This window comes from Chenopodium album, chromosome 2 (genome assembly GCF_948465745.1).
Source record: "Chenopodium album chromosome 2, dcCheAlbu1.1, whole genome shotgun sequence".
NCBI classification, from domain to species: Eukaryota; Viridiplantae; Streptophyta; class Magnoliopsida; order Caryophyllales; family Amaranthaceae; genus Chenopodium; species Chenopodium album.
This window is the reverse complement of record NC_137835.1, coordinates 302839-358573: the sequence shown is the minus strand read 5'-3', so window position 1 is coordinate 358573 and position 55735 is coordinate 302839. Positions and strand designations below refer to the sequence as shown.

The 55735-nt window shown below is 35.4% G+C and overlaps 7 protein-coding genes across 7 annotated transcripts; 5 read left to right on the top strand and 2 right to left on the bottom strand.

Annotated features, from left to right (window-relative positions):
- The first annotated feature begins 4137 nt into the window (after positions 1–4137).
- LOC145605680 (putative disease resistance protein RGA4) lies at positions 4138–7098 on the top strand. The gene has a single exon (XM_081661756.1). The coding sequence runs from the start codon at positions 4138–4140 to the stop codon at positions 7096–7098; it is 2961 nt and encodes a 986-aa protein (XP_081517882.1).
- Positions 7099–14955: 7857 nt separating this feature from the next.
- LOC145605670 (putative disease resistance protein RGA1) lies at positions 14956–16281 on the top strand. The gene has a single exon (XM_081661746.1). The coding sequence runs from the start codon at positions 14956–14958 to the stop codon at positions 16279–16281; it is 1326 nt and encodes a 441-aa protein (XP_081517872.1).
- An 88-nt stretch (positions 16282–16369) lies between these two features.
- LOC145605660 (putative disease resistance RPP13-like protein 1) lies at positions 16370–17746 on the top strand. The gene has a single exon (XM_081661735.1). It carries the CDS (start codon positions 16370–16372, stop codon positions 17744–17746), a length of 1377 nt encoding a protein of 458 aa, XP_081517861.1.
- Positions 17747–22238: 4492 nt separating this feature from the next.
- On the top strand, positions 22239–44266 carry LOC145591999 (putative disease resistance protein RGA1). Its single transcript, XM_081648471.1, has 2 exons — positions 22239–23024; positions 41241–44266. Exons 1-2 carry the CDS (start codon positions 22373–22375, stop codon positions 42686–42688), a joined length of 2100 nt encoding a protein of 699 aa, XP_081504597.1. The 5' UTR covers positions 22239–22372; the 3' UTR covers positions 42689–44266.
- On the top strand, positions 42777–44153 carry LOC145605650 (putative disease resistance RPP13-like protein 1). The gene has a single exon (XM_081661724.1). It carries the CDS (start codon positions 42777–42779, stop codon positions 44151–44153), a length of 1377 nt encoding a protein of 458 aa, XP_081517850.1.
- Positions 44267–47391: 3125 nt separating the features above from the next.
- Positions 47392–48084, bottom strand: LOC145605640 (uncharacterized). The gene has a single exon (XM_081661715.1). It carries the CDS (start codon positions 48082–48084, stop codon positions 47392–47394), a length of 693 nt encoding a protein of 230 aa, XP_081517841.1.
- A 2745-nt stretch (positions 48085–50829) lies between these two features.
- Positions 50830–53239, bottom strand: LOC145605622 (uncharacterized). Its single transcript, XM_081661694.1, has 3 exons — positions 52223–53239; positions 51849–52112; positions 50830–51636 (listed from the first exon to the last, which is right to left on the bottom strand). Exons 1-3 carry the CDS (start codon positions 53237–53239, stop codon positions 50830–50832), a joined length of 2088 nt encoding a protein of 695 aa, XP_081517820.1.
- Positions 53240–55735: the final 2496 nt, after the last annotated feature.

Below are 55735 nucleotides of genomic sequence, written 5' to 3'. Positions count from 1 at the left end.
CACGATCAAGGGTATTAGATAACCCGTCATATGTACCCAGAGAACATTGTAGAGAAATGACAAAGCAGGATAATCCCTAGAATCAATAACAAGGCATACATTCACCACCTAAGTGAGAATAAACGTCTAAGGACAGTCCCAACCGGGGACTATTCAAGACATACTCCTAATGAGTATGACTTGAACGGGTATCTAGGCAAATGATTATGCAAATGATTCATTCAAAAGTATATAAAGCCCAAAACACATCCATTGTTATAACACATTCGTTCATTATAACACATCCATCATTATAACACACTCATTTTAAAATATTTCAAGCAAATAACACAACCATTATAAAGTAAAGAACACAATTAATTAAATTAAATTAATAATTATAAGTAAACCAAATATATCATAATCATCATTTAATTAATATAAATAATCATATGTAAACAATTTATATTCATAATTAAATTGATACAAAAAATTATTAATCATTACATTAACTAAACAAAACTAGTGAACATTACATTACATAAAACAAAACTAATATACATTATAAAATTATCACAAATTAAACTAAGCTAACATACATCATTATACTAAACAAAACCAATATAGACTAACATATAATCCCGTACATTATTATAATAAAATATCAACCTAAACTAACATATCATGTCATACATTATTATGATAAGCCCCTACATTATTATAATTTCACATGTCATGTCTTACATTATTATGATAAGCCAAATTAAACTAACATATCAACCATTATTATAATAAAATAAATCAAACTAAAGTAACTTAAAATTATCACAAAATAAACTAAACTAAGAATTTTTAAAAATGTCATGTCACTAACCTCAAGATCTGCACTATTTATTGAGATTCAAAGCAAGTAAATGTTCAAATCCTACAAATAGTAAAAATTAATATGTCAATTTTTATAATAAAGGTACAATTATTTTTTTAAAAATAAAATAAATATATATAATAAATGTACAATTACCGGTTGTAGAACGGCGGGTGGTGAAGATGGTGGTGGTCGGAGCGAGGACAATAATGGAGGAGGAACCGGCGGTGGTGGCTGCTTGTAAAGGCGCCGGCGGTGGTGGTTGTTCGAAGGATTTGTCAGACTAAAATTTAAAAATAAAAGTAAAAAAAAAAAAAAACAAAACACAACCTACACTGACCGGCGGTGGTGGCTGCTTGTAAAGGCGCCGGCGGTGGTTGGGCGACGCGGGACCTCTGACCGGCGCAGGGTGGTGGCTGTTGCAGACGGTGGTTAATTGTAGTGGAGTGGAGGCGTGTTTATATTTAAAAAAAAAAACAAAACCTACACTTACCGGCGGCCGACCAACGGAAGACGGATCTCCGGCTGCGGCGAACGACTGCGGCGAACGGAAGGACGGCGGCGGATCTTTCTTTCTTCTTTCTTTCGTTCCTCTCTATTTCTTCCTCTCTCTTTCTTTCGAATTCGTAGCAAATGGACCCAACATCAAAACCCTTGACTTTTGTCTAATTAATTTTCCGACGGAATTAATTCGGTCGGAAAATATAGTTTCCGACGGAATTAAATTCGGTCGGAAACTTTGCGAGGAAATTTCCGTCGGAAACTATGTTTTCCGACCGAAATTAGCGTCAAACTTAAATCCGTCGTTGATTATAGGATTTGCGACGGAAAATCATGTCCGTCGGCATAATTCGGTCGGAAATTGGCCCATTTCTAGTAGTGAGTAATTCTAATGTACTACGTATAAGATTAGGGAGTTGTTTTTGTATAAGATTTACTTCTTTAATAGAAATTTGTTTAGCAAAAAAAAAACAAAAAAAAACTAAGGACACACCAGTGACGCGTGTCATTGCTGATGTGTCTTTTAGTATATAGTTATTGATGATTGATGATTTTTACGGGCAAAATATAAAAGCAACATTAGTCCATTACAACTTGTGCTCACGCCTGAGTTGATTATTTTAGAACATACCAAGTACATACTTTTTTGCCTGATCATCAAAATTTTAACACATTCATAACATTGATGAGTCATATATTATAAGAGCCATATTAATAATCTTCTACCCACTTAGCCATTGGCGGTTTCAAAAAAAATTTCTTATGGGTTCGGAGTCATTCAACATATGAAAAAAAAAAACAAACATAATCTATAATTAGATAAATCAATGATCAAAGTTGTGTATCAATATGCGTGTTTGGTCAAATTGTAACATTTAATAAAACACGGATGGAGTGTTCATTTTGTTTCATTTCACCATATAGAAAAAATATTCAGTAAAAATAACTTTAGTTTAGTAAAATTAATTACAATCAATAAAAATAGGTTTCGTTCAACAAACATAAGTTTAGTTCAATAAAAATAATTTCAGTTCAGTAAAAATCAATAAACTTAAATTAGAAATATAATAAAATTCAGTAAAAATAATATCAGTTCAGTAAAATTAATTTCAGTTCAGTAAAAATAATTTAAGTTCAGCAAAAATAAGTTCAGTTCAATAAAAAGAATTTCAGCTCAATAAAAATCAATAAACTTAAGTCAGAAATATAATAAAATTCAGTAAAAATAATTTTATTTTAGCAAAAATAATTTCAGTTTAGTAAAATTAATTTCACTTCAGTAAAAATAATTTAAGTTCAGCAAAAATAATTCATTTCAACAAAAATAAGATGAAATGAACGAGGCCTAAGTTAAGTAAAAAAAAATGGAGGAAATTATTTTTTAATAATCTACTTCCTCCATTTTTTTTATAGTTGCAAATCTTGTAATACAAACTTTATCATGATATTTAAGAAAAGTGGACCTCATATGATATAATACACTTAAATATAGGTGTTAAAAAGTTTTTATAATCAAGTGGGTCATGTGCTTTAAATAAAGGTAATAGTAAATTATCACTATAAAAATGTTTCTTTTATACGAAATAATGTATTGCAACTGTTGTGACATTTTTATTTTTGAAAAGTGTTGCAAATATTAAAAAAAAAAACGGAGGAAATACTATTTTTTTTAAAATAAATATCTATAGCTAGATTGTATAATGCTTAAAATAATAATGTGGCAAAGTAAGCTTTAATATATACTTCCTCCGTTTCTCTATAGTCACAAATTCCTAAATGAACCTGGTTCACACTAATTTATTGTGGACCACTAATATTAGAGAAGATATGGTTGTTTTATTAATAAAAAAAAAAAGGTCACTATAATAAAAATAAGGTCACTATGTTAAAATAAAAGTCATTTTGGTAATATATAAGCTATAAGAGGTTAATTTTTTTAGTGAAATATTTTATATACAGGTCATTATGAATAATAAAGGTCACTATGTTAAAATTAGGATCATAACATTGTATTCAAGTTCACAGTAATATTAAACATTATACAAGTTTTATAAAAGGTTACTATGTAAAAATAAGGTTACTATGTTACAAAAAAGGGTCACTATGTTCAATATAATGTCAATTGCGTTTGTATAAATCTCGGGTCCACAATAATATTATTGTGGGCCAGGTCGACGCAAGTCTTTCTGCTCTATAGTTGCAACACTTCCCTAAAATGGAAATATCATAATAATTGCAACAAACCATAAAAGGAAGGTTTTTACGGTGAAATTTGTACTATTACCTACTTCCTCTGTTTTTATATACTTGCAACACTTCTCTTTTCACGATTGTCGATGCATTATTTCAATCGTTTATATCTTTAATTATCAAATATGTAAAAATTGTAAATGTTAGATATTAAAATAATATAAACCGAGACGAATCTAACAAGATCTCACATGACTATATTTTTTCTTAGTTATAAATCGTCAAAGCTAGTCAAAGTGGAGTGCATAAATAGTGTAAAAGTCAAACTGTTGCAAGTATAAGAAAACGGATCGAAGGAAGTATAATTAAAGCACATGGCCTACTTGATTATACTCCTAACAACATTTTAACCCCATTTTAAGTGTATTATAACATGTGAGATCCACTTTTCTTAAATGTCATGATAAAGTGTGTGTTGTAACTATAAAGAAACAGAGGAAATAGTAATTTGATTGGGTAATTAGCAACGTAACACAATACTTTCTTTTGGATAATAATCAATTCAACTTTTTTATAGTAAGCATTTAAATTATCTAGCACCTATGTATGATACAGGTATTGGAAAATCAACGCTAGCAAAAAACGTTTTTGAAGACAAGCGAGTGACGGATAAATTTTCCCATAGAATTTGGATTGTTGTATCAGAAGATTTTAACATTGTGAAGGTGTTGTTAAAAATACTGGAGTACGTTGACATGAACGGTAAAGAGATGGCCAGCTGCAGCGAAGTAGCAGTAAGAAGACTAAAGGAAAAGCTAGGAGGACAGAGATACTTACTAGTGCTTGATGATGTTTGGAATACCAATCAAGTTCTTTGGAATGCAATGAAATGTTCACTGGAAAGTATTGGTGGTTCTAAGGATAGCATGATTTTGGTAACAACTAGAGATAAAGCTGTTGCACAGACAATGAAGACGTCTTCAGTCCATGAATTGCTAGAGCTCTCAGAAGATAATAGTTGGTCTTTGTTTAAACAAGTTGCTTTTGCAAATAAGTCTCTGGAGAACATATCTATGTTGGAGACGATTGGTGAAAAGATTGTTCGGAAATGTAAGGGAAATCCCCTTGCAATAAAGACCATTGGAGGAATATTGCAAACTAAACAACATTTATACGAGTGGGAGAACATTGAACGAAGTGAATTATGGGATTTAGCACAGGATGACGAGACTGGAATATTACCATCGTTGAAGCTCAGTTACGATCATTTGCCATCTTCAAATTTGAAAAAGTGCTTTTCCTTTTGTGCTGTGCTTCCAAAAAATTATAAAATGGGTAAACAATGGTTGACATTTCTTTGGATAGCTCTGGGGCTAATCCAAAGAGTTGATGATCATACAGAATTGGAGGATATTGCTGAAGGTTATGTTAATGTGTTGCTAAACATTTCCTTCTTACAGGAAGCAGAGAGGGATGATGATGAAGATATAGAATGGTTCAATATGCATGACCTAGTGCATGACTTAGCAACATCAGTTTCTAGACACGAGCTGTTATTATTGGAACGTGGTAAACACGTGACAACCATATCTGATGTTCGACATGTGGCTATGTATGAACATGTGGAAGTATCATCAGATTTTTGGGACAAATTGGTTGCTGTAAATTTACGCACACTTGTCATCTATGAGAGTTTACCTAGAGGGTTATTGGAGTATTTCAAGTATCTGCGTGTATTAATGTTGTACAAGGCAGGTCTAGAAGATGTTCCAAAATCAATTGCTGGATTGAAGTGTTTGAAGTACCTTAATTTGAGCAATAACCCAATTAAGGTGTTGCCTGAATTTATTACCAAATTATACAGCCTGCAATTTTTGAGTCTATACAATTGTGAGCTGTTAGAGTTACCTCGAGGATTTGCTAATTTGGATAATCTGAGACATCTTGGCACCAGAAAAACAATCAACTTTCCAGCAGGGATGATTGAGCAGCTGACGCGTTTGCAAACCCTTCCACCTCTGCAAGTAAGAGATGGAGGATTCCAGATCTTTGAATTGGGATATCTGCCACAAGTGAGTGGCAATTTAAAAATCTGTGGCCTTGAAGTAATCAAGAGCAAACAAGATGCTGAAGCTGCAAAACTATCAGAGAAATCAAGAGTTAAGAAGTTGACCATGGCATGGAATAGTGACGATGACTGGGTAAAGCATGAGGAGGTGTTGGATGGCTTGAATCCAAACCGTAATTTGATAATTCTGTTAATTACTGGGTATGGGGGTGAGAATTTTCCATCTTGGATTATGAGAATGGGTACAGTCTACAGCCTGATAAAGATAATAGAGCTTAGTGATTGTAGGAGGTGCCAAAAATTGCCAACATTGGGGAACCTGCCTTATCTTGAAAGGCTTGAGATCAGAAATATGGATAGCTTGGAGGTAATAGGTGCAGAGTTGTATTGCAATGCTGAGATGTCCACTGAGGATGCAAGTAGCAGTTCCAACTTTGGGATCGTATGTTTTCCAAACTTGAAAAACCTTCAACTTTGTGGGCTTGAGAATTTAAGAGAATGGGGTGAACCGTGCTCTGGGGCGAGGCCATCAAGGACTATCTTTCCCTCCCTAGAAGAACTAGTTATGGAAGACTGCCCTGAATTGACGACAACTCCAACTAATTTCCCCTCTCTTACAAAGCTAACTGTTACAAACAACACTTCCGGTCTCCCGGTGTTATGCATACTTGACAATGAAAGCAGTCTCGCTTGTCTGAAGAATCTTCATATCGAAAAGGTGGTGGAGCTCACAAGTTTATCTCATAAGTTGACAGAATATTGCACATCTCTTCAAGAATTGGAAATAACTAATTGTTCCAGCTTGGAGTCTCTACCCAACCTCAGGGGTTTAGCTTCGTTGCGTTGTCTTGAAATCTGCTGGAGTCTAGGGTTTCCTCTGGAGGGTCTAACGTGTTGTACGTCGTTGGAAGAATTGGGGGTAGCAATTGATCCAATATTTGAGTTTACACTCCCTGACCTGACAGCATTAACTCGTCTGCGAGTTCTCGATATACGAGGTATGACCAAGATGATATGTGAGTTGCCTGATTGGATATACAACCTTCCTTGTCTTCGCACGTTATGTATTGGGAATTATGATGACCTAGATCAATTTCCAGATATAAGTCCCCTTTTGAAAATCACATCTCTCGAAACTTTGTTGTTGTATGGTTGGATAAAACAAGATGCGGACATTAGTCTTCCAGAACAACTTCAACACTTTAAGACGCTGCAAGAACTGCAAATTGTTGGATTTGAGAATCTGGAAAGTCTTCCGGATTACATCGGAAACCTTTCATCTCTCAAGACTTTAGTCCTGGCTCAATGCAACAAGTTGAAGAAACTAGCGGCAGCGGATGCCATGCAGCGACTCACCAAATTAAGCTACTTGGAAATTAAAAGATGCCCCCTCCTGGAGGAAGTCATTAAGATCAACGGCGCAGAGCATCACAAGATTTCCCACATTGAAGTTGACACCGAATTGAATGAATTTGGAAAACCTAGCAATTTTTGAAGTTAAATTTCATACATTTTTCCTCTGTAACATTTATTTACTTTCTTTCAAATGTCGAAATTTACCATTCGATAAATGATACAAGTACTTTTTTTTTTACGAGGTTAAAGGTGTTCAATTGATTATTACATGTTCTTTACTTCTTTCCGCTAACAATCATGTACATATAATCTTTCAATAAAAAATCGGACAAATTTGTCAATTACTACCGCAAGTTAATACTACTTTGTAAATTACTACCGCAAATTAAAAAAGTTGTAAATTACTACCGCAAAAAATTTTAAGATGTTGCGATTACTACCAAACCTCCATTAAACCCAACTATGACGTCAACCCATGGTTAAAACCCTTAACCATGACGTCATTATATCTCTAACCATGGTCAAACACGGGTTAAAGGGATATAATGACGTCATAGTTGGGTTTAATGGGGGTTTGGTAGTAATACCAGATTCTCAACATCTTAAAATTTTTTGCGGTAGTAATTCACAACTTTTTTAATTAATTTGCGGTAGTAATTTACAAAGTAGTATTAACTTGCGGTAGTAATTGACAAATTATCCTTGACTTTAAAATACTCCTTATCAACTACCAAAAAAAAAAAAAAAAAAAAAAAACCTACTTTTAATTAATAATACTAGAGCATTTGGTCGAAGGTAATTCGTACTTTTTTTATTAGTGCCACTAATGAATATAATAAGACTATAAAAGTTTCATTAGTGAGAGATGACAAGGTATTTTGGACTACTCCATAATTAATTGCTTATATTTTCATAGACCTTGACTTGGTAATTTGTACGGTATATATATGTTCACATTAGAAAATGAACGAAGAGTACACTCATTTATTTCATAAAACTTACACATCTAAAAAAATCTAGTTCATAAAATGAAAACAGACAAAAAAGGCTGAAAATACCGTTGTCTTCCTTACTGTTACAGATTACTCCATTACACATGTTTTCTTTTTAAGAAACTACGGAGTATTTAGCATTTGAGTAATATAGGTATTAAAAGTCGCAAAGTGTACTACCAAAGATACTCATGCTTCCCACTAGGGAAAAGGACCAGAAATTCCAAATTGCCTTTAGATTAATTTAAGATTAGTGACAATTTAAAAGTGCAAAAGCATAATTTCTTGTACTAATTATTAGTGGTCCAAAAGCATGATACAGATACTAATTATTTATTCCATTAGTTGAACCAATTAGTAGTCATACATATTGCTCATTTTCTCATCTATTAGACCATTGTCATTGATCAATTAAAATTTAAAGAATACTCTTACGTTTATCTTGTGGACTGTGGTGCCCTTAATTGAGAAAATGAGCAATACTCTTACGTAAACCAAAAAAAAAAAAAAAAAAAAAAAAAAAGAGAAAGAATCCGTAACTTCACTATTGCCCGAGGTTGCAAAACCCATGATTAAAGAGGTAATTCCGTCATTCTATAAATGAGCAAAAATATTCTCAAAAATATTTTGAGAAGCCAAAATATCCGAGTGTACCATATACCCGGGTATACCATACTCTCTAATGTACTCTCTCTGTTTTAAAATACTTGCTCCACTTTTCTTTTTCGGTTGTTTTTAAATACTTGCTCCATTTCATTATTTGGAAAGTTTTTACAATATTTAACTAATTTCTCTCACCTAGTGGACTTATCATATAATTCTCTCCTCCAATTCTCTCCACTACTTTTGCTTTTTACAATTTTTTATTCTTCCACTTACCCCACTACCTCCATATATTATTATTTTCTCCAAATTCTCCTAAAACTCCGCGCATGGAGAAATGGAGCAAGGATTTAAAAACGGAGAGAGTATATAACAAAATCTATTACATCTCACTTTTCTTATTTTACGTGAATGATTTTTGTATGAGACCAGCAAAATGAAACAGATGGATCGAAGCACTATTTTAATAGGTGAAGAAAATATGGTCATAAGTAGTACGAGTACGAGTAATAATTTGATTGATAAATTAATAGTTTGCATATTCCACTACATACAGGATCTATCACAACTTCCTCTCCATCTTCACGCTCAATTTAATCTCTGTCTGTTACTATGGGTATATCTTTAACACAAAAAGGAGGATGTCATGTCTATTATGTACCAAGTATATCTTAATTTATGGTGGGGTTACAGTGTGTTGAGGATTAATATAAGTTGTAATTACTCGTACATAATAATAAATAAAAGAGTTTATTTTTACACTAACATTTACTCCGTACTATACATTTGATAGATTATTTTCATTTTAGAACTTCTGTGATGAATGTTGGATTATATTCATTGGTTGTGGTAATAATTTAACTTTTTAAAAATAAATACTACATACAGAGTACTATGATATTAAAATAAATTTCTTAATATTGATCACTTACATGCATCATGTAAGATTAGGCATGGAAAAAACACTAGTTACTCGATTAAAAAAAAAAAGGTAGAAAAGGATAGCAAATGCTAAATAATACTCCGTAATTACTATACCTTCGTTTGTGATTATTTGGAAAAAAAAAAAATGTATTGTATTATATGAGACATAAAAAAAATTCATATACTGTATATAAATATAATAATAAACAGATGTAATATTTAACATTTGGTTTTTGTTATCCTTTTCTATTTTTTGTACGCGTAGTAGGTGTTGAAAGTCGCAAAGTACTAGCAAAGTTACTCATGATTGATGATTCCCACTAGGAAAAAGACCAGAAATTCCAAATTGCCTTACCTAAGATTAGTAAAGTCCAAAAGCGTGATATTAATTGTTACTACTCGTAGTATAAAAGCATGATACAGATATTAGTCATACATTGGTCCATAATTATATGCAAATTTTCTCATCAATTAGACCATTGTCACCGATTAATTAAGATTAGTAGTACTCCTGCATAGTACAACATATCTTGTGGTACCCTTAATTGAGAGATAACTTTATAAAAATGGCAGAATATGTAGTTCCACTGTTGGCCGAGGCTGCGAAACCCATGATTGAAGTGGTGGTGAGGCGGGTGAAGGAGGAGATCCACCTTATCCGGGGATTCAAAGGCGACCTCAGCAAGCTCCTACGCAAAATCGAAACAATATCAAGCATCGTGCACGAACTGACTGCTACTAATTATACTAGTAGTAGTAAAACGGTCGAATTGTGGCTGAGAAATGTCGCCAACATCCTATATGATGCGGAGAATATGGTGGATGTGTTAGCTTATGAGAAGCAGCGTGAAGTTGTTGTGAAGAGGTCTCAGAGGAAACGAGTCTTTTGGCCAGTGAAAAGGGTTTACTTTGGCCGTAAGATTGGCAAGTGGATTGGTAGGATCAATACCAGCATTGAGGATGCCTTGAAAGAGGCTAAAACCATTGTCAACCTCAAGGCTCTAGTGCACTCGTCCAACCCACAGCAGCCAGCTGCAAGAAACCGTATGATGATCCAAGGCGCAGCTGATAATGATCGTCAGCAACAGCTTCGGCGGAATGTAGATATGTCCATGTTCGTTGGAAGGGATACTGATGTTGAATCCTTGGTGGACAGATTGTGCAACCCTTCCCTGGAAAACTGTCTTTCTGTCGTAGCCATCATCGGTTTTGGAGGTATCATTCTTATTGTTGCCCTTGGAATTTTATTTTATTTTTACTTTTTTTTTTGATGAATTTAGGGACTTAAGGACGTTAAGGTTCTGTTCGATTCGGATCACATAGTTTATAACAGAGGGTAGGGGACTAGGGGTTGGGAGGTAGGGGTGAGCAACAAATCAAGGTACCATAAATCAAAATCAAAACCTGTTAGGAATCATAGGTTCTAGAATCGGAATATGAGTAAGATGTTACAGTTTTCGGTAGTAAATTTGAGAACCTCTTGCAACAAGTTTTGGTTTTGGTTCTCAATTTTTGAAATCGAAACCTTTAGATACCTTGACAACCTTGTAACTTGATAAAAGAGTTCACTTGTGTTCAAATTATACACCAATTCTAGCCCTTTTTTTAAAATAATAATATGGAATAAATTTACTAAACTACAATTAATTTGTGTTCTTTGCATGTTATAAACATTATAAATGAGTGGCCATCCACTTTCTTAATATAAAATTCTACAAAGTTAAAGTTAACAAGTATTTGTATATTAAAAGATAGGGTACCCTGAATCAAAACCAGAACCGAAACATACATGCTTCAGTTTCAGTAAAAGGTTCTGGTTCCCATATCAAGGAACCTATTGCAACAGGTTTTGATTTCGATTCTAGAAATTTTAACATAATACCCTATTAGGACTTGCTCTCTTCGCCTGAAACAAGGAGATCTAATCTGATTTTAATAAGGTTTGATTTGGTCTAATCTGAATTTTTTATTATCTGATGGGGTCTGATCTGAATTTTTTATTATCCGATCGGGTCTGATCCGATTTAATAATTTGACTAAATTTTGACTGCGCGCGTTTTAATACTAATCTATAAAGAAAAATTTCATCAAAATATAATTGTTAGATTATTCGTCTCATTATGAACTTTTCAACTATGTAATTTTCATAATTTTTTGTAATTCATAACTAACGATATTTAGCAATACGTAAATGATAATTAAAAGTTCTGATTTAATCCAATATGAGTGTTTCTGATCTGATCTAAATTTATTAAAAAATAACATGTTCTTATACTCATGTTCTTAAGTAATAAGTACCTGAAACAAGTTAGAGATAACATGTTCTTATGCTCATCCCTACTGGCAGGGCCTAGCCCCTTGCTCAATAATCTCCCAGCCCTTATTATGGCCCATGTACTTTACTTTTAATTTGCATTACTTATACTATTATATTTGACTTAATTTTTTTTAAAAAATACTAGGTTAGATCTCGTGCCATGAACAGTAATTTTCAATAACTATTATCTATTTAACAATATATTTAATTTGTCTAAGTTATTACTTCTTAAAATAAATTTAATATGATTTATGGAAGAGTCTATTATTAGAAAAAATAGGTATTTTAAAGGACACATATATGTATGTTTATACATAGTATATTTCTCTAACAAATTTATATCATTTTCTTTTTGTTCCAAATGAATAACTTAACAGTATGTATTTATCCTATAAATGGAGTTCCTTTTTTTACCCACTACTACGTATTATTTCATTCTCTCTTATGCAATTTTTTTTGGGAAATTCTCTTTGGTAATCACGAACTTTTGTTTTTTCTTAGTGGTAAAGCCTAAAACTTTTGATTATCAATGGTAATCACAAATTAATATTTTTAAACTAATGGTAACTTAAGTTAAACAGATTGTTAATTTTTTTACCATGGTTTAGCTATTGGACAATAAAAAGACATAAATATCCTTATGTCTTTCCTCCTCCATCTTCTTCCTTTTCTCAGCTCTTTCCACCTCCATCTTCATCCATTAAAGCCACCACCACCATTGTTAAACTGCTGTTAAGGTCGGAAAAAAAAGGGCAGCGGCAGCACCAAATGCGGCGGCAGCAACGAATTCAACAAATTAGACCCCGAATTCAACAAAATCCCGACAAATTCGACTCAAAACCAACAAATTAAATCACAAAATCAACAAAATCGACCACTAATTCGACCTTAAATCAACATATTTAACCAAATCGACTCCAAAAATTAACAAATTCGACCCTTAAAGTAGCAATTCAACCCCCAAAATCAACAAATTTGACCCCTAAATCGACAAATTTGACTCCAAAAATTGACAAATTCGACCCCAAATCAACTAATTCGATCACAAAACCAACAAGTTTGACCCAAAAACCAACAAATTCGAACCCAAAACCAACAAATTCGACCCTAAAATCAACAATTTCGATAAATTCGACCCCCAAAATCAACAAATTGGACCCCAAAATCACCAAAAATAACCTAGAAATTTCAACCCAATTCGGGAAACGAGATGGAATCGGGGAAGGGAGGAGGGTGGTTGATTCCGGCAAGGATGGCTGATTTCCGCGTCCCCGAGAAGCGGTTTTAATTTGGTGGTGATGATAGGAGAGAGAGAGTGAGTCGGGAACAAGGGAGGGGAACTTGTTTTGGGATTGGAGTGTTGGTGGTGGGGGTCTCCGGCGGGGTAGAGGGTTGAGACGCCGTCAGCCGCACCGAGTTGAGCGCCGGCAAAGGGAGGAGGGCTGGTGGTTGGCTGTGGTCGGGGAGGGGTTTGGATTTTTTGTTTTTATTTTGTTTAAAAATAATAATTTTAAGGGTATTAATGTAAATCAATTGTTACTTAACCTAAGATTAACCCTGGTTAATTGTTTAATGATGTTTTAATATCATTAATGTTATCATTAACTTAATTTTATTAATTCATGATTACCATTAATAATCAAAAGTTTCAGGTTTTACCACTGAGAAAAAAATGAAGTTCGTGGTTACCAGAGAGAATTTCCTTTTTTTTTTCAATAGTCAATTGACTTCAAATTTTTACCATGTCTTTCCTAGCAAGCTTTACAATTTTACATACATAATATTATGTATCACAAATTATGTTAAAAATTTTCCCTCGAAAAAAAAATGTTAGGGTTCGTTTGGCATCACTGTGGTTTTCTGTTTTTTGGTTTTTTGTTTTTTTTTTTAAAGTATATTATATATGTCACATAATGAATGAAAAATTATTTTGACTTATTAAAATCATGATAATTTTGAAAACGGACAACAGAAAAGTGAAAACATCTTTTTTCTTGTTTCTTTTTTGGTTTTTAGTTTTTTTGAAAAAAAAATAGGAAACTGAAAACCAGAAATAATGCCTAACAAGCCCTTAATTTGATTTAATTTTTATTTTCTTACTTGAATTTATGGTATCGATACATATTGTACAATGATGCAATAAATCTTTTTTTGATTCTATATTTTATTTATGTAAAATATTCTATGGACACCAGAAAATAACACGTGTCATTGCTGGTGTGTTTCTTTAGTATATTGTTATTGATGATTATAAAATAAATAAATGTTACTACCTTCGTTTTTTTTATTTGCACCTCTTTTTTTTAGGGTTTTTTTGTTTTTTTATTTGCATCATTTCCATATATAGTAATTTTAGACTATATTTTATTATTTTTTTCTCTGACGTTAAACCCCGCTTAAATTAATTTATCATTTCTCTCTCTCATAGTTCCTCACATAGTCACATACTTTTACTTTCATGGTCCCAACATTATTTTTATCTTAATAAGCTATTCATTCATTCTCTAGAAACTCTGCAAATTTGCAAGTGATGCAAAAAAAAAAAAAAAAAAAAAAAAAACGGAGGAAGCATATATATAATCTCTATCATGATAAATTTGATATTCTGAAAGTAAAAATCGAAACGAGTCTAATCAGATACCACATAACTATATTTCCTAAACCATAATCACCAAAGTTAGATAAAGCGGGATATATGAATATATAGTATAGACATAGTACAAAAGTTACTACTCAGTATTACTCTATTATTAGTCATAGGGGTGAAAAGTTCGGTTTGAGGTGTGGTTTTTAGCTAAAACTGAAACCAAACCAAACCATATTAATTCAGTTTTGGGATTTTTGAAACAACACTACACCATATTGTTATTGAAATCGAATTAAACCACATCATATAGAATTTGGTTTTTTTTTTTTTAAAAAAAAAAAATGAACCATGCAATTGTTTGGGCCTTAATTTGCAACTTTTGTGGGCACAATTAGTCAAAACCTGGTTTTTGGGCTTGAACTAAGTACCGCGTACCTATGTATGACACAGGTATTGGAAAAACAAGGCTTGCAAAAGACCTTTTTTGATAATAAGGGAGTGATTGAGACATATACCCAAAGAATTTGGGTGGTTGTATCAGAAGAGTTCTCCATTTTGAAGATTTTATTCAAAATGTTGGAGTACATTGACATAAGCGGTAAAAAAATTCCCAACACCAACAGCAGCGAAGTAGCAGTAAGAAGACTGAAGGAAAAGCTAGATGGCCAGAGATACTTACTTGTGCTCGATGATGTTTGGAATGACCATCAAGGTCTTTGGAATTCAATGAAAAGTAAACTGGAAAGTATTGGCGGTTCTAAGGAAAGCATGATACTCGTGACAACTAGAGATAAAGTTGTTGCGCAGACAATGCACGCGTCTTCATCTTATGAATTAACAGAGCTCTCAGAAGATGATAGTTGGTCTTTGTTTAAACAAGTTGCCTTTGCAAATAAGTCTCTGGAGAACATATCTATGTTGGAGACCACTGGTGAAAAGATTGTTCGGAAATGTAAGGGAAATCCTCTCGCAATAAAGACCATTGGAGGAATATTGCAAACTAAGCAACATTCATTCGAGTGGGAGAATATTGAACGAAGTGAATTATGGGATTTACCACAAGATGATGAGACTGGAATATTACCATCGTTGAAGCTCAGCTACAATCATCTGCCATCTCCGTTTTTGAAAAAGTGCTTTTCCTTTTGTGCTGTGCTTCCAAAGGATTGTAGAATTCTAAAATGTTGGCTGAGAAATAATTGGATGGCTCTTGGGCTGATCCAACAATTTGATAGTAGAGAATTGATGGAGGATATAGCCGAAGGTTACATTAATTTGTTGCTAAACATTTCCTTCTTACAGGAAGTGACAAGGGACGAACTTGGAGATATAGAAGGGTACAGTATGCATGACCTAGTGCATGACCTAGCAACATCAGTTTCTACGCACGAGACATTATTATTGGAACAAGGCAAACAACTGAAAACCCCCCTATTTGATGATGTTCGACATGTGGCTATATATGGACACGTGGAAGAGCCTTGGGAAAAATCAGTTGTTGAAAATTTACGCTCACTAGACATCAATGAGAGTTTACCTAGAGGATTATTGGAGTATGTCAAGTATTTACGTGTGTTAGAATTATACAAGGTAGGTCTAGAAGATGCTCCAAAATCAATTGCTGGATTGAAGTGTTTGAAGTACCTTATTTTGAGCAATAACCCAATTAAGGTGTTGCCTGAATTTATCACCGAATTATACAACCTGCAAGTTTTGGGGCTAAGAGATTGTAACCTGCTAAAGGAGTTACCTCGAGGATTAGCTAATTTGGTTAAACTGAGGCATCTTTGGATTGACAGAATAATCCAAGTTCCAGCAGGGATGATTGAGCAGTTAAAGGATTTGCAAACCCTTCCAGCTATGTGGGTACGTAAGAGATGGGGGATTCCAGATTTCTGAATTGGGATATTTACCTGACGTGAGTGGCTCTTTAGAAATCCACGGCCTTGAAGTATTCAAGAGCAAACAAGATGCTGAAACTGCACGTATGTCAGAGAAGTCAAGACTTGACAAGTTGTGGCTAACCTGGAAGAGTGACGACAACTGGGTAAAGCATGCGGAGGTGTTGGATGGCTTGAAGCCAAACCATAATTTGAGATTTCTGAAAATTGAGAGATATGGGGGTGAGAAATTTCCATCTTGGATAATGAGAATGGATGCAGTCTACAGCCAGATAAAGATAATCAAGCTTATTAATTGTCGAAGGTGCCAAAAATTGCCAACATTGGGGAACCTGCCTTATCTTCAAGGGCTTGAGATCACAAATATGGATAGCTTGGAGCACATAGGTGCAGAGTTGTATCGTAATCCTGAGATGCTAACTGAGGATGCAAGTAGCAGTTCCAACTTTCCAAGTTTGAAAAAACTTCAACTATGTGGGCTTCAGAATTTAAGAGAATGGGGTGAACCGTGCTCTAGGGTGAGGTCATCAAGGACTTTCTTTCCTTCCCTGGAAGAATTAATTATGGAAGACTGCCCTGAATTGACGACAACTCCAACTAATTTCCCCTCTCTTACAAAGCTAACTGTTACAAACAACACTTCCGGTCTCCCTGTGTTAAACATACTTGATAATGAAAGCAGTCTCACTTGTCTGAAGAATCTTCAAATCGAAGAGGTGGAGGAGCTCACAAGTTTATCTCAGAAGTTGACAGAATATTGCACATCTCTTCAAGAATTGAAAATAAGTAATTGTTCCAGCTTGGAGTCTCTACCCAACCTCAGTGGTTTAACTTCGTTACGTTGTCTTGAAATCTGCGGGAGTCTAAAGTATCCTCTGGAGGGTCTAACGTGTTGTACGTCGTTGGAACAATTAGGGGTAGCAATTGATCCAAAATTTGAGTTTACACTCCCTGTCCTGACAGCATTAACTCGTCTGCGATTTCTCGATGTACGAGGTATGACCAAGATGATATGTGAGTTGCCTGATTGGATATACAGCCTTCCTTGTCTTCAAGTGCTACACATTGGGCACTATTTACAGCTAGATCAATTTCCAGATATAAGTCCCCTTTTGAAAATCACATCTCTCAAAACTTTGTGGTTGTTTGGTTGGATAAACCAAGAAGCGGATATTAGTCTTCCAGAACAACTTCAACACTTTAAGACGCTGGAATCTTTGTGTATTGCTAAATTTGAGAATCTGGAAAGTCTTCCGGATTGGATCGGAAACCTTTCATCTCTCCAGGTTTTGGGCATTGGTGGGTGCACCAAGTTGAAGAAACTAGCGGCAACGGATGCCATGAAGCGACTCACCAAATTAAGCTACTTGAATATTAAAGAATGTCCCCTGCTGGAGGAAGCCATCAAGATCAATGGCACAGAGCATCACAAGATTTCCCACATTGAGGTTAACACCGAATGAATTTGGCAATCTTTGCAATTTATAAATTATTTTTCATGTAAAATTTCACATCGTGTATTTTAACATTTAATTGCTTCTTTCTATCAATTATTCAACATTTATCATTCCACAAGTCATACCTATCTTTTAAATTTCTTATTTTCTTCTAGGTTGAAGATGATATTCATTTGATTATATAATGTTTCAATACAAAATAGAACAATTTTTTTTAATTATACATCCACCAACACCATCCAATAAATGGATGATTTAAGAAAGAACGATTGAAATGGTGTAAGTAGTGTAGGGTATAACAAAATGAGTTTGCCAAAAATAGGGAAATTTAATATAAAAGTGAGTCGAATTTTCTATAATGCCCTAAAGTAGAAAGTGAATTAAACTTGTAACGAGGCAATACATATGCAACCTTCATTCCCTATTGTTTAGTTGAAACCTCATCATAGCCCACATGCAAGTTGTTCTACAACGGAGAAATGGAGAAAATCGCACCTTATATGCTTGAGAATAGACCAAACTCTCTTCCTCCTTATTTGGGTTGCTCGGGTTCATTTCGTACTCTCTTATTTAACATGTCTTTTACACTTTTTCAAGTTTTATTTGCGTTAAGCATTTATGAAAAGGTTTAGAACGCGGAGTTGCTAGGTTGCCTTCTAAGAGATACGGAGTATCAAAGACTTGTAAACAATTACTGAAAACAGAAGTTGCATACCATGTTGACGGTGTCATTGTTTGATACCACTACTTCTCAAACAGAAGCAGCTAGAACCAGGATATATCTGGGTAGTGAAGTTGTTTGTGTCATGAGATGGCTCGTCACATAAGCTATTTAGTGATCAAGAAACACTCCACGCCTACACCCACGTATCACAAGACTTGCTGTATTTTGTGCCCTTGAGCCCTTTCCTGCATCAATATTGAAAGAAATAAAGGAAGAAGTTTCTTTGATCATTATCAAATTTGCTATTCAATGCTACATGACTTTCTTTCTTTTACCAGAATTCATACCTCTTACTCTAAAAGCAGCAACAACACTTTATGTTATGTATTACTGTATTGAACATTCTTCAGCTACAACACTTTGAAAGAGTTGTTCTCTTCGAATGCTATGTATTACTCCTTAATTCTCTTGAATTACATCAATTTCTAGTAATTGTCACATTTCAGTTTTAACTTTCAAGCGTAATCTTGCATTTCTTTTTACAATTGAGTGATTAATTAATTGACATAATAACACATTCAATTCCTAATTTTTTTTTTATAGGACACAATCAATTCCAAAATCAATAACTGGTTTAATAGCTGATGACTGGAAGAAATTGGATAGTTCATTTAGTCGGAACTAATTGAAAATATTTGCAAAAGTAAAATTGAGAAATAAAATCAGTAATCAAAAGACAATGAATGAATGAAATTAAGAACAGAAAAAAAATGATTACCTTTCTTATAGCTCTGATATTCTACCGCTTTAAACAAATTGACTTGATTTTATGATATTCGATTGTTTGTATTATTTTTTTGGTTCCCGAAGTGGTGGCAGGATGGATTTTGCGACGGAGCTAGAGTGGTCTGCGAGGGTAAAACGGGAAAGACCAAAATCGATAATAGACTCAATTGCTATTCCGTTATATTGTCTTCTTCCGTATATTTTTTTAGTTTAAACTTTTGAGTTGGGCTTTAGAATTAGAATGACATATCTTTGGGCTATACTAGGGCCAGGTTCTAGTAGACTCTACTAATATAAGCGTCGCAAAATTGACCTCAAAACTATTGTTTAAGTGACCCAACACCCTATACTTTGTGTAATAGCTAAAACACTACTCCCTTCGTTTTTAAATACTTGCTCAATTTCTATTTTTTGCTTTATTCATTTGTCATACTTTGATTAATGTTTGTGATTTATACATAAGAAAAAATATAGTCTTGTGGGTACTTGTTGAAATCATCTCGGTGAATAGATTATTAATTTTCAATTGTTAGAATTTATACTTTTTGACAATTAAAGATATTAGTGATCAAAGATTAAAATCGGCATGCGTGTCCAAGAGAAATGGAGCAAGTATTTAAAAACGGAGGGAGTACAAATTAATGATTTGAGTGCAAAGCACATCTTTAGTGAGTTTTCCGTCCACCATTCTTGTCGGAGCTGGTAGAGTAAATTTTTATATTTTGATTTGCGTGCCGAAAATTTTCTCGTTAAGGTTTTTGGGGTCATTTTGGCCCTTACGAGCCCAAATTGAACTCGGAATAAACAAAAAAGTAACGTAAATTAAGGTTTCAGTATTATATGTATGAAATAAATTATTATTATCAATTAATATCTATCTATACTAATATATTAAAAGACGTTTCTAACAACGTTCACGTGTCACGTAAATTCTCCTCACTACGCCACGTCACCCAAAGTACAAGCTATGTAATTTTTTATGTGATATTTTGAATACAAAATGTTAATATGTAACAAATGTTAATATGAACAACAAATTTAATTACAAAAAAATTAAATCATAAATTACAACATATATTACTGATCAGTTCCATATAATAATCTGGGGCATCGTCCAGTCCCAAATACTAGTTTATTGATTAAAATCCTAATCATAAATTATTTAAGGAAATATAATATAATTACCCTATGTCAATTTGATATTCGCATTACATTATTATTGTAGCTTTAATTATAAAATCACAATAAAATGACGTGGAAAAAAGAAATCTTGTTGTAATTAATATACACTCCGCATGTTGCAAATTAGGTTAGGTTTAAATTTATTTATTTACTTCTTTGCTTATATTTACAAATAGGTTAAATCCCATGCCATGCACAGTAATAATTAAATTTTATAACAAAAATTATAAAGAATGATGTTAATTTAACAATATTTACCAAAAAAAAATATTTGTAACAAAATAATACGGATTAGTCTTTAATTAAGGATATTGATGGTTAAACTTGCGTCTCGACAAATGTGCAAATCCAATTATAACATATAAAAAACGGAAGAGTATAATATAATATAATAATTTTGTTTGGTTGTTCTTATAAACGTTATGCATAATTTTAAGATTTATACAAAGTATGCTACCAAAATATTTTATTCTATTTTTAATTAAAATAATTTTTAAGTTGGAAGAAAAAAATTGATAATATTATAATAATCTTGGATAATGATATACGAAGTATTTTGTTTTCAAAAAAAAAAAATATATACAAAGTATTTCAATACCTTAATTTCAATCTATGTTACTATATTTGTAACTAAAAGATTCCTATTATATAAAATATATGTTAAAAAAATAATAAAAAAAAATTAATTGAGTATGATTGGATTAAATGTGTTGTCAAAATGGAAATAAGTATTATTGTAGGTAAAAAATTGGAATTCATTCAAATTTAGAAAAAAAAAAAAGAAAAAAAAAAGCGGATTTTTTTTAATAATATCATGACAAGTGTCACTTTAGGTTTGCTTTTAGTATAGGTTAATTGAATGATTGATTGTCAATATTTTTTTAAAAAGCTACATCAAAAATTTTATTTTAAGTAATTATTACATACAAAGTATATATGTACGAAGTATAAGATAATAAAAATATAAAAATAAAAAATAAACTATGAATAATGTTTCCTTTCCTGAAAAAATAGAATTTGTTATATACACCGGGGTGTACAAAACAGGCTCTATCTCCGGGAAGAATTGGTTACCAAATATGATAGAAGACTGAAAATTGTTACAGAGTAAATACGCATGAGTGCACCGTGCACCCAATTAATACAAGGTTAGATTTTGCTCTTTATTTGATGATTAAATGAATAATAATCATCAAAATGAGAACAAAAGGTGTTTAAAAACAATCTCTCAATATAAGTGGTTATTGACTAATTAAGATTTTAATTAATTCATAAACTTATTGGACTGTGTACATGTTACACATTCACTATTATATGAACTAAAGAGTGTGCTCACTTTATTTCATGAAATTTAGACCAAAAAAAGAGACAAGCTAAGATTAATTTAATGGCATGCATTCATGATTCATGCAAGCATTATGCTCAATATATATAAATGGCCTGTTAAACAGGTCTATGTTCGCCGTAAGATGATGAGTAAAAGGTTTGGTTAGTATTGCACTAGGCCACGTTCCAGCCGGCTGCAGCAAGAAGCCAAGAAACATTGTCATTAGGCACGGCTGAGATGATATCTTCAACAACTAATTTCGACCACGAAAGAATTGATATGTCCTTTTTTGTTTGGAGGATATCTAATGTTCATTCTTATTAATTATTTAATTTTTGGTCGTTGAAAAGTCAGCAGTGTATAGATTATAGAGTATGCACACAATATTTTTGCTCGGAGTGGCATCTATCGCAATCCCTAGACCCTAGTCCCCACACTAACAAGACTGTTCTTTGGAGGTTATTTGGGTAAGAATACCATCTTATCACGGAGGAGGCATCCCACCTCGAATTTGACATTTGTGGACATTATTTGGACGATGTACGACTGTAAAGCCTTATCTTTACATTACTTGAATAGTTTCAGTAAGAGTATAAACGTATGTATTCATACATTTTGGTGCTCTGAGATAAGAACTAATAAATCATTCATAAGATCGAAATAATAAATAAAAATGGCTGAATCTATAGCTCCGCTTTTGGTTGAGGCTGTGAAACCCATGATTGAAGTGATGGTGAGTCGGGTGAGGGGGGAGATCAAACTGATGCGTGCCTACAGAAAAAATCTCAACGAGCTCCAGCGCAAGGTCGATATAATCTCAAGTTATGTGCTCAACAAGACTGCTACTAATAATAGTACTAGTAGTAGAGACCCGGTACAACCGTGGATGAGAAAAGTCGTCAACATTCTATATGATGCAGAGAATATGTTTGATGTGTTGGCTTATGAGAAGCAGCATAATGTTGTCATGAAAAAAAAGTCACAAAGGAAACGGGTCTTCTGGCCTCTGAGACGGGTCTTATTTCGGCGTAAGATTGGCAAGTGGATTGGTAGGATCAATACCAAAATTGATGAAGCCTTGAAAGAGGCTCAAACCATTGTCCAGCTCCAGGCTCTAGACCCAGCTGCAAGAAACTTTATCATAAATGAAGGCGCGGCTGCAGATGATCGCCTGCAGCAGCTTCGACAGAACGTAGATATGTCCAGGTTCGTTGGCAGAGTTACTGATGTTGATTCTTTGGTAGACAAATTGTGCAACCTTTCCCAGGATACTGACATGGTCACCAGTAATAGCATTTCTGTTGTGGCCATCACCGGTTTTGGAGGTATGCTTCTTATTCTTGGACTTGAATTTAGTTAATGCAAAGCGGTGTATTTTTTTTTATTTTTTTTTTGCAGTACTTAACTACGGTAAATGGAAACATTAACTACCCCACTCACACTCACACTTAATTATGAATACTACCTCCGTTACATATTATTTGCAACGATTTGACATAAAGTAGAGAGGAAAAATGTCTAATCGTTGCAAATAATATGTAACAGAGGTAGTATTTATCTTCTTACAAATCTCATACGGAGTACTTTTTAAATTAAGACAATTAAGAGTTTAAGATGTCTCATTTTTATAATTTCCACCTAAAACTCCACTTGAGCTAAACTTTTGCATTTTTAATAAAGGATTGAACGTAATACAAGTACTAGTACTATTTTTTAAAAAGATGAAGGACTCAATTAATCTGATACCTGTCACAAGCTAATCCATCTCAGCTACACAAATCAAATTATTTTTAAGGGTAGAGGTGAGGTAAATCACAAATCACCTTACTCCAACTCACACTCAATTATGAGTACTTCATATTTTTCTTCTCACACATCTTATGCTCAGTACTTTTTTAAATACTAGGGGGTCCGACGCGCACGAAATAGCTAGCCCCGATAGTGTGTGTTTTATTGTTAGATATAGGAATATTGAGGCTCATGATGATTTGCTTTAAGAATATAGACTATTTTGGAGCTCTATGGCACTATAATTCTAAGTTTCCGTTAGTATATATATGAATGTGCACATTAAATGTTGAAAAATTGTAGTGTATAGTAGTAGAAGTCTCACAAAAGAACGTTAATTAGAAAGAAAGAAGTAATATATCTGACAGGGTAAAGTCGTATCCCCAAATTAAAAGTAATTTCTAAATGCTCTAACTAATGTAGATATGGAAGTAGGGTCGAATCCACAGAGAAACGAGTCTTTCTATTCCTAATTAACTAAAGTATCTAAATTATACAGTAACCAATATGTGAATTTGAATGTGAAACTAAACTACGGGGATTAGAATAAGGAGAAAATAATATATAAAAGGATCTAGGGCATAGGTTCACCAATAAATAATATTCCAGGGTAGAATATAATAATCATTCATCGATGCATATATTAATTTGATTATAAAGGGCTTTCGCTACGTATTATAATCACACAATTAATTTACCGGTATTAAATCTCATCTTTCGAATCTCGACTTAACCATTTATAAATTAACCTGCCTATTGAAACTAGACCTAAACATCAATTCTTATCTGTCGAATCTCGAATCAATATTGTCAAACTCATGCATAAAATATCAGGCCTAATCTAGTCACAGAGCATTAAATCAATCAATAGGAAATTAATCTAGCATTGACAATCAACAACAATAAATCACCCCTTCATATTATTTATGGATCCCCATAAACCCTAGAAATAAAACTACTCACATATAATAAAAACTAAACTAATCAAAGCAATAAAACAAGACATGATTAAAGGAATAAAATAAACATCTAAGATTAAGAGAAGAGAAATCGTTACCAAAATAAATCTGGAATTAAGAATAAGGTTGAGGGTAAAAGTATAAGAGAAAGAATTAATCTAAAAACTAAGTAGAGAGAGAAAATATAAGAGAACAATTAAGAGAGTAAAGAAAAGAGTAAGAAGTTCCTAAAATCGTTTTACGGAGAAGTATTTATACTCCGTACGAATCCTAAACTAAAACAAACTTAGACGACGCTAATCGTCTCCTAAATAAATACACGCGCCCGATCGGGCGCGCCTTTTTGCTCTTCAGTACGCTTCTCGCGCCCGGCCGGGCGCGTCACCGGGCGCCGACCTTTGCTTCTCTCGCCCGGCCGGGCGCGCCTCCGAGCGCCAGCCTTTTTGGCCGGGCGGCTCTCTTGGGCCACTATTCGGACTACGATTGAGCTCCAATTCTTCAGGCCAATATGGGTTTCCTCCTCGGGTCTTGAATACTTGGTCCAAATGCCCCGGTATCACATATATCGAGCCCTTAATCACCGGTTCGATAGCTCTAACCGGCCCTGGGCTATAAAAACTGGTCGTGTCTCTCAAGTGCTCGTGATTGCTCCATAATATCTCGGGAAAATGCTCCAAAAGTGCAAATCCCTGCAAAAGTCAAACAAATCTACGAAAACACTAGAAAACACCAATTAGTAATAAAAATGGCTCTAAAGAGCCAAAAACACTACTAATTATGACCAAGGGACGGGGGTAAAATACTATATAAAATAGACACATCAATATCATATACTACGTACTAAATTCAGGTGCTTGACATGTATATATGAGCTCGCAATTCTACATACATAATCATGTTACACCTTTAAAATTCATAATCAAAATTAAATTGAAAAGGTTGAAATGTCTTCTATACAACATAAAAATATGACTACCTACCCAATATTAAACAATGAAAGAATAATATTCGTTCACATTTTATATATCACCAGGTTCTCGTCAATTGGATTTGCCACCTCCAACCATCAATATACTTCTTGGTCACCCTTTTGTAGCTAGGCCTTTGTCGCACCATCTTCTAGTACTCCACAATATTCGTAAAGGAGTTTAATCCGTGAGTCTTTCATTCCATATTGCTGTGTATATATACAACTTACAAGCTTCACATAAGCCACTAATTAAGGCTATAAACAAGGCTATAAAATAGGCAAGAATATTTACAATTGACCAAGATAATTATTTACATAATTATCTTAACACACCCCCTTAGTCAAAGCGGGAGGAGGACGGACGCTTAGACTATCTCTGAAATCTTCAAAAAGTACCCGTGGTAGTCCTTTCGTGAATATGTCTGCAATTTGGTGCTGGGAAGGAACATGTAGAACCCAAACTTCACCCCTAGCTACCTTTTCACGAACAAATAAAATGTCCATCTCAATGTGTTTGGTACGCTGATGATGTACCGGATTACCCGAAAGGTAAATAGCGCTCACATTGTCACAATAAACCAATGTAGCCTTTTTAATAGGACAAAGTAACTCAAGAAATAAATTTCGTAGCCAACAAGACTCCGAAACAAAATTTGCAACACCCATGTACTCTGCCTCTGCACTAGACTTAGAAAGAGTAGCCTGACGTTTTGATGACCAGGAAATCAAATTATCACCCAAATATACACAATATCCAGAGGTAGAGCGTCTCGTATCGGGACACCCACCCCAATCAGCATCTGTATAGGATATAAGTGTAGAAATAGAAGAAGGATAAAGATGCAAACCATGGTCAAGAGTGCCTTGGATGTATCGGATTATCCGCTTCAGAGCAGACATGTGACTTTCCTTCGGATCATGCATGTGTAAGCATACCTGTTGGACCGCATATGAGATATCCGGCCTCATAAAAGTGAGGTACTGTAGAGCCCCAGCAAGGCTACGGTACAATGTGGGGTCGGAAAAAGGAGTGCCTAAAGAGTTATCCTTCGACTTCACCTCAACAGGTGTGGCCGAGGGCTTACATGAAGACATCCCTGCTCGCTCAATAATCTCCTCTGCATACTTGCCTTGTGACAAAAATAAACCACTTTTATGTCTTGTCACTGCTATGCCAAGAAAATAATTAAGTGGACCCAAGTCCTTCATAGCAAATTTCGAGCTAAGAAGGGACATAATAGAACGCCGCAGAGTATCAGAAGAAGCAGTAAGAATAATGTCATCAACATATAAAAGAAAATAAGCCACATTTTTCCCTTGACGATAAATAAATAGGGAATTGTCACTCTTACTATTAGTGAAACCAATAGAAGCAACAAAATCAGCAAACCTCTTATACCACGCCCGGGGTGCCTGCTTAAGTCCATATAAAGATCCCCGCAATAAACACACATAATCAGGGTGAGTTTTATCACGGTACCCAAGTGGTTGATGCATATAGACTGTCTCCTGAAGCTCACCATGGAGAAAAGAATTCTTGACATCCAATTGATGTATCGACCAAGCTTTAGACAAAGCAAGGCTAAGAACAGTACGGATAGTAGCCGACTTCACAACCGGACTAAAAGTCTCCCCACAATCAATGTCAACCTGTTGTGTTTTGCCATCACCTACAAGACGGGCTTTATTCCTCTCAAAAGAACCGTCAGATTTCACCTTGTGAGTAAAAATCCACATAGAACGAATAACATTAACATCAGGTGGACGGGGCACCAACTCCCACGTCTTATTTTTAAAAAGAGCATTAAATTCATCATCCATGGCCATTTTCCAATTTGGGTCACGAAGAGCAGAAATGGGGTTACGTGGCAAAGGTGATTTCGTAACCGTAGTTACTGTAGCACTAAAATTTTTATATTTTGGACTAGGCTTGACTATACCATTTCTACTTCGTGTCATGATAGGAGAAGAGAAGGGAATTGGATGTTGAATTTGTGGGTTAGGAGGAGCAGTGGGCTGAATTGCGCTTGGGTCGTCTGCATGGGTAGGACTTACCTGGGCCGTGGCTGATTGAACAGGCCCACCGTCCAAGGAAGTTCTAGTCCGCCCATCAGAAGCTTGCACGCAAGGAGGAGGAGGAGAAGAGAAGGAAATTGGGCTGAATTGTTGAGGTGAATTCGATGGCCTAACAGGAATAGGGGAGGCCAAATTGGGATGGTGTGGTTGGTTTGCCGAATTGGGCTGCCCAGAAGAGTGTAAATGATGAATGACATATGAACTAAGTCCATCATCCAAGAAGTCATATGCATGGGAAGGGGGGCTATACAACTTAGCAAAAGGAAAAACACTCTCATAAAAAATAACATGCCTACTAATTATAATTTTATTAGATGACAAGTCATAGCATTTGTAACCCCTATGATTCGGTGGATGCCCCAAAAATACACAAGGTGTAGAACGAGGTTGTAATTTGTTAATGGTAGTAGAGGGAAACAAGGGGTAACACAAACACCCAAAAACACGCAAATGAGAGTAAGAAGGTTCCTTTTGGTAAAGAACTTGGATAGGGGACTTATATTCTAGCAATTTACTTGGTAGAATATTATGTAAATATGTCGCCATTTGTAAAGCATGATGCCAAAATGACGGAGGTAAAGAAGCATGAGCAAGAAGGGTGCGAATAATATTATTCAAGGATCGTATTTTTCTCTCGGCCTTTCCATTTTGTGAAGACGTATGAGGACATGAAAGACGAAAAGACATGCCATTAGACTCACACAATGCCCAAAAAGGTCCGTTATCATACTCCCTCCCATTATCACATTGAAAATTTTTAATAGGCCGTTCAAATTGTGTTCGGATTAATGCTTGGAAATGTGATATATTACTAAAAACATCCAACTTTTTAGCTAAGGGAAAAGTCCATAAAAATTTAGAATAATCATCTAAAACAAGCATATATTAACGATGACCCGAAGAACTTAAAATGGGAGAAGTCCAAAGATCACTATGAACAATATCAAACGACATAGAATTAGTAGATTGAGATGATATAAAAGGCAATTTGACATGTTTTCCAAGTACACAAGAATGACAAACACTAGAACTAGGAGTTTGATTACATTCAATGTATTTATTACTACAAAGTGCCTTTAAAATAGAAGAACCCGGATGACCCAAACGATCATGCCATAAGGTAGATGCTAAAGCAGTAAAGGTGGATGGAGTAGAACTTGAAAAAGTGCTAGTGAGTGGATAAAGGTCCCCTTGACTCTCACATCTCATTATTGGCATCCCCGTCCGATAATCCTTCACATAAAAACCATAAGGGTCAAACTCAACAGACACACAACCACGAATTGGAATAGTATGACCACTACCAACAATAATACCATTAGGATGATTGCTCAAATTAAAATAAGATGAGAGATTACCATTGGAGGATGTCATGTGCGAGGTTGCACCGGTGTCCATATACCAAGAAGGATCGGGTTGGCTCAATGTCATGGTGTGCATTGCCGATTCTATATCGGTCGGGACATAGGACTGTTGGGACGCTGCATATGCATGCTGAGGACGAGGGCCTAGAATGCTGGACTGCTGCTTCATTGGGCCTTGAGGTCTGGCCCACCCTTGGGTTGGGTATGGACATGGTGGACTAGTCCATTGAGGAACCCACCCCTAAGGTGGGAATTGATTCTGCCAAGGAGATGGAAACGACCCCCACCCCTGCTGCTGTCCGTACTACTGCTGACCTGGGACACCGCGACCACCGCTGGCGGTCTGACCACCACCTGAGTCGGCGTCGCGACTGCCACCCGAAGACTGACCACCACCGGACTGCTTTTTGCCACCAGATTTTTTCTGTTTGTTGTTCTTGTTTCGAGAATGACCCGAGTCACTCCCCGAATCAGAATCACGCAAGAAACCAGCCACCAAAATCGTTGCCGACGCAACCTTCTTCGCCAACCCAGCCTCTTCCAAAGTGATCATGGAACGGGCTTGATGAAATTGAGGTAAGGGGTTACTTTGCCGAATCAAAGTAGCCACGCCATTGTATGGTTTGGTAAGACCGGAAACCAATTGAAGAACAAGCCGATTGTTATCCACCAGAGCACCGACATTATTCAATTGATCGAAGAGGCTTTTAAGCCATTGACAATACGCCGAAGCGTTAGGAAAATTCTCCATATTAGTATTAGAGAACTCATGTTCAAGAGCCACAACACGGGAATTCTGATTGTCTTGAAAAATATCACGCAAACGATCCCAAGTTTCCATAGCCGTGGAATTGGGTTCGATAATGGTATTCAAAAGGTCCCTCGAAATTGTGGAATAAATCCACCCAAGAACCGTTGCGTCCAAAGTCGTCCAGAGCTCTTTTTCTTCATCGGTGGAAGGGGTAGCAACCTTCTTCTTTGGAGCAATTATATTATATGGTTGAGAACTTTATGAGACCGAGCATGTACCTTGAATAGTTCCGCCTAAGTAGAGTATGCATCATTCTCCATTTCAAGGGTTAGGGGAATGTTACTCTTGATGTTTGAGACTGTGAAAGCTAGATGAAAGGAGGCCTTTGAGTCCAACATGATTGTGAGAAGAGGAAGAGAAGAAACAGGGTAGAAGAGATGAGAAGAGAAGGCGGAACAAAGAGATTAGGGTGCAGCGGAAATAACCCTAAGCAACTGATACCATAAAGGAATTTAATCCGTGAGTCTTTCATTCCATATTGTTGTGTATGTATACAACTTACAAGCTTCACATAAGCCACTAATTAAGGCTATAAACAAGGCTATAAAATAGGCAAGAATATTTACAATTGACCAAGATAATTATTTACATAATTATCTTAACAATTCGGCATAGTATTAATGTGATAATTTCCTAATCTTATGAGCACCAAATAAGCTATTATTGAGATGAGCCTAGAAACTTCCATAGTAAACTCTTCTCTGCTACGTAGAAGTATTGTTCAACATAGTTATATATTTCACCAAGACGCCTAACAAAATGTTCACTCCTTATTACCCCTTGATCTTTTTATCCACCTTCGATCTCCATGGAGGCATCCTACATGTTGTCGACGATTTGCTTCTTTAAATCCTATTGCTAGTGGTTGCAGTGAACTTGATAGGAAAAGAAGTTTTGCCTTACTACTTGATTACATAAAATTCATAGTATTGAGAAAAATCCAACCCCGGGCATCATTCTTATTGATAAAACTTTTGAAATTCTTAGAAGTTGTAAAAGAATGAAAATACTGTTGCTCTACTCCAAATGAAAAAGAATAGAGAGAAAAGGAGGATTTCCCATTCTTCCACATTCAAATGCTCGGCCAAACACTAGTAGAAAAAACGTTATGGGAAGCGGTTCAAACCCCCAAATGGGAAGCGGTCCTGAACCGCATGGGTTTAGGGGGCTTGTCAATTGCCATGTAAATGGCAAGCGGTTTAGAACCGCTTCCCATTTTGGGGGGAATGGCAAGCGGTTTGGCACCAAAACCGCTTGCCATTTGCACTTGACATAACATTATGTCCGGTGCAAATGGCAAGCGGTTTTGGCGCCAAACCGCTTCCCATTTGTAATTTTTTTTTTATTTTATTTTTTTATTTTTATATATATAATAATTAATAATAATATTATTAGTGACCTGTTTTGATATGCACATTAATCTGTGATTTTAAAAATTATTATTATTATTAATATTATTATTATTAATATTAATAATTAATTAAAAAAATTACAAATTTTGGAATAATAATAATTCAATAACAATAAAATGCATAATAATAATAACATATATAAAAATCATAAATAATATATATTACTAATTACAAATAAGTAATATAATGTACATATATATTTAATAAAAATAAAAAAAGATATAGTAATTAAATATTAATTGTTCATAATAAAAAAAAAAACTCAATCTCATTCATTATCTAACTAACACATATATATTATATATTCTACCTAGATGCCATCAAATGTCACAAAAAAAGTCCACATGTCGCGAATTTCATCAACTTCTTCCTTTGTCAAAGGGCCTTCCCTTTGAATCTTACAAACCTTTGGAAAGAAAAAAAATACCAAACATTAAACATCATTCATATATTACATAAAATTCAAACTAATAATTAAAAAATAATAATGTATATGTTAAATATTTCAAACATCATTATTCTAACTTGCCCGATTTAGCATTCTACTAAGTTTTAGGACGGCTTTTACCCAAAATCGCCTATTTCACTACTACTTTGCTCGATTTCTACATTTCTTATCTATGAGCTATTTCTTTATCATAACATGTCAATTATAACTAGTCTTAGGTGTCTAATGTTTGAAATCATAGCAAGTTAGCATTCTACTAAGTTTTAGGACGGTTTTTACCCAAAATCGCCTATTTCACTACTACTTTGCCCGATTTCTACATTTCTTATCTAATGAGCTATTTCTTTATCATAACATGTCAATTATAACTAGTCTTAGGTGTCTAATGTTTGAAATCATAGCAAGTTAGCATTCTACTAAGTTTTAGGACGGCTTTTACCCAAAATCGCCTATTTCACTACTACTTTGCCCGATTTCTACATTTCTTATATAATCAGCTATTTATTTATCATAACATGTCATTATTAAATAGTCTTAGGTTTCTATTGTTTTAAATCATAGCAAAAGATCATTTTACTCAGTTTTAGGACGACTTTTACCCAAAATCGCCTATTCCACTTCTACTTGCCCATTTTTTACTTTTTTTTTTCTCAAACCATGCCCATAATACCTACTCTTAGGCATGTAATTTATGATATCACATCAAATGAGCACCCAACTAAGTTTTAGTACGATTTTTAACAAAAATCGGCGTAAGTGACTTATTTAGCTTATACACTAACAAGTACGCAAAAATTACACAAAATAGCATGAGGTGCCATGAATAGGCCAATAAATTACTCCCCGGGATGCTTCCCATGGCTTTTGGAGCGGCTCGGTTGCTTGCACGGCTGCTGCAGCTGCCTTGGGTGTTGCCTGGGCTGCAGCAGCTGCCTTGGCAGCAGCCTGGTGGCTGGTGCAGTTGCCTGGTGGCTGCTGCAGCTGCCTAGGCTGCTACTGCAGCGGCATGTGCAGTTGCCTGGTGGCTGCTGCAGCAGCCTGTGCAGCTGCCTAGGCTGCTGCTGCAGTGGCCTGTGCAGCTTCCTGGTGGCTGCTGCTGCAGTGGCCTGTGCAGCGGCCTAGCTGCTGCTGCAGCTGCCAGGTGGCTAATACGGCTGCCTGTGCATAATTGTCCCTAGAATTGCATCATAAACATTCTTCTCTATATGCATCACATCGAGACAATGTGTAACATCATGTTCTTTCCAATACTCAAGCTTCCAAAAGATTGATTCCTTTTTAAAGAGAGCGTGTGGGTCAATTGGTTTCGTTGTTTTACCAAAAACACATGGAATACCCTTCACTCTCTCATAAACCTCATTTCCCCTCAATGGCCTAGGCGCAACCCCCTCCTCAACTTTCCCATCGAAGGCCTTTTTTTGCTTACGATACGGGTGATCGCGCCTAAGAAATCTTCGGGTCCTCACGTACACATCTTTGCCATAGTGGTCAAGGTACACGTTCGGTGTGTCATCAATACAAATGGGACATGCTTTATGCCCTTTGTTCTTGTACCCGGACAGATTTCCATATGCAGGAAAATCATTTATGGTCCACATAAGGGCAGCACGCAAAAGAAAGATCTCGTTCTTATGGGCATCATAAACGGTAACACCTTCGTCCCACATCTTTCTCAAATCATCAATAAGGGGCTCAAGGTAAACATCAATGTCGTTTCCAGGTTGCCTTGGCCCTGTTATCAAAAGTGAAAGCATTATATATTTCCGCTTCATACACAACCACGGAGGCAAATTGTAAATCACTAAAAGTACCGGCCATGTGCTATGTTTAGTACTAAGAGTGCCAAATGGATTCATACCGTCCGTGCACAACCCAAGCCTTAAATTTCTGACTTCACCACCAAATGCCGTAAACTTCATATCGATGTTCTTCCATTGTGGAGAGTCAGCAGGCCGGATGCTTCAACAAACCATTTTTCTTTCTTCCCTCAGCATGCCATCTCAGGTTCTTGGCATCTTACGTTATTGAAAATAGACGCTTTAACCTTGGAATAATAGGAAGATACCATAACACCTTGGCAGGAGGTCCTTTACTACCAGCATTGCAGCTTGATTGCTTGTAACGCGACTTACCGCAACGTGGACACTCCTCCAACTTTTCATATTCATTTCGATACAGAACACAGTCATTAGGACATGCATGTATCTTCTTATACTCCAAACCAAATGGGCACATTAGTTTCTTTGCATAATAATAGGAATTAAGAAGTCCATTCCCATCTGGCAACATATCACATAACGAGTCAACAAAGAAGTGAAACTAGTGTCACTCCAGTTATGCTTAGACTTAATGTTAAATAGTGTAAGCACGGCTGAGAGTTTTGTGTATTTTTTGGACCCGGGACACAAAGGCTTTTTGGCAGCCTCTGATAATGACTCAAATACATCAGGTCGGTCACCAAATTCACCTTCAACATCACGCATCATCTCATCCAAGTGATCATCACCACCACCATCCTCGGTGTCATCCCCTTCACCACCATCATCACTCCCATTTTCTTCTTCAACATGAATCTCGGCACTTTCAACATGCGTCTCATTGCCAACAACATTCTACCTATACGATCCCTTCTCACCATGCCAAACCCAAACATGATATTGAGGCCTAAACCCATGACATTGTACATGAGCCATGATGGTATCCACACTATTGACCCTTATGACATTATTACAATTGACACAAGGACAATAAAGGTAATTGACACCCGTTCTAAGCTGATACTGTGAAGCACTCTTGCAAAACTCTTGAACCCCGTTAAAAAATTCCAATGTATCACGTCTACCATACATCCAACCGCGATCCATTGACGCTTTAAATTGTCTTTAAACATACCAACACATTTCAAGCAATGATAAATGTAACATATATTATGTAATCAAAGTACATAGCATATATATCATCCATATATCGTAAAAATGAATGCTCCCAAAAGGTCCTTATCACTCCAACCTAACTCATCCTTGAACGTCTAATCTCACTAGTGAATGTATGTCAACTTTTCAATTTTAAGGAAAATCTGGCAGCATTTCCCCTCAGTTCTCCAAGTACACGATGTAGGTAATAACTCACCTACATATGTACCCAGAGAACATGGTGAGAAAATGAGAAGCCCGGATATTCCTTAAAATCGAAAAAGAGACATACATTCACTACCTAAGTGAGATTAAACGTCCAAGAACAGTCCCAACTGGGGAATATTCAAGACTTTCTCCTATTGAGAAAGACTCGAACGGGTATCTAGACAAATGATGATGCAAGCAATCAATTATTATTTGCATTTATTTGACATTCAACAATAAACAAATTCATTCATTTAAATAGGGCTAATACATTGCAATTTACTAACCACATTCAACAAACTAAAATGTTAACTAATATATATTCTATTCATAAATTTCATTTAAAACTACTCAAATTCAAACAATATATATATATATACATATGAAACTTGGGTTAACTACTTGAAACCTTAACTTGAAATTTTGGAATAACAAACAATTAATACTAATTAATACATATGAAACTAAAATTTAGCAAGAACTCACCCTAATTTGAGAGTGAGAAAGACAACGATTGAGGGATGAGGATGACAATTGGAGGGAGAGAGAGAGACAACAGAGAGTTGTCGTGCTTGGGCTCGGTTCAACAACACCCTCGAACATGCACCACCACCAAGTGCACCCACGAACACCACCAGCAAACACCGGCAGCCTCGAGCAACCACCAGCAACCTCGACCAACCACCAGCAGCCTCGAGCAGCCTCGACCCACGACCCACAACGCAGCTTCAATTAAATAGCCAAATTAAAAAAAAATGTATATGAATGGAGTGGTGGTGGTGGTGGTGGCCGGAATCTGAAGGAGTGAGAAGAGAGGTGAGGACGAGGGAGACAGAGAGGAGGAGTGAAGGCGGGTGACTTGAAATTTTTGGGAATTGAAGTGGTGAAATTTCAGGGAGGAGAAGAGAGGGTAACGTATATCCCGCTTTTTTTAAAAAAAAAAAATGGTAAGCGGTTCGGCCTTGAACCGCTTGCCAATTTAACTAATGGTAAGCGGTTCAAGGCCAAACCGCTGGCCATTAGTTAAAAGGCAAGCGGTTCGCGCCAAAACTGCTTGCCAATTCACTTTCCTCTTTTTTTTTATTAATTAAATGGGAAGCGGATTTTGTAAACCGCTTGCCTATTATGGCTTCCCATCACATTTATTCTACTAGTGAAATTATATTTCTGCACTTAAAAATCAAAATTTTTCGATTAAAATATAAAATAAAACTACGCTGTTATGAAAAGATTCAATATTTGAAAGATTAAGCTAACGAAAGAATTACAAATGGGGTTTTGAGCTAAGAATTTGGGAGAAAACTTAAGATAAATTGAAAATCGATAATGAATAACATTATTACAGTAACATATAACAACCACTACATAAAATGAATATAATATCACTTATTAAAACCTCATATTAACTCTAAAATGGAAATTATTCAGTAAGTAAACTTACAAGATTGAACTTCCTGATCGTCCGAGAATTTCGGCAACCGTACTTCCATTGATCCTTCGTTCAATTCGTTGATTTAGGAGTCCACCAAATAAAACAACTAAAGCAATCAAATTCTATACTAAAACATCAAATTAAGGAAATTTTTTTTTTTTAAGAAAATAATAAAAAAAAAATAAAAATAAAAACATAAATAAATTCAAAAGGTAATACAATTGAAAAATTACAGGATAAGAGAGGTGGTTTTGGGGTAAGGTATTGCAGGTATCCATGGATGCACGCTAAGTACGATCAACCTGTTGTAAGTTTAACACTTTCGTCCTCACTCTCCCAAACCACCATTTCTAAGGTTTTTGCAATTTCACCAAACTCCAGCAATGGTGTCCCCTTAACAAACTCCTTTCTACAATCAAATCGTCTCAATTCAATTTCAATTCATCCACTAAATTGGATTGTAAGATTCAATCAAACCAAAGTGAGAGAAAGTGAAGAAAGCAAAAATAAAATTGATTCACATACATGCATTTTAGATTTCCAATGAAAAAAAGGTAGACCATGAATTTAACAATAAACACATATTGTGTAATTTGAAATTCAATAGTTTAAAAATAAATAAACTATTAATTTAATTCACCTCAGAAACTAATTCAATGGAGTCATGGAGAACTCATAGGTCGCTTCAACGGAGAAGGCAGAGGAGGAGAAAAGAGTGTTTAGGAGAAAGTAAATGGATGAACTTAGATTTTAAGGTTAATAGGGATAAATATGTAAATATACATTTTGAAGGGTATAATTGGAAGAACACTATTCATAAGAGTTCTTTTCTACTTTTTATAAAGTAGGGAAGTAAATGGATGAACTTAGATTTTAAGGTTAATAGGGATAAATATGTAAATATACATTTTGAAGGGTATAATTGGAAGAACACTATTCATAAGAGTTCTTTTCTACTTTTTATAAAGTAGGGATATAAAGTAGGGAAACACGATTAAGAGTTGACATCTAATTTTTATAATTTTAACTCCCAAAAAATCCCGTATATATATACTTTATTTTTATTTTTACCAAATTCATCCTAACCAGGCCACCTAAAACTCCGCTTGAGATAAACTGTTGCGTGCATTTAAAAATAACGAAGAGAGTGAGGGATAGCTTAATTGGTTAGAGTTTTCCTCCCGATTCCAGGAGATCTTGGGATCGATTCTCACCCCTTCCCTTGTGGCTCTCTAAACACCAAAAAAAAAAAAAAAAAAAAAAAAAAAAAAAAAAAAAAAACAACGAAAGATATATTTTAGGACTTTTTGTCAACAAAGAGGGAGTCCCAGTTAATCTCTGAGATTAACATTCCAAGTTAATTAATCTCCTCTCAACTTATGCATTTGTTTTCGTGCTACTTTGCTATTTTACTTTTATTATTTAAAAAATAAAAGTAAAACAATATATTATGAGAGGAGATTAACTTTTCAATTTCATGTCAATCTCAGAGATTAACTTGAATTTTCCTGTCAACAACTACCTTTTATCTTTTAAGTTACCACTTATAGGGAATAATTTCAAGCCTTAAAAATCCCACTAGTTTGAACCCCACTGTGATCATACACTAAAGTACGGTGGCGTCCAAAAGGAAAGAAGATAGAGCAAAAGAGTCGCCAACAAGTTTTTAAGGAACTTGTAAACCGTTCACGAGGTGAAGGTTACACCCCTTAACGATCCAAGAGATCGTCAACTCCATAAGGTCATGAACCAAATAAGGGTTCGGGGATGATGGTACAAATCCAACCTAAAAGAGATTGAACCTGCCCTAATAATAGGCCTCTACTTTATTCTGCTCGTATTCATGTGCGCTTTCTGATCAACATACAATCAATAGGATTAACCCTAAACCTGTTTAATCTATGTTGGTTGAACATTAATGCACAAATAAACTATTATTGGCGATCACTTGAAATTATAATCACAATTAACCTAACAAGATTATTAATTATCTTATTAAGCGTGATTGTAAGTACCAATTCCCTTTAACATGTATAAAAGGTGATCAAGCAATAAAGAATAAATATCAAGCAACATAATAAATATATCAATATCATGAATAATAATAATAATAATAATAATAATAATAATAATAATAATAATAATAATAATAATAATAATAATAATAATAATAATAATAATAATAATAATAATAATAATAATAATAATAATAATAATAATAATAATAATAATAATAATAATAATAATAATAATAATAATAATAATAATAATAATAATAACAATTATAATCATAATCATGTTCATGTTAATATTAAAGCATAATAAAAATAGCAAGATCCTAGGCATGATACTAACAAGATTAATAACAAACCCTAGCATGTCACTAAGCAATAAAAATCAAACCTTTAACCCTAACATGATACTAACAATCATAAATATTAGGAAGAAAATAAAAGACATCATACTTGATATTAGAGTTACCCTAGACATGATACTAGGAAGATCAAAACGCTCTAATATAACATTAGGAATCATAATAACAACCTAAGCATGATTTCTACATCATAATATCAATAAAATCAATTAAAGTACTTACGTGGATGCCTCGTACCTCTTTCTACTTACAAAATACACGCGTTAGTAACTTCAAGGAAAATAATAATCAAACAATTAAATTAAATAATTGAAAGAGAGATTTGGGACCAAACCCTCAGAAATTAAAACCTTTCACGTCTAGGACGAAGGCAACTTCGAATATGGCTAGGTGTTTCTAGATCTTGTGAATGCGGAATTTTGTATTAAAAAGCAAAGAAGAAAGAATGCATGAATGTTATTGAAAATTGATGAACGATAATTGTAGATGAATGAATATTGATAATCCGTAAATCAAAACGGTATTTATAGAGAAAATCATCAAAAAAAAGATAATTTATCAAAACAGAGTCTGAAGACCACAAAAACACCTTGGCGCCAGGACCAGTGGCTAGCGCCAGGCGCCAATGCTGGCGTCTGGCGCCAATCCTGATTCCAGGCGCCAAGGCCTGGGGTTGGACGCCAAACCGGCTTTCAACGCGTTTTCGAAAATCTGATAATTTTACCGTACTGGAAGATAAAATAATATAATTTCAGTCGAAAATGCTATTTGATCTAATTAAAACTCTGAAGAATCCTAATTGAATTAAGAATGATAAAACCTTCTAGAATGTTCTAGAAGACCAAAACCATTCCTAATTACATTAGGAATGATAAATCATATTAGACCCTCCCCTAGATCATTGGGCCGTACTTAAAACTCAAACCGGGCCCAGTTTAGTAAATTGACCATAAATTCCTCAATATTCATCGGAATTGGGCTTATAATATATCGTTGGAAAGGTCTTTGCAAGCCCCATCCAACTACACCACTATTGGACCCATATCATGGACCAACCAAACTGGATTGACTGTTTTCTTAAAATAAAGTTTTCAAAAACAGAGAGAAGAGAAAAGAAAAGAAATAAAACTTTCCGCAACACTAGACCTTTCCACACTTTCGTTTCATTCGATTATGATTCGACGTGAAAGGCACTTATCATTGGGTTTGGTTTTGGGGAGACACAAATGGGTGTCTACACCACTTTTGCAAACAATTACCTTTTACTTTAGAATTTGTGAATAATTACCTTATATTGAATTTTTATTTTGGTACCACTTTTTGTTACTTCCAAATTAAGACTCCTAATTTATAATGGAAGAGTAAGAGAAATGTTTTGGAGAGAATTCCATGCGAATTGGGTCATTGGGAGTAAAATAAGCAAATTGAAACCACAAATGCATGTTGGAATTATATTATATTAGCCCCAAATTGAAAACTCTAATCTAATTAGGGTGTAAATCAGGCAAATTAAAACTGAAAGCATTAATATGGGGTTTATATTAACTAGATATAACATTAAGGTGCTTAAAATATGTTTTAATGGGGTCTAATCTATGTAATTAATTAGAGTTAATTTTGTTTAACATCGTTGAACGTGGGTCTCACTAACAGAAATTTTGAGTCAAATAGTAGTAATTCTCAAACAAAACTCAATAGAAGGTAATTGTCCGTAAACTATAAAGTAAACGGTAGTTGTTCGCAAACAAATAGAAAATTTAAAGGTAGTTGTTGACAAATTTTCCTTTATTTTTTAAAAGGGAAAATTGGCTACTATGACAGCACCTAATGACGAGGTGCGTAGAATTAATGGCACTACCTATTCGTTAAATACTCCATAGCACAACCTATTGTTTTGGAGACTGAGGGATCAAGTGGTTAGAGCTCCCTTTCCGATTTCAAATGATCTTGGGATTGATTCTCACCACCCACCCTTGTGGCTCTCTAAAAAAAAAAAAAAAAAAAAAAAAAAAAAAAAACTATTGTCTTAGGTGCATTAAATGACATTAGGTTATGCTATGGAGTATTTAACGAATAGGTGGTGCTATTCTACGCACCTTGTCAATAGGTGGTGTCATTATGGCCAATTTTCACTTTTTTAAAAGACGAAGAAAAGACCCTATTAATGTGGCACCTCTCAAGCTAAGTCATTTCAGCTGCACATGTCAATGCTTTGAGAGTAGAGAGGGGAATAAGGGAATTCCCCTACTCCAAAGTAAGGATGGCAATTCTTTCCGAGTTCGATTCAAATCCAACCCGGATTAAAGAAAAAAATCCGATCCAAATCTGAATGTGATAAAATAGATCTGAATCCGAATAGGAGGCGGATCGGATTTGAATATACCTTTAACCAACTGTATATTTAATTAGCAATACGCCAATACATATAAATTTTAACAAGTTAATTTTCGTAAACTATGTACTAAGACGATTCTAAGAAACACATATAGTAGCATAAACTTTTGTCAAAGTGGGGTACGTGAATAATGCCGCAAAAGTCAAACTGAGATACTTAAAAGAAACACGGAGGGAATAACTGAGAAATAAACTATAGAGCGTGTGTAAAGTTACCTTAATTCGTCTGAGGTCACGAGCTAAATAATACGTAGTACTTCGGTATCTATATACTGATAGCAAGAGGTAATTTGATCGGGCAAGCAATGTAACACACTGAACTCTTTTGGATAATTAGCAACTTAACATGTTTATGGTAGGCGTTTAAAGTATCTGTTACCTGTGTATGATACAGGTATTGGAAAATCAAGCCTAGCAAAAAACGTTTTTGAAGACAAGCGAGTGACGGATACATTTTCCCAAAGAATTTGGATTGTTGTATCAGAAGATTTTAACATTGTGAAGATGTTGTTAAAAATACTGGAGTACGTTGACATGAATGGTAAAGAGAATGCCAGCTGCAGCGGCGAAGTAGCAGTAAGAAAACTCAAGCAAAAGCTAGAAGGACAGAGATACTTACTTGTGCTCGATGATGTTTGGAATACCCATCAAGGTCTTTGGAATTCAATGAAAAGTTCACTGGAAAGTATTGGTGGTTCTAAGGAAAGCATGATACTCGTGACAACTAGAGATAAAGTTGTTGCGCAGACAATGCATGCGTCTTCATCTTATGAATTAACAGAGCTCTCAGAAGATGATAGTTGGTCTTTGTTTAAACAAGTTGCCTTTGCAAATAAGTCTCTGGAGAACATATCTATGTTGGAGACCACTGGTGAAAAGATTGTTCGGAAATGTAAGGGAAATCCTCTCGCAATAAAGACCATTGGAGGAATATTGCAAACTAAGCAACATTCATTCGAGTGGGAGAATATTGAACGAAGTGAATTATGGGATTTACCACAAGATGATGAGACTGGAATATTACCATCGTTGAAGCTCAGCTACAATCATCTGCCATCTCCGTTTTTGAAAAAGTGCTTTTCCTTTTGTGCTGTGCTTCCAAAGGATTGTAGAATTCCAAAATATTGGCTGAGATATAATTGGTTGGCTCTTGGGCTAATCCAACAATTTGATAGTAGAGAATTGATGGAGGATATTGCCGAAGGTTACATTAATTTGTTGCTAAACATTTCCTTCTTACAGGAAGTGAAAAGGGACGAACTTGGAGATATAGAATCGTACAGTATGCATGACCTAGTGCATGACCTAGCAACATCAGTTTCTAGGCACGAGACATTATTATTGGAACAAGGCAAACAACTGAAAACCACCCTATCTGATGTTCGACATGTGGCTATATATGGACGCGTGGAAGGGCCTTCAGATTTTTGGGAAAAATCAGTTGTTGAAAATTTACGCTCACTAGACATCAATGAGAGTTTACCTAGAGGATTATTGGAGTATGTCAAGTATTTACGTGTGTTAAATTTTTGCAAGGTACTAGAAGATGTTCCAAAATCTATTGCTGGATTGAAGTGTTTGAAGATCCTTAGTTTGCAAAGTATTCCAATTAAGGTGTTGCCTGAATTTATCACCGAATTATACAACCTGCAAACTTTGTATCTAGATGATTGTAACCTGCTAAAGGAGTTACCTCGAGGATTAGCTAATTTGGTTAAACTGAGGCATCTTTGGATTGACAGAATAATCCAAGTTCCAGCAGGGATGATTGAGCAGTTAAAGGATTTGCAAACCCTTCCAGCTATGTGGGTACGTAAGAGATGGGGGATTCCAGATTTCTGAATTGGGATATTTACCTGACGTGAGTGGCTCTTTAGAAATCCACGGCCTTGAAGTATTCAAGAGCAAACAAGATGCTGAAACTGCACGTATGTCAGAGAAGTCAAGACTTGACAAGTTGTGGCTAACCTGGAAGAGTGACGACAACTGGGTAAAGCATGCGGAGGTGTTGGATGGCTTGAAGCCAAACCATAATTTGAGATTTCTGAAAATTGAGAGATATGGGGGTGAGAAATTTCCATCTTGGATAATGAGAATGGATGCAGTCTACAGCCAGATAAAGATAATCAAGCTTATTAATTGTCGAAGGTGCCAAAAATTGCCAACATTGGGGAATCTGCCTTATCTTCAAGGGCTTGAGATCACAAATATGGATAGCTTGGAGCACATAGGTGCAGAGTTGTATCGTAATCCTGAGATGCTAACTGAGGATGCAAGTAGCAGTTCCAACTTTCCGAGTTTGAAAAAACTTCAACTATGTGGGCTTCAGAATTTAAGAGAATGGGGTGAACCATGCTCTAGGGTGAGGTCATCAAGGACTTTCTTTCCTTCCCTGGAAGAATTAATTATGGAAGACTGCCCTGAATTGACGACAACTCCAACTAATTTCCCCTCTCTTACAAAGCTAACTGTTAGAAACAACACTTTTGGTCTCCCGGTGTTATGCATACTTGACAATGAAAGCAGTCTCGCTTGTCTGAAGAATCTTCATATCGAAAAGGTGGTGGAGCTCACAAGTTTATCTCATAAGTTGACAGAATATTGCACATCTCTTCAAGAATTGGAAATAACTAATTGTTCCAGCTTGGAGTCTCTACCCAACCTCAGTGGTTTAGCTTCGTTGCGTTGTCTTGAAATCCGTTGGAGTCTAAAGTATCCTCTGGAGGGTCTAACGTGTTGTACGTCGTTGGAACAATTAACGGTAGCAATTGATCCAAAATTTGAGTTTACACTCCCTGACCTGACAGCATTAACTCGTCTGCGACTTCTCAGTATACTAGGTATGACCAAGATGATATGTCAGTTGCCTGATTGGATATACAGCCTTCCTTGTCTTCGCACGTTATATATTGGGAGTTATGATGACCTAGATCAATTTCCAGATATAAGTCCCCTTTTGAAAATCACATCTCTCAAAGATTTGTCTTTGTATGGTTGGATAAACCAAGAAGCGGATATTAGTCTTCCGGAACAACTTCAACACTTTAAGACGCTGGAATCATTGTGTATTGTTAATTTTCAGAATCTGGAAAGTCTTCCGGATTGGATCGGAAACCTTTCATCTCTCCAGATTTTGATCTTTTATTGGTGCACCAAGTTGAAGAAATTAGCGGCAGAGGATATCATGAAGCGACTCACCAAATTAAGCTACTTGAAAATTGAAGAATGTCCCCTGCTGGAGGAAGCCATCAAGATCAATGGCACAGAGCATCACAAGATTTCCCACATTCAAGTTGCCACCGAATGAATTTGGCAATCTTTGCAATTTATAAATTATTTTTCATGTAAAATTTCACATCGTGTATTTTTAACATTTAATTGCTTCTTTCTATCAATTATTCAACATTTATCATTCGACAAGTCATACCTATCTTCTAAATTTCTTATTTTCTTCAAGGTTGAAGATGATACTCATTTGATTATATAATGTTTGAATGCAAAATAGAACATTTTTTTTTTAATTATACATCCACCAACACCATCCAATTAATGGAAGATTTAAGAAAGAATGATTGAAAAGGTGTTAGTGTAGGGTATAACAAAATGAGTGCCAAAAATATAATAATATAAAAGTGAGTCAAATTTTCTATAATATCCTAATAAAGTAGAAAGTGAATTAAACTTTTAACGGAGGCAATACATATGCAACCTTCATTCCCTATTGTTTAGTTGAAACCTCATCGTAGCCCACATGCAAGTTGTTCTACAACGGAAAAATAGGAGAAAATCGCACCATATATGCTTGAGAATAGACCAAACTCTCTTCCTTATTTGGGTTGCTCGGGTTCATTTTATACTCTCTTATTTAACATGTCTTTTACACTTTTTCAAGTTATATTTGCGTTAAGCATTTTTGAAAAGGTTTAGAAGGCGGAGTTGCTAGGTTGCCTTCTAAGAGATACGGAGTATCAAAGACTTGTAAACAATTACTGAAAACAGAAGTTGCTTACCATGTTGACGGTGTCATTGTTTGATACCACCACTTCTCAAACAGCAGCAGCTAGAACCAGGATATTTCTAGGTAGTGAAGTTGTTGGTGTCATGAGATGTGAAGCTCTGAGTCAGCTTCACAATTTCATATTCTTCGTAGTGTAGTATATGGGAACTCAAGGATGCATCACTGAAACACAATAGAGGTAAACAAAAGTTGTTAAAAAGGGAAAAATAGAAATAAACTTGGGAATAAACTTGCTCTAAGAGTTCGTGATAGTGTGATACCCTAAAGCCCATGAAACCCAACAAGCCTAGATATCTGAATGATAGTGGAAAGGAAATGCTGGAAGAAAAGCATGTTCCTTTTTTTTTTAATGGAAGAATAGCAAGTACTAGTACTTAGTTATGGGTGGAGCTGCATAAGCATGTAAATAATGAAATGTTATCATGTAAAATGTTGTTAAATTACTATTAACTTATATTTTCACTCCTTCAATTCGGATGAATTGCAACACTTTTCTTTTCACCTATTCTAATTAACTGCAGCTCTTTCATATTTGATAAAGGGCCAATGTTATTCTATATTTTCCTCGCACTAACCTCACTTTCAATATTTTGATGATTTTTTTTTTCCCAACTAGTACCAATTAAATATAGCCCCACCAATTATACTTTATAAGTTTATATTATAAGAGGATCTTGCTAACGAACACCCCCGGCAGTTGGATAAGCATTTAAAATGTTACTCAAAGTGATATTAATTTGGAAAAGCATGACAAAATCACGCGCTGATCGATGTAATCTAATATATATAAATAAAGTAGGCATTTTTCAAGAGCATTTGGCGCGCCACATAAGAAAAGGTCTTATTTTGTCCAATGAAAAATTAGATTAATAATTTATTTTAGAATTAAAAAATTTACTCGCCACCTAAGCAAAAGTGACAAATAATATTTAAGAATTTTGACACATACGTAAAAACAACGAATAGAGAATAATTAAAATTTAAATTATTTTTAAAAACCAATAATTATCTTCTCTTAAAAAAAACAAAAAAAAAAAACACTAAGTAATAATTATCTATATGGATGCAAATTTTTTATCGCAAATATTTTTAATCTTTTCCTAGCAAATATTATAAAAGTTTGATTTTAATAATGTAATCATCGAGACGAATAAAACTAAATCTCATATGACTAATTTTCCATAATTTTTAATAGTTAAATGATTATAAATGAGACTAACATTTTAAACAGAACGAGTATATTAAATAAACGAATAGGCAAAAGACTAAGACGAATAAAACTAAATCTCACATGACTAATTTTCCATAATTTTTAATAGTTAAACAATTATAAGTGAGACTACCATTTTAAACAGAACGAGTATATTACATAAACACATAGGCAAAAAACTTATTTTGATCAATAAAAAAAAACTAGATTTGTCATTTATTTTATGAATTAAAAATTTAAATTTTCATATAAGCAAAATTAGTGAATAAGGTTTGAGATTTTAAATTCAAGTGTCACATAAAATTAATAAAACAACAAAAGATAACTTTAGTGTTAAAATTAAAAAATTATCTTATGATATTAGAAATTTTATCCATATATTTAATGAATGATATTCATAAATATACAAAATTTTAAATTAAATAAAATAATTTATTAGAACCGTGCATCGCACGGGCTTACATCTAGTTAATGTTTATTTTAATTTACTATTTCAATTTTTCTTGCTAACGAACGCCCCGGGGCGTTGGATAAGCATTTAAAATAATACCTAAAGTGGTATTAACTTGGGAAAACATGACAAAATCATGCGTCGATCGGTGTAATTAATGTTCATTATAATTTAATGTTTCTAATTTTAGGTATCTTATCCAACGCCCCTGGGGCATTCGTTAAATTTATAATTTGGTCTTTATTCTATGCATTTTTTTTTAAAACTATGTGTCAAAACTTTTGCAAGTCGTTCCCCTCAACAATGATATTAACTCATCCAAGTTTCAGTACGAATTTTTATTTTATTTTATATTTCTAGTTTATTGTTTCACATACGCACATTAAGAGGTTTTTTTTTTTTTTTTCCACGTACCGATTCAGAGGGTTTTTAGACCTTAAAACCTCTACTTTAAGACTTAAGTAGTGGTTTTCAGTTGAAAACCAATACTTCAAGCGGCGGTTTTCAGGTCTAGAAACAGCTACTTCAAGTAATGGTTATGATGTAAATTTCTTATTATAATGGTCTAGAAACAGTCGTCTTCGTTTTTTATTTATTTGTTATATTAAGAACTAAATTGAAGATAGAAAATACTATTAAAAATAAAATAAAATTGAAGATTTTTTTTTTTTTTTTTTTTTTTTGAGGAAAATCGGATGGTGCCTTATATTATTAATTTGTCCATCAAAATGTATGGAGCAACCTCACAAGGACTATGGTTCTCCCATATTTGTTCTACACCAAAAGGCACAATGCGGGCTAAATTATGAGCAACGGTGTTACCCTCCCGCTTTACATGACACCAAGAGATAGAATCGAAATTAGAGCTAAGGCAAAAAAAGATTTTCCAGCAACAAATCTAAGTCAGAGAAGTAGATGGTTCCCTTGCAGAGTCTGTCAACTAGCACTTGGCAATCTGATTCAAGAATAATGCGAGAGATGTTGTAGCGCTTAGCCAACCTTAGAGCCATAGCAGCAGCCTTGCATTCGGCAATGACAGGAGGCCAGTAAGCCTTTACTCTTCTCGTGGCTGCAAACACTACCTCCCCTTGACAGTCCCTTGCAATAACCCCAAGACCAACCCAGCCATCCTCACGCAGCGAAGCATCACAATTGAGTTTAGTTATCCCCGTAGGTGGCGCCTTCCATGTCTTTGGGCTTTTCTTCTTCCTTGGTGCTGCAGACCCATATATTTTCAAGGCATAAGTAGCACAATCTGTTGCTAAACGTTGCACACGATTAACCAAAGATGGGTGATACGTGTCAACCCCTTTGAAAACTTTGTCATTTCTTCTATTCCAAATGTACCACAACAGAATAGCACCCCTACATTGTAGCTTTGAATTGTGCTTGCTCCAGGTTTCGAAAAAATCAATAAAGCTCATACCTTGCGGCCACTGGGCAAGCGCACTACATTCACACTCCTCCCATAAGTCACGAATTGTGTGACAGTCAAAGAGGGCATGACGAAGTGTTTCAGGGCATCCAACACACCAAGGACAATCATCAGAATCTACCATATTCCGATGCTTCAAATAAGTTTTGACAGTGAGGGTACCTGTGCATATTCTCCAAAGAAAAAGTCTGACTTTTGGTGTGACTTCAAGCTTCCATATGTCGACCCAAGATTTGTGAAAATTGTCAAGATTGCACGATTTACCCAACAAATAAGCGGTCTTAACAGAGTATCTTCCGTCTATAGAGAAAGCCCAAAATGGAGCGTCAGCCGTGCTTCTAGAGCTCAGAGGAAGTGCAAGGATATTGCGGCAGTCAGCTTCATTAAAAATAGACCTGATACCCACTCCCTCAACTCGTGATTAATCAAATCAGAGACCTGCTGCACTTCGTCGACAGTAGGAGATGAAATAAATCTGCTTTCCCCACAATTGAGCCAAGGGTCTTGCCAAACATTAACTGAGGACCCGTCCCCTATTCTCCACAGCAGCCCCTCTTTGATTAGAGTCTTGGAAGACCAAATGCTACGCCAAGAAAAACTACTTGACCAACCGAGCCTTGCGTCTAGGAAAGAGCCCCTAGTGTAGTACTTAGCTTGAAGCACTCTACTAAGGAGGGAATTTGGGTGACTTAAGAATCTCCATGCTTGCTTGCCGAGGAGAGCATCATTAAAGACACTCAAATCACGTAGCCCTAAGCCCCCAAGACATTTTGGAGTACAAATGTCATTCCAACTCTTCCAATGCACTCTTCTTGCCCCATCATTATTACCCCACAAAAAGCGAGCCATCATACTATGAATTTCGTGGATAATCCCTGCCGGCAATTTATACACACCCATGAGATAGGTAGGGATTGCTTGAATCACTGATTTGAGAAGCACTTTTTTACCCGCTCTTGACAATAATTTTTCTTTCCACCCATTCAATTTCTTCCAAATTCTATCTTTAAGTGCCTCGAACACCATCCTCTTAGACCTACCAATGATTGTTGGTATGCCTAAATATTTCCCATGCTTGTCCACTCGTCTCATGGCTAGAATCTCTAACAACTCCTCTTGCGTAGCAATTGTGACCCCTTTGCTAAGAGAAACCTCCGATTTATCATAGTTAATTTTCTGCCCGGATGCTGCTTCATATGTGTTGAGTATTTCAACAATTTTTGAGCATTCCTTTCGGTTGGCCCTTGCAAAGAGTAAGCTATCATCCGCAAAAAGAAGATGAGAAATTTCCGGTCCCTGTCTACTTGCTCTAGCCCCATGAAGGGCACCAATTTCCATGGCTTTCCGCAATAGACCTGAAAAAGCATCAGCAACGAGAATAAACAAGTAAGGGGAAAGAGGATCCCCTTGTCTCAAGCCCCGAGATGGTGTGACCGAGCCACACACCCCACCGTTGATTATGAAAGAATAATTGACAGTTCGAACACAGTCCATTATCACACCGACCCATGTGTCAGCAAAACCCATTTTCAGAAGAAGTTTCTCCAGAAAAAACCATTCTACTCTGTCGTACGCTTTGCTCATATCCAGTTTCATCGATATCATACCCTTCTTCCCCTTGCACCTTGTTTTCATAGTATGAAAAAGCTCCAGAGCTACCAAGGCATTATCTGTGATTAGTCTTCCCGGAACAAAAGCACTCTGGTTCTCAGAAACAATGTCAGGGAGGATATCCTTCAATCTCATGACAATAGCTTTCGAAGCAATTTTATAAATAACATTACACAAGGCAATGGGTCTAAATTCCGCCATGCTTGAAGGGGACTTAACTTTCGGAATAAGAACAATGTTAGTATTATTTATAGAGCTAAAGGACTCATTACCCTGTAGAATATTACTAACTAAGCGAGTAACATCATCACCAACAATATGCCAAAATTTCTGATAAAAGATAGCATGCATACCGTCAAGACCCGGGGCTTTGCAGGGGTGCATATGACTCAGAGCTGTAAAAATTTCCTCTTTCGAGAAGGGTCGGAGAAGTGATGCATTAATATCCGGAGTGATTTTAGTGGGGATTGCATCAAGAACTATGTCACAAGCTTCATTGGATGGCATGTCCGAAGAGAAAAGTGTCTGGTAAAATTGTTGGACAATGGATTCCAGAGTATCTTCATCTTCTTGCCAGACCCATTGTTGTCAAAGAGACCCTTTATTTCATTCCGTTGCTTTCTTTGAGAAGCCTTGTGATGGAAATATTTGGTGTTTCTATCTCCATCCTTGATTTCAGCCACTCTTGAACGCAAATACCAGTAGGGATGTTCATCGGTCCAAGACCGGACCGGACCGGACCAACCCGGATAAGACTGAAGACCGAAAATTAGAATTTTAAGAACCGAAGACCGGACCGATTAAGTTATGACCGAACCCAGACCGGACCGAAAGAATCGGTCCAAAACCCGAACCGAACCGTTTTGGACCGATTTAAGAATTTTTTTAAAAAGAATATTAATTTTTAATATAGTCAAGGAAAACACAAAAAAAAAATATTGGAAAAACGATATTGTAACGTCATTTTTGCGTCGTTTTTTGTATGTTTAGTGCAAAAAAACTTATAAAGTTAAAGTATTCTAAGCTTATTAAGGATAATTTTAAACGTTATTTAAGGTTTCACACATATTTTTTATAAAAAAATCGGTCCGGTCCAAAACCGGTTTTTATAGGGTTTTGGACCGGACCGGACCGAAGACCGGAAAAATGAATTTCAAGACCCGAAGACCGGACCGATTAATTCGGTCTGGTCCGGTCCGGGTTCGGTCTGGGGTGGTCCGATCCATTTTTTCGGTCCGGACCGATTTATGAACACCCCTTAATACCAGTAAGCCTCCTGCTTATCCAAAAGGTCATCCAATTTTTTCTCCAATTCAGCGCACTTTGCAATCGACTCCACAGAAATCCTCACACCTTGCGCCTCCTTCAAAGCCGTCTCTGTATCCTCAATTTGCTTCCCTAATTTTTTGAATTTTTTACTGCTCCAAGACTTGAGATTCCCTGCTACATTCTTGACACGGTCAGTAACACTCCCACCAAAGTCTTGCCAGGAGCTTCGAACCACCTCTTCACATTCTCCATCTAAGAGCCAAGCAGTCTCGAATCTAAAACCCCTCTTCTTTTTCTTTTTCTTCTTCCTATGCTCCCCAATTTTCAGAAAAATCGGGGAATGGTCAGACTTAAACCGAACCAAATTCTCGACACAATGAATTGGGTGAAGATCGAACCAGGAGCTTTTAGCCACGAATCTGTCCAACCTCTCACGGATGATGGTTTGAACCGAAGTGCCTTTCTCCCACGTGAACCATTGACCTTCGAACCCCAAGTCTTTGAGATCACAGTCCTGTAAAGTTTCACGAAAATCTGGAAGAGCTCTTCTCACCGATTCAACACCCCCTTCCTTCTCATCATACCTCAAAATTTTATTAAAATCCCCCCCAAATAAAATCGGACCATCAAAATCCGAGCATAACTGACGAATGAGAAACCAGGTTTTGGATTTATTTCCTGTTTCGGGCCAACCATACAAACCAACAAAACGCCATTGTTCATTCGAGTTTGTTTTAATGTCTCCACAAATATGATTTTGGGAAAAGGAAACCAATGAAAAATCAATATCATCTTTCTAGTAAATACAAAGGCCACCAGCTTTACCAATACTACTGACACCAAAAGCATACGGAAAACCAAATCTATTTTTATTATTTTCTGCATCTTTTTTATTAATCATAGTCTCTGACAAAAATAAAATATTAGGACCTAGGGAATTGCACCACTTACGTAGTGCTCGAACTGCTCGAGGGCTTGCTAACCCCCGGCAGTTCCAACATAGAGTACTCGTTGGACATGGCGGGGTTGATCCATGTCAACCTCCGCCGGACTAGTAGAGAAAGGAGACACCTCAAGGGTAGATTTGGATCGTTTCCCAACTGATATCTCATTTGCATCCACTACAAGCTCTGTAACTTCATTATTGAATTTCCTTTTTCCAGCAACTGTCATGTGTTCCCTCATAGAAGCATCCACATCTTTATCAAGTCTTTTCCATTTTTTCCTGGCTGCCACCTGAGTATCTTGCTTCCCTGGCTGAAAACTTTCCTCCTGTTTATCAAGTTCACTAGTTGCACTTACCAAGAGCATGGGCTGGGCGGTAGTGAAGGTAGTAGTGAGCTCCATTCCAGACTTGGGGCTGGTTGATGTTGATCAGGAACCAGAGGCATCTCCTGAGAGTTTTTGGTCAGCGCTTCTTGGTCAGGAACACAAGTAGCAACTGTAGTGTTGATATTGCTCTCCAAATTTGCCCCTAGATAATCAGAATTCGGGGTCACAGGGGGTGTGGAGAAAAGCTTTCGAGCCACATAAGGAGGTCTTTTGCGTATCGCATTAGGGTCATTGTACCCTGGAAGCTTGACAGTACCGTGACCTTTGAGACGAGACAGCCATGCCATCTCTTTCTCTCGGTCCAAGGCAGTGAGTTTTGTAGTCTTCTTTGGCGACGCTCCAAGCCAAGGGCCATATTCATACACAGCCCCTTTCTTCATAGCAGAGTCTTCTACAAATTGACATTCAATGTCAGTGTGCTCCATCCTCCCACAATAGTAACAAAAGTCAGCTAAGCGTTCGTATTGTAAGCCACACCACTTTGAAGAGAGTTTGCCATTGGCTATCTTAATTCCCCGACGAAGCGGCTTAGTGATGTCAACTGAAACCTTAACACGAAGATATTCATCCCAACCCAAGGGGTCAGCATCATCAAACTCTAGAAATCCTCCCAAGTGCTCGCCAATTTCATAAGCAAAATCCGCATTACGTTTATTGAAGGGGACGTCCCTAATTCGAACCCAGAAAGGAGTTTTGGCAAATCTAACCTCTGAGGGTTGTTCATCACCAAAGATTTCTGTGAGAAGGAGCAATTTCTTATCAAAAAACCAGGGGCAGCCTTCCAGAACCCGCTGCTTGTCTTCCACGCTAAAGAATTGAAACACAAAGAGGTTTGTTTCCACCATTCTGATCGCAACATTGTCTCGAGTCTTCCAAACATTGAGAAGGGTTCGCTTCATAGCTTCAACATTGAAAGGCCTACCCGTAAGGAGTTTCCCAACCAAAGTCAGTGAGATTTTGGTTTTAGTATCCTCATCATCACCAGTTTCAAGGTCGTCTCCAATAACCTTGTTTTCTTCTTCTGTCAAACACAATTTCTCCAATTCCTCTAAGATATTCGGATCCATGGTGGTCAGAAACAGGGCACAACAATCAGAACTCGCTACAATTCGATGAAGAAATCTGGAAAACCACTGAAAAACGAACGAAAACGGTACTACCCTAGACGAGGGACGAGAGCGTTTTTAACCCTAGGCGAGGGACTTTTTATCAAAATATAATTAGATTTACTTAGGTCTTAGTTGAGCTAATGAACAAATAAAATTGAAGATAGAAAAACTTTAAATATGAATAATCTTTGACAAATATATGAAAAAAAATATCCCATGTTTGACTTTGTCAAATTTGTCTTGGTATTTTCTTAATTAGTCTAGTATGGGCCAGATATTTAAAAGAATTCAACCTTGTGAGTGTTGTGACCTCAAAGTTTTGAGGTAAATACCTCACCAATTACGCTAATCCTTGGTTAAATAAATATTGTAATTACTTTGCATTTTTTTTTAAAAATAGAATTACTTTGCATTTTTATTGTAATTACTTTGCAATTTAACAAGAAGGAAATATATAGGGGTGAAAGTAATTCGGATTAAAACCGAACCGAACCGAAAACCAAACCGAATTAGTAATTTGGTTTGGATTTTTTTTAAATTCGGATTGGATCGGATTGGAAAAATTAAAGAATATGGATTACGGATTGGATTCGGTTTGGGGTTTAAAAAAACCGAAAACCGAATTACAAACCGAATTTCAACCCAATACTTGTAGCCCATTTTCTTTTTCAAATTATCCAACCACTTTCCCTTTTCATATATAAACTTTTAAAAAAAAAACTAATTCTCAATTCTCCTTTTCTCAATATTTTACTATCTCACAAAGAATGTATTTAACAAAAAATGATTGTAGGAATTTTCTGGGTGAAATTCGAGTTTCGGGTTTGAATGTTGCAAAAGAAGGGAACAAATTTCGGTTTGGATTGGATTCTAATTTGAAAAACCAAATTAATTCAGTTTGGATTGGATTTGATCGAATCTTAATTCGGTTTGGATTCGGATTGAGATTTCCGAATCCGAATTAATTCGGATTGGATTCGGTTTTGGCTATAATCCAAACCGCAAACCGAACTTTCACCCCTAGAAATATACCCTTTAAGTTGAGGGAAATAAACCCACTTTGTCATTTTGTCTTCTTTCTAAGAGACTTACCCAAGTGAAAACTGAAAAAGGTGGGGTGTTGAAAAGTCTACAAAGTTCAACTATAGTACTAGTACTAGTACTATTTAAGCACCGCAATGAATTATTGAATTGCAGTGTGTTGGGGGGAAGCATCCGACTTCGAAAATGACATTTGTGAACGTAAATTGGACGAGGTACAAATTGTAGCTAGGGACTTATCTTTATATTGCACCAGTATGAACATGTAATACATTTACTTATCAATTAGACCATCGTCATTGTAATATTCAATAATTACGTTAGTAAGGGGTATTCAATTATTCATTGAGCTGCACCGGTGATGCCAGGAAGCATCATTCCATCACAAAAAAGGGCAGAATCTGTACCTCCACCTATGGTCAAGGGCCTTGACTCGAGGCTTTAAGATCTCAGCAAGCTCCAATGCAATATCAATGTAGGGCATGTTCATATTTACTGAACTGATTGAACCTGAATTGAACTAAACTGAGTTGAAATGAATATTTTATGAGAGAGGGAAATTAGGAGCTGAACTGAACTGATTAGAGTTGAACTGAACTTAAGTAAATGTGAACATGCCCGTAATATCAATGTAACATTACTTTACCCCAATTACACTTACACCGTTACACGTAGTATAACTTCTAAATTGGAGTGTTGAAAAGTCTACAAAGTATGGAAATAATAGTGTCTTGGTTTAAGTTGGAAACATCCCACTTGGAAAATGATGTTAATGAACTTTATTTGGACAAGGTATAAAGTAATAAACTATGGAAGTACGGAGTATATACAATGAAGTACATGTCTTCATGTATTATAAGAGGTCATCCAAACTAATCTTTGTGGTGTAAAAAATAAAAATTGTTTATCATGAAAAGGTGTAAAAAATAAAAATTGTTTATCATGAAAAGGTGTAAAAAATAAAAATTGTTTATCATGAAAAGGTGTAAAAAATAAAAATTGTTTATCATGAAAACATATCTTTCTTGTATTTTTTTTTTTATACGTAGTAATGTGTTATTATCATATACAAATAAATGATGTAAAATATATAGCAGTATTTTTTTTTTTTTTTTTTTTTTGCGTATATTATAAGGTTTTATGATGTACATACTCTTTAAGTTATCACAATGTTGTGATTATTATTTAATGTTTATGTCCTTCTATTTATAATTAATGTAATTTTATGCAATAGTATGGCCGGGTATGCACTTTTGTTATAGTGTTCCTAAAAAAACTTGTATGATTATGTTGTTATTCATAAGTAAACAAGAATATATTACAGTAATATATTATCTCCATCCTTAAATAATCACATCAATAGTATCATATTTTTACTTGTTTAACAAGAAAAAAAAAATTTACTTCTCATTA

Excerpts from the sequence above, each read along its gene's own strand:
- LOC145605680 (XM_081661756.1), top strand. The coding sequence starts at position 4,138 with ATGTATGATACAGGTATTGGAAAATCAACGCTAGCAAAAAACGTTTTT.
- LOC145605670 (XM_081661746.1), top strand. The coding sequence starts at position 14,956 with ATGTTGGAGTACATTGACATAAGCGGTAAAAAAATTCCCAACACCAAC.
- LOC145605660 (XM_081661735.1), top strand. The coding sequence starts at position 16,370 with ATGTCAGAGAAGTCAAGACTTGACAAGTTGTGGCTAACCTGGAAGAGT.
- LOC145591999 (XM_081648471.1), top strand. The coding sequence starts at position 22,373 with ATGGCTGAATCTATAGCTCCGCTTTTGGTTGAGGCTGTGAAACCCATG. Across the intron at positions 23,025-41,240 it reads GGCCATCACCGGTTTTGGAG|GTATTGGAAAATCAAGCCTA; the intron begins GTATGCTTCTTA and ends TGTATGATACAG.
- LOC145605650 (XM_081661724.1), top strand. The coding sequence starts at position 42,777 with ATGTCAGAGAAGTCAAGACTTGACAAGTTGTGGCTAACCTGGAAGAGT.
- LOC145605640 (XM_081661715.1), bottom strand. The coding sequence starts at position 48,084 with ATGGTAGATTCTGATGATTGTCCTTGGTGTGTTGGATGCCCTGAAACA.
- LOC145605622 (XM_081661694.1), bottom strand. The coding sequence starts at position 53,239 with ATGGATCCGAATATCTTAGAGGAATTGGAGAAATTGTGTTTGACAGAA. Across the intron at positions 52,113-52,222 it reads ACTCTCAGGAGATGCCTCTG|GAGGAAAGTTTTCAGCCAGG; the intron begins GTTCCTGATCAA and ends CTTGATAAACAG. Across the intron at positions 51,637-51,848 it reads AACCCCGCCATGTCCAACGA|AAAGATGATATTGATTTTTC; the intron begins GTACTCTATGTT and ends TGTATTTACTAG.